This window comes from Notamacropus eugenii, chromosome 7 (genome assembly GCF_028372415.1).
Source record: "Notamacropus eugenii isolate mMacEug1 chromosome 7, mMacEug1.pri_v2, whole genome shotgun sequence".
In the NCBI taxonomy this organism is placed as follows: domain Eukaryota; kingdom Metazoa; phylum Chordata; class Mammalia; order Diprotodontia; family Macropodidae; genus Notamacropus; species Notamacropus eugenii.
The window spans coordinates 73917629-73989717 of record NC_092878.1 but is presented as its reverse complement, the minus strand read 5'-3'; the positions used below and the strand labels follow the sequence as shown (position 1 = coordinate 73989717).

The following is a 72089-nucleotide window of genomic DNA, read 5'->3' as shown; positions in this document are numbered from 1 at the left end:
TGTCTAAGTAGGAGAGTTTCCTCTCCACAGCCATTTGGTCTCCAGATCTAGCAAGCCAGCACTGGGGGATGAAGTTCAGATAAGCTGGGAGTGCTGGGCTACCATTCAATGTGAGATACACATCAACTGCTCAGTTCCTCTGGGAGCATCAGGTAGGGGGCAGGACCTCCACACAGGACTGAGGTAAGATTATCTGCCCCCAGGGGTTTTACAATTCAACAATGGATGAGGGCTGCTGTAGGGGTTGCTGTGGTAAGTGCTGCTGCCAGATGTGACTTTTGCTGCTGTTGCCTGATGTTTGAGCTATGGGAAGACCCTGCTCCCTTCTAGGCCAGCTAAAAAAACCCTGTCACTGACCTTTGGCATCTGTGGGTTGAGGGATCTGCAAATCATGGCTACTGCTGCTGAGGATTCTGCCCCTGAGTCCTGCTTTGGTCCTCTCCCCAGTGCCATTCTACGGGACCAAGTCTGGGCTCTGCTCTGAGTCTGCTGCAACAGACCCTTCCTGTTGGCCTTTCAGATCACCCTGGGCTCAGAATCTCCTCCACTCTGTTGTTCTGTGGTTTCTGCTGCTCTAGAATTTGTTGAGTCTTTCTTTACATGTATTTTATGGGCTGTGGGAGAAGAGCTAGTGTATGTGCATCTTTCTTCTCTGCCATGTTGGCTCTGCACTGCCCCCCTTTACTTATGCCTTGACTCTGATGTATGCCTTGAGATCTGGAAAGAGTTTGAATTATAGAACCCTGCTTTTTATCAGTCAATTGCATAATCTTCTATTGCACCCTAAATTCGTTAAAGAGCATGCCTTTACCAAACTAAAGAATGAATTTCAGTAGCGATTATTATTATTAGTTAGAAATCAGCTCCCAATCCTCAACTGACCCATCTGCTCCAAAGAAAGCTAGTGAAATGGCTCTTATAAAATCCCTTGACTATAAGTAAGAAGGGCATTAGTTTAAATATTGTGCCAAAAAAGTATACTTTTATTTTAAAAGGAGTTTTATTTTATGTTCAGAAAAAAAGATTCTTTAAAAGTTTTTATACATAAAACATAAGGTTTTATTATCCCAAAGAGAGGCATCCTATTATGCAAATATATTTAATTCAGTAGCTGGGTTAGAAACTTTGAGTAGAGAAAGAGATAAAGTTTAAATATGGGATTTTATATTGAGGGATTGCTGAATATAATAATGGCCTTTTTTGCTAGCTCTTGGGTTATATGTAGGTTTTAAAAGATACTTTATTAAGACCTTTTAGCTAATTAAGATTGCAAACTATCACCTCTGACTATAAGTCCAACAGCTTCGTGAAATGGAAATCATTATTAGCAGATACATGCTAATCATATGTTTAACTTGGCAGTTATACTTTATGTCCTTAATATAAAAAAGCCTACTCATAATAGTAATACGATATTCATATTTGATAAAAACCAATAATATTAATTGCTGGGAAAGAAGCTTTTTATAAAATCGGAACTGCTGGAATAACCAGAAAACATGCTGACACTAACAGCTTTTAACATAGACCATAATTAATGTAAAATGGATATATCGTCTGAATGAAATGGTCATATAAAACAAAATAGAAGAGAAAATGATCAGGTACCTTTCACAGTTATGGCTTACAGTTGAATTGTTAGCCAAATTAGAGATAAGAGAGTTCATAAAAAATAAAACAAACAATTTGATTACATCTCTCTAATTATCTATTTATGTATTTATCTATATCTATCTGTATATTTTTAAATTATTGGTTTCACTTGTTTTTCTATCACATTTATTTTCAAATATATCAACATTTTCCATATGAGCATCTATCCATACGAGTAAGCCTTTGTAATACAGAGTTTAAGTAACAAAGAAAGATAACAAGAGCAAATCAGAAAAAAAAAATCACATAAAATATATTCCATAATAATAGTCCCATGGGGCTACAAGGAAATTCAGTTTTTTAACTCTTCTTGGAAGTCAAGTTTATTCACTATTGCTAGACATTTAAATTATTGTAATCAACATCCATATCATTTTTCTACTGTCCACCTCATTCTGTATCAGTGCAGATTTGTCTTTCCATGCTTTTCTGAATTCTTCCTATTCACCATATCTATGGTCCTTGAAGATATCAAAATAGAAAAGGCTTTAGCCCTAAGGAAATAGCAAACGACAATTGAAAGAGAAATTGAAAAGAAGGAAAACATTTGAATTTAATGGCATTTATATAAAGATATATAACACTATTGAGAATTGACAAAATATTTAACAAAAGCCATTTCCAAAAAAGAGGTGATTAAAGGATATGAACAGGTTTTGCTTTTTTTTTTTTTTAAATGCCATTATCTCTTGTTTTAATGTCACCTAAACTTCTGTTTTTTTCATTTATGTATTTATTTTTGGTTTTCAACATTCACTAATATAAGATTTTGAGTTGTAAATTTTCTTCCCCTTTCTCCACTTTCCTCTCCTCAAGGTGGCATGCAATCTGATATAGGCTATAGATATACATTCAACATATTTTCACATCAGACATGTTATAAAGAAGAAATAGAGCCAATGGGAGAAACCACAAGAAAGAAGAAACAACAAAAATAAAAAAAAAGAGCAAATAGCATACTTCAATCTGCATTCAAACTACATTCTGTTTCTGAATGTGGATAGCATGTTGCATCGTGAGGTTTTTTTTTTATTTTTTGAGTTGTGTTAGATCTTTGAATTGTTGAGAAGAATTAAGCCTATCGTAGTCAGTGCCCAACATTGCTGTTACTATTGTATATTGCTGTGCAATGTTCTCCTGGTTCTTCTCACTGCATTCAGCATGAGTTCATGTAAGTCTTTATAGGTTTTTCTGATGTCCACCTGCTCATTATTTCTCATAGCACAATAGTATTCTGTCACATATACCATAATGTGTTCAGCCATTCCCCAATTGATGGGCAACCTCAACTTCCAATTCTTGGCCACCACACCAAAAAAACTATTATAAATGCTTTTTATACACATGGGTCTTTTTCCCACGTGTATGATCTATTTGGGATATAGACATAGAAGTAGTATTGCTGGGTGAAAGGGTAGGCATGTTTTGATAGCCCTTTAGGCATAATTTCAAATCGCACTCCAGAACGGTCAGATCAGTTCACAACTCCACAAACAATGCATCAGTGTTTCAATTTTCCCACATCTTTTCCAACATTTATCATTGTCCTTTTTTGTCATGTTAACCTATCAGAGAGGTGTGATGTGGTACCTCAGAGTTATTTTGATTTTTATTTCTCCAATCATCAGTGAATTATAGAATTTTAAATATGATCATAGATAGGTTAATTTCTTCATCAGAAAACTACACGTTCATATCCTTTGACAATTTATCAATTGGGGAATTGCTTTATATTCTTATAACACTGATTCAGTTCTCTGTATATTTTAGAAATGAAGCCTTTATCAGAGATACTAGTTGTAAAAATTCTTTCTGAGCTTTGTGCCTCCCTTCTAACCTTGGTTACATTGATTTTATTTGTATCATCTTAACATTTCCTAAATATAAGCTTCCTGCCTTTCAAACTCAGAGAACTATCCAGAAATAATATAAGATAAAGAGAGGCGACAGGAGGAAAAAAATTCTAGAAAATGAATTAACGTATCATAGAAGTGCAATAACATATGTATTGTTCCCCATCTATGATCCCTCATCTGAAAAGAAAGGAAAGAATTAAATTTTCTCCTGTCTTCTTTGGAGATATACTTAATCGGAATCCACCTTAAATATTCACATGGGTTATTTGTGACTGACTTGTGGTATAATATTCCAAGCTCATGTTGGTCTGATCAATCACAGTCCTTTTCTTTTTTTCATCTCTTTGAAATACAGACCTCATCATGCTATTGCGGGGTCAAAGGGTATGCATATTTTTATAGTCTTTTGGTTATAGTTGTAAATTGTTCTCCAAAATGTTTGGATCAGTTTACATCTCCATCAAACCTCTGTTTTGTTGTTTCTTTTTTTCTTCAGGGCTAGTGTTTCTCCATCTAATAAACTGTCTGCATTTAAACCACATTCTTTCTATCTGTCCAGGTCCCCTACCTGGCATTCCCTCCCTCCCTCCTTCTCTGCCGTTTTGCTGGAATCATTCATATATGAAATTTATTATGATTATATGTGAATCTTCCAGGCTAAAGATTTTTAGTTTACTAGCTAAGTGGGACCTCTGTGCCTATGACCTCCAGTGGTTGGGGACCCAGTCAAACTTAATTTAGTGAAACCTAATTTTTATCAATAAAATACCTGAACTATTCTGATACATAGAACAAAGTTGAATTCAGAAATTCTAGCAAGAGCCTGATATAAAGATATATTAATCTTCTGAATACCTATTTCAATATGATTGTGAGCTCTCATGTCTCATGGCATCAAAATTCAGACCTGAGTATCTCTAGACATATTCCCAATTTGTCTCTTCCTTGTCCTTTCATGTCCCACTTTTGGAGGTATAACTCTAATGTAGGAGTTTTTGATCAGTCTTAAATTTAATGCTTTCAGCTACCACCATGGAGCAGGGGAAAGTGGGTTGTATACTGCCCTAGTAATCTATGACTAACTTATCTGATGCTTTTGTGAAAACTCATTAATTCCAACAACTGACTCATCCGCCTTGATTCTGTTGAGTCAAAGTTGTAAAGGGCTTTGCAAATTATAACTATCTGGATTGGTATGTCATTATTTCATTATATTGCATGAATTAGTGATGTCCATTAGAAAGAATTCTGGAATGGGAGTCAGCAAACCTGAACTTGAATCCTGGCTCACTTGGTTATTATCTGTATGACCTTAGGCAACTCACTTACATTCCCTTTGGTTCTCATTTTCCTTATTAATAAAAGGAGAACATGGGCTAGATAAATATCTTGCTCTAAATCAGTGATCGTATCTGGCAAAAATTATGTTGATTACCAAATTTTATTAATTCTGCTTCCTTGATGCTTTTCATATTAGTCTGACCTGCATTTTAAGAAAATCATTTTAGTGGCTGAACGGAGGATGAATTAGTATGTTGCGGCAGGAAGACCGAATAGCAGGCTATTTCAATAATCCAAACATAAGGTAATCATTGCCTGTATTAGAGTGGTGGCAGGGTCAGAGGAGAGAAGGGGGCATATTTGAGAGATATTTCAAATATGAAATCAAAATGTTTGCTAACAAATTGTATACAGGGAGTGAAGGTATCAGGGAGAGGGGAATAACCGACAGTGCCAAAGGTTGCAGAGAGGTCAAGGAGAATTAAGATTAAGAAAAGGGTGTTAGATTTGTCAAATAAGAGATCATTAGTAACTTTGGAGGGACAGGGTTTGGAGGAATGATAAAGTCTGAAGCTGAATTGTAAGGGTTAAGAAGACAGTGGGAAGAGAGAAAGTAGAGGCACCTATTCTAGACAATCTTTTAAAAGAATTCAACCACAAAATACAAAATAAATATGCAGTTATCAGGGTGGAAAGGATCAAGTGAGAATTTTTAGGGGTAGGGGAGACCTGAGCATGTTTACAGATAGTAGGGAATCATGTAGTTGAGATGAAGAGAAAGAAAATAAGCAAAACAATGGAGATGTTACAGGAGGCAATCATTTGGAGGAAATAAGATGAAATAGGATCATATGAACAAGTAGGAAGGTTAAGGAGTAAGGTCATTTCATGTGATAACAGGAGTGAAGGAGGAGAGAATGGCAGAAGGCATCCAAATGAGAGGAGATCAAATGAGTGGAGAAGAGAGAGTTCACAGTGAATCGTCTCAGTTTTTTTAAATTCAAGGCAAAGTTCTTCCACTTGAGAGTCTGGGGGAGAAAAAGCCATGGGAGGTTTGAGGAGTGATAAAAAATATTTGGAAGAGATACTGTGTAGAGTGGGAGAACAATTTGATAAGGGAAATATAACATGGTTGTTAAATTACAGTGAACTGATGAAAATAATGGGAAGAAAAGCTGTGCCTTTATGGCATTAATATATAATACTATTTATTTGCATTTTTGTTCTTTCTCTAAATGAACTTGCACTGCTTTGGTTCTATGTTTTCTTTGTTCATAGTTACAACCTACACTAATATCTATTTTACCTTTTAAAGGTATACTATCTTAGTTGCTCATTAAGTGGAATTAAATATATTACTGAAGGAAGGCCATGATCAAGATAGAAAATATCACTAAGGATAGCCTATCACAATTATTTTTTAACATCAGTGTAGAATTTTTATATTTCTTGTATCATTTCTGTATCTGCATCTTAAACCATTTCATCACAGTGATAAGTGAATAAATAAGTAAGCAAACGAATGAAAGTATGTTTGTCCTTCATTGCCGAAGAAGACAATGCCATCAGAGAAATGATGACATGACTTGCACTTGACTTTGCTTTGAGTGAGGGAGGGCTGTACAGGTCACCAACCTCACTTCTGTCTCAGAGCCATCTGACTCCAGTGACCAGATATTCATCAGGATGACTGGAGAGGACCCAGGATGCGACTTGCCCAAAGTCACACAGCTAGTGAGTGTCAAGTGTCTGAGGTGAGATTTGAACTCTGGTCCTCCTGATTCCTGCACTGGTGCTCTAGACACTGCACCACTTAGCTGCCCCTAAACAAATGAAGGAGTGATTAACTGAATGAATGGATGCACAAAAATGAATGAAGAAGAAAATAGATGAATAGATGTGTAAACAAACAGTGAATGATGTCTTTTAGTGCCACACATAAATATTTTGGTCTATTCAGGTTATAGTGGTTAACAACAAGTGAGGATATCTGTGCTGGAAGGGACTTTACAATTCATCTAAGAAGAGGATTACTGATTGTGAACTAGAAGAGATCATAGAGATCATCTAGTCTGGACTTTGCCTCACCCTATTCCCCACTACATTTTTTCACAAGTTCAAATTGAGAAGAGTAATGATTTCCTTAAGGCCATACATCTAGTAAGAGAAAAATCTAGTAATCAGAATCCAGACTAATTCTGTAGTCAGTACTTCTGGTTCCCCCTCCCCCCAAATATAACCCATGACCTAGTCCAGTCTCCTTGTTTTAAGGATAACAGGATCATAAATTGAGAGTTAAAAGGGAACTTAGAGCTTAGCTATTTCAATTTACAGTTGAAAAGACAGTGACCCAGAAGGTTTTTGACAAAACATTTGCAGTGACATGGCTTGCGCAAGGTCACACAATTTGTTATTAGCAGGACTGAAATTAGAATCCAGGTTTCTTGAATCTCTCCCCAGCAACCCACCTCCCATGCTATTTTCTTTTCACAAAGTTCCCTCTCAGGAGAAGCTTTCTCAGTAGTTTGCCATTTCATTCCCAAGGGCTACAAAGTATTTAGCATTACGGTTTGCCTTGCATGGAGGACCTTGAAGAACTATATTAACCAAAAATGATGAAAAGCCTTTGTTTTCCCCCTGGATGTAGGGAGTCTGTGTTAGAATTCTGTCAACAAAATGTATCTTCAAAGCTGTTTGAACAAATCCAGTTATTACTCACCTGGGTTCATGTTGTGAATAATATTTTCTAGTTGTATCACCATTTGTCTTTCAGTGATGTCCCAGTCTAACTTATGACAAGTCATAGGAGTAGAGGGGACTGGGTACAAAACATCTAATCTACCCACATGAAATCACTGCGTTTTTTCCCCTCCATTCCAATATCAAAACAACTCTTTTAAGAAAAAATCAGATGTGAAAATGCCAATTCTGACTGAAAATCAGAAATAGAGTTTTCATTATTGACATATATGTGTGTGCATATGTATATGTATATATACATATATATATACATACATATACATATATATATATATATATATATATATATATATATATGAATTTGTGAGAGAGAGAGAAAGAGAATTCTTTCTTTACTTTTTCCCCACTACTTAATGCTAGCAATAATCATGGTAACTATGACCACACATTTAGCTCAAATTGGTCAGGTGCAGTAGAATCTATAGTATTACAAAGCACTAATTAATTTAACTCTTCATGAAAGTGCCTCTTCTTCCCCCCACTGAATTAAACATGTAAGTACTACAGGTCTATTGAAATGGCATTCTATTATGACTGCTTACCTACCACAGGAGAATGAATATGAACTAGTCTGTGTAAATGAGAATTTGATTTTTTGAAATGTTTTCGATCTATAATAGCAGTGATCTTTCTACCACTTATGTAGCCTGCATTATGCATGCCATGTCACCAATAGCAGGCTTTGTCACCTGAAGGGTTCTGAAACTGTTTATCCCCAATACAATTATTTGTCAATGGCTTCTGTCCTATTAATCTGGGTGATTCAGATGCAGTTCAGATCCTCTTGCACATAGCCTGACTGCCAAAGGTATTTCAAGCTTATTTGTACTAAACAGCCAAGTTTATTTCTCTTTTGTTTAGTAGATTGTGCTATCTGGAGGATTCTTTGGGTACTACAAGTGGAGTCCATAAATAGAAGGAAAGCAGTGATGTATGTATCTCACTCTCTCTCTCTCTCTTTTTTTTTTTTTTTTGCTCTTTATCAATATTAAAATGACTCCTTAAAATAACAACAGCAACAATAATTTGAAAATTTAATTTCTGACTGAAAATTAGAAAGAGAAGTTTAATTATTGGCAATTGTTGGGGGGTGGGGAGAGAATGGTTAGAGCAAGGAAAAGGAAGAGGAAACTATGATAGTTGGGTGTGAAGATTTATTGGTTTTCCAAATGACATATGACGGAATTGGGGCTAGGTGAAATGATACTTTTGTGTTTCACAAACTCGAATCCTTTCTTGTTCTTACTTACCCCACTCTCCACCCTTTGAGGAACTTTTTGGACCCCTGTCTGAAACATGCAGTCACACAGATCACACACCAATAAGAGGATGACATTTTAAAAGAAACCCCTGAGAGTTTGATAACCTTCATTTTCCAATACTAGCTAATGCAAGGGGGTCCATGCAAAGGCAAATACTTGTCAAGTCTGAGTTATACACACTGGTAGTTGGAATGAGAAAAAAGACTAATCAGATTGGGGCCCATTGACTTTATTTTTCAGCTCATGAAGACAGGAAAAAAAGGAGACAAGAATAGAGGACATCACCCCCATAGAAAATTATAGATTTTCAATGAAAACTTCTTGTTAGAGAAACATTAGGCAACAGGGGTGAAATTAAACTCTTTTATAATATTCTAGGCAGTGAGGAAAAGAGTTCAATATTACTGCAATGGGAATGATCACATATTAAAATGACAAAGGGGAAACTCTTATTTCCATTTTTGTATGCACAAAATAGACAGGATTAAGAGCAGAAATGAAAAACCCTATGAGAAAAGCTGTTCTGCTGGAGGGCAGTTTCACCAGTATCTTGATTTAGCTGACATTCCCATTCTAATTTTGAAACCTTTGAAACTCTAACCTCTTCTTCACCTACTCTATTTAAACTAAATTCACCAGTTTCTTTTGCTATTTAGATGTTTAGACATCTTCTTGAAAAAAAGTTGTTACAATATAGTAGACAGATTCTTTTCAATAAATTAGGAAAAAAATCTTTATAATAAATTAGACTAATTCTTCACAATAAAAGCTTTGGCATTTGTCAATGGCCTGGAAAGTATTTTGCAAACTGATTTGCAGTCATTTATCGACAAAGCTCCAAATTAGGTGGATAATGATGTATGAGATTGATTAGGGGTGTTCCTTGCCTAACCTCAGTTTTCATGATGACCAGCCTTTGTTGATACTTTGTTTCCTCATATGAAGGATTTAGTCGTGACCTTGTCAGTCTTTGAGAAATTTATGGGACAAGTCACCTAGAGCATGTAGACACCACCTTAGTCTCAGCAGCACAGGAAAATATTCTCAGGTTGACCTACTATGTGTCAGAATAAGCACTTTGTGTTGGACTTATAAAACCGAGATCTCATTGCAAAATGGTCTTTTTATGGAAAGATATTTGGAGCTTTCTAGGTGGCATAGTGGAAAGAGGACTAGCTTTGGAACCTGGAAGAGCTAAGTTCAAATCTTGCTTTAAATAATTTTAAAATGTATGACCCTAGACATACAAATTAGATTCCATCTACCTCTTGCTTCCTTATCTGTAAACTCTGGAAAATAGCCCCTAAATCACACAATTATTATACGACTCAAATTATATGACACCTGCGAAGAACTTTGCAATCCTTAAAGTAATATATGAATGTTTGCTATTATTATCCTATAGCATCACCTTGGAAAGCAAAGGAAGGACCAGATATGCAGAATGGAAGATTCAGGAATGGGAAGAGGTAGGCTATGGAAAAATTAGTTGACACATACTAACTCACTTATATTGGGAAAAGAGAAATAAGCTCCTTTCCCCAGGATTTTCAGTGATTTATTTGTTGTGTAAAACCAAGGGAATTTATACTGTATGCTGTTCGTTCACTGTCTCTCAGTATTTCCTTTCTTTTTCTTTGATGCGATGAAATCTGACACCATCATGTGCTCACTTTGTGACTAATGATCTATTAACACTTATTGGATATATAAAATGTGGTAGTGAAACCTTTATAAGTCATTTTTCTAGGGACCAATTACTCAAAGGTTAACCAAGAAAATCCTTTAGAAGGGAAATAGTGATATAGATGGGGCCTAGAGATATAAATGTATCAAAGAACAAGGTCCAGTAGGGGAGCACCTTAACAAAGTTTTATTGTATTTTCCTTACCAGCAGCCTGAGGACATGTTGACTATCCCATCATAAATTCAACAGAGAATGTAGACTAAAATAATAGGCACAGCATGGATTCTGAGATTGCATAAAAAGAGAAAGAAATAAAAGAAAAAAGGAAGAAAAATGAAAATGTGGAAATATATGCTTAAGGGAAAAAATCTTATTTGTTAAATTCCTATTAAGGTAAATGCATCTGAAATGGTATTCAATGTCTTTTGATTCTTTTTTTAAGTTAGAACAGCCATTAATTTTGACTTCCTCCCATTAGGACCTTTCTGTTCCCTGGTTTTGCCTTTCTCATCAGTAACTTATTTCTCTTCATCTTTTGTTCTCTTATACCTAATCACAGTCTAAGAAACTCTTTTTTTTTTTAAGCTGGTCTCTCCTTTCCCCATGGAAATGGATAACATTCAGTTCTCCCTTCATTTTATTATTTCTCATATGAAAGAAATTGCCACTGGGCAGGGGAAGGCAGGGGGACAAAAAACAAACAAAAAAACTATGAAAGATGAACATAGTGCTTGTCTGCCAGAGAAAAGAAGAATACAAGGAAATCAATACTTCATTTTCATCTAATCGCACATTTAATTTGGCTTTTAGGTTCAAGTTTAACCACAAGTGAGTTATGGTTTAGGAAAAGCTCTGAGTTTTCTGTGAAACTTTCTACTTTTTCTAGGATAGAAAAAAATCATTATTAAAGCAGCATGATGGTGAAAATAAGGTCATTTCTAAAGTCAGAAGACCTAGAGTCAGGTAATACTTCTCTCCTTTATTGCCTGAGTGATCTTGGGCAAGTCATTTAGTTTCCTTTGGTCTCTGAGTCCTAATGTATAAAACCAGGTGAAAGGTAATCAAGATGACCTCTCCAAGCTCTAGGTCTAAAATCCTCAGAAATGTCTCTGTTTATTTGCTAAAAGAAAAAAAAAACAGTGACAATAAAAAAAAAGAAAATGGAAAAGTTAGGAAAATAATTTATGAGAACAAAGAACAAGACTTCTTTTCTTACATTTGAGTTGTGACTTGTGAAAATCTCATAGCTTCTCAGGAAACATACAAGTGAGAAGTTTTATGAGGGATTGAAGTAATTGAAGACAAAGGTCTTCATGACAAAGACAAAATACAAATACATACACACACTACATATATCTATATACACACATATATGTGCATATACACATATATACATACACATACATATGTATTTATGTATCTATCTATGCATTGATACGGATATCTGTTGATGACTTGCCAACATCACTGGCAGTGAACCACAAATTGAGCTTATAAATAGTCCTCCAAATCAACTCATTCCTTCCCTCCACACATCAAAATTATAATGATATTGATATCCAGAAGGTGCCATTTATTATTCTTCTTTGTATTTTGAAACTCTGCTCATCTTCCAAAACCTATTTCTTTAAGTTTTTCTCACAGTTCACTATAAAGTGATATCTCTCCAATGGTCTCTCATGACACTGAATATAGCACTCATACATTTATTTATCGTATTATATTTTATATTATTTATGCATGTACCTTCTCTTCCTTACAATTCTGTAAGCTTTGTGAGGACAAGAACCATTCCTAGTCTATAGCCCTATACCCTAAGGTATTTGCAGGAATATATGTGTGTGTGTGTGTGTGTGTGTGAATATATATGTGTATGTATACATACACATATATATGCACACACATATGCACTCAGCAATGAAAGACTTTGGAATGTCAAAGTAATCTATGTTCTGAAAACAGTATCTAGTGAGTGAGGAAAGAGCAAAAGGGAAGACATCAAAAAGAACTGGACAAGTGGAATAGGTTAGGTACATAAGACACATAGTCAATGACTATAGTAATCTACTGTTTGATAAGTGCAAAGACTCCAGTTTCTGGGATAAGAACTCCATGTTTGACAAAAACTGCTAGCAAATACTGGAAAACAGTATGGCAGAAACTAGTCATAGACCAATATCTTACACTGTATACCAAAATAAAATCAAAATGAGTATGATTTAGACATAAAAGCTGAAACTATAGAAAACTGGGAGAGCAAGGAATAGTTTACCTGTTAGATTTATGGAGCATGAAAGAATTTATGACCAAACAACAGATAGAGAACATTAGGAAAGGCAAAATGGATAATTTTGATTACATTAAATTGAAAAGTTTTTGCACAAAGCCAGTGCAACCAAGATTAGGAGGGAAGTAAAAAACTAAGGAAGTTTGTTTTGTTTGTTTTTTTATAACAAGTTTCTCTGATAAAGGCATCATTTAAAAATATGTATAGAGAACTGAGTCAAATTTATAAGAATACAAGTTATTCCCCAATTACTAAGTGGGTATATGTACAGGTAGTTTTCGGATGAAGAAATTAAAGCTATTTATGCTCATGTGAAAAAATGATTTAAATCATTTTTGATTAGAGAAATGCCAATCAAAACAACTCTGAGCTACTACATCACATCTATCAGATTGACTTATATAATAGAAAATGAAAATGATAAATGTTGGAGGAGATATGGGAAAATTGTAACACTAAACCATTGTTGCTAGAGACCATTCTGGAGAGCAATTTGGAACTACGTTCAAAGGGCTATATCCTTTGATCCAGCAGTACCGTTTTTAGGTCAGTACCCCAAAGAGATCATACAAATGGGAAAAAGTACCCAAATGTGCAAAAATATTTATAGCAGTTGTTTTTTGTGGTGGACACGAACTGGAAATCGAAGGGATACCCACTGATCGAGGAATGGCTGAACAAATTGTAGTATATGAATGTAATTGAATACTATTGTGCTGTAAGAAAGAATGAGCAGATGGACTTCAGAAAAACTGGGAAAGATTTGTATGAACTGATGCTGAAAGAAGTGAGCAGAACCAGGAAAACATTGTACAGAACAGCCACATTATGCCATAACTAACTTTGATAAACTTATCTCTTCTTAGCAATGCAAGGATTTAAGACAACTCCAAAAGACTTATAATGGAAAATACTATTCACATAAAGAAAAAGAACTCTGGATTCTGAATAGAGATCAAATCATATTACTTGCTCTCTCTCTCTCTCTCTCTCTCTCTCTCTCTCTCTCTCTCTCTCTCTCTCTCTGTCTCTCTCTCTCTCTGTCTCTCTCTCTCTTTTGCTTTTTTTTTGTTGTTGCTGCTTTTTTTCTAGTGTTTTCTCCCATTGGTTCTAACTCTTCCTTATATGACTAGTGTGAAAATAGGTTTAATATGAATGTATATGTAGAACTTATATCAAATTACAGACCTTCTGGGGGTGGGGTGAGGGGGGAGAATGGGGAGAAAATTTGGAACTCAAAATCTTAGGGAAGTGTATGTTGATAACTAAAAATAAATAAATAAGTTTAAAATAATAATAATAGCTTTAAAATGAGGTAGAAAGTCTGGCCTGCCTAGTAAATAAACATTTATAGAAATCATAGTAACCTTTGGCACTTTCTTCATATTTCTAACCTGGTAAGGACCCCATAATCTTCTCTCTAGGGCTTCTCATGTGGAAAAGAGGAGTTCTACCTCTGGTACCTATGGTGGCTAGCCATACATGGTAGCATGTATGGTGAGAATGAAAATGGATTTGAAGGCCTTGAATGTTTACTTTATGTTTCTGTCTCTGACAATGGGTGACTAATTAGTGATTGTAGATGAACATTACCAATGTTGGTCATTATCTTATATCCTGGACAGGTTCAGTTACAGTCACTGAAAGGTCTGAATTACCACAAACAGGAGATACTTCCTGTAATTACTATAATTCTTCTTGAAGAAAATATTACTAGTCCAAGGCTGAGCCATGATCAGACTTGTCAGAATATACAGATCCTGAGGGAGGTGCTCAGATTTTCCAGACTGGAGAGAAATATGAAAGGCCTGTTTAGAAGTTATAGATGATTGTTTCATATTTGAATTATCATCAACATTTTTGCAATGATTTCTTTAGTTATGGGAAATATAAAGAGCTGCCCTATACCTCTTCTGCCCTGTAAATTGAATGGTTTTCAGTCAATTCATCAATAAGCATTTCTAAGCCCCTGCTATGTGCCAGATATTGTGCCAGTTGCTGAAGATTCAAAAGACAAAAAGGCCAAAAAAACAAAAACACAAACAGTCACTACTCTCAAGGATCTCATAGCCTAATCAGGGAAACAATAAACAAATTATTGTGTATGGATAAGTTATTACAGAATAGATTGTGGGTAACTGACAGAAGAAACAAGAATTAGTGGGGTTCATGAAAGACTTCTTGTAGAAGGTGAAATTTTATCTGGGACTTAAAAGAATGTCAGGAGAGCCAGCAAATAGAGAAGAGAAAAGAAAAATAAATAAAACCTAAAAATATAAATTACTTGTGGTAGAAGGCAGAATAAGACTAAAAAAATATTGGAGGGGTACAGGTTTTGAATGGGCACCTAGGGTGTAGTGGAAAGAGTGCTAGGACTAGAATCAGGAAAACATGAGTTCAGATTGGTGCTCAGGCACTTATTAGTTGTCACTTAACCCTAATTGCCTCAGTTTACTCATCAATAAAATCAGCTTTGTCCAGAAAACCACAAATGGGGTCACAAAGAGTTGGACATTATTGAAATGAGTGAATATTTCAGGCTTTGAAATCAAATAAAAGATGTTTTATTTGATTTGGCGAGGGGTTTAATAAGTAGAATTTGGCATTATCAGATTTGTGTTTTAGTAGGATTAGTTTGGCAGCCAAGTAAAAGATGGATTGGGAGAGGGAGAGACTTGTTGGAAGGCTAATCTGTAGGCTATTGAAATAATTTAGGTGGGAAAATTATCTCTTGAAGGGTTCTTATTAATCCATTTTAGAACTATCCTAAGTATCAGCCAGATTTAAGACTTGTGGTATTTATTTGCTTTTTTATCATTTCCTCAGAGTTCTATCCTGGAGTGTGAGCATAATGATCTGGAGACCTCATAACCCCTCTCTTTAGTGGTTAGTCTTTCCTAGGAGTAAACATAGTCATGTTGGGCTTTAATCCTGGGCCCATTAGTGGGAGAGTGTTTCCTGGTTCAGGGTTTTGTTTTTGTTTTGTTTTGCTTTGTTTATACATTTGCATCACCCACAGGACCTATTCCAGCACCTTATCCACTGTACGTATCTAAATTAATTACATTAATTATCTTTACTAAATTAAATTTACTTAACAAGTATGTACTTGGTACTTGCCCCAACAAGTAGATATGAAAGTTTATGGGGGATTCAGAATAAAGACATTTTCTGAGGATCTTCTGTATGAAGACTTTTTTGCAAAAGCCTTAACACTTCAATGTCTTTTCCAATTAGTGTTCCATGTGCATAACTAGATCTGTAACTATGTAACAATTGCAGAACTTCAGGAACTTTGTAATGGTTCTAGAGTCTAGACCATAGGGTGACACACCAAGGATATTTCAAGGGAAAACATAAACCTGAGCTTGTACAAGTTGGGCAATGATGAACAACCTAGAACTGTAGTTTTGTGTGTTGTTGAGAAGTTTATGTCTTTAAAAACATAAGGAATGACAATTGGATTTGTACCTTAAACCACACATTCAGGAATCTTTTTATAGTTGGCAATGATGATGTGTACTTTCTCTTGAGGTTTTTTGAGTTAGGGAAATAAAATGGAAAGAAAACTTTTAATTGCTCTGATATTTCCATCTATATCAATTATTGAAGTTTGTTGTTTGTTTTTATATTGTTTTGTTTTGTCTTGTCTCATGAGCAGAATCCAAATTAACTTGTAGAAGATAAGAATGGCAGCTGGAGTGCAAGTGGAAGAGTGATGATATTACTAGGAAGTATTGTTGAGGACTGGTTGGGGGAAAGATATGGCAAAAGCTCACTTCATAGACCAAGATTTAGGGTTGAGTCAAAGGTGTAAGTTGAGGAGAAATGATGATGGCCATAGTTTACATGGCATGATGAGAAAAGTATCTGAAAGTGCCTTGAAGTGTGAAGTTCACTGATCTTAGAGTCAAAAGAAGTAATTTGGCATCCCAGATCAAACACTTGCTAATAATGTGACCTCTCAGAATTCATTTGAACTCTCTCTGAAAAATATTACTCATCTCTAAAATGAGGGTTATATATTAACATCACTTGATTTACAAGGTTGTTTTGAGAAAAAGCAAATCTAAAAGTGTTAGCAATGATGATTAGTATAGATGATTTCACCAGCAGAGAAAGTAGATCCTAAGAGGGTTCTAAGTAGAGAAAAGGTGCTAAAAACTCTAAAGCCAACAGTGTTAGGGTCTTAGCAATACCTACCTGACTTGAGATAATCATAAAAATAATAAATTGCAAATGTATAATGTGGTAAGTGGCATTATAGAGAAGTAGACAGAGAGCCAGCCTTGAAACCAGAGACCTGGGTTCAAATCATCCACAGACACAACCTGATCATTTGATCTTAGGTAAATCACTTTAATACTTAGTGTTTTAGGGGGTTCATTTAGATTGTAAGTTGCAAAGAAGGTGTCAATCTGAACTGATAGAGTTTCCTCATCTAGAATTTATATATACCAATGGAATTAAAAATCTAATCCTATCACATGCAGCACTATGAGGAAAGTTTAGACTAGACTGTAGCATACAATTGATACAGAGATATAAGGAAACAAATAAATTACCCTTCTTGCCTCCTGCCAGGCAACTCATGTAGGATCCTTCATTGAAACATAGCATTATAAATGAACATGAAATTTGCATTATTTTATCATAAATAATAAAATCATAGAAGGTATTGTTTACTTAAAGATTCCTTCAACCCTTTTCCCTGTTGACTGAAAATTCTAGGCTAATTATATAGAATTTTCTATAATACTTAATGGGATCTGTGCTAATGAACAGCGTTTTTAGACAATTGTGATCATTTAAAGGCTTGTCTTTCTATTACTTGTTTATAAGCTTAATATCAGTTAATTCCCATTTGGGTTGTTTCTCTTAAATTCCCACTGGACCAAATAATGTTTCTGAATTGAAAATTCACTTCTGTTGTCAATGACAAGTATGTTTTTATTGGTATATGGAAAGACAGGATGGTCTAGTGCGTGGAGAATCACGCAGACTTTAGTTCTCATTTCATCTCTGACAGACACAAGAAATATGACCTTAGGCAAATCATTTAACCTTTCAATATTCTATATAACTCCGTAAGATCATAAATATCAGAGATGATGTTTTTCTGCGTTAGAAGAGTAAATTTTCTCATCAATTATTTTTTTAAAACTTTGAAAACACAAGTGCATTCTTTATCACCTTATGGAAGGACACTTTTAGGAAATCACTGTTAGATCAAAATATCAACTTAAAAATACTCTTTAAGAATATAATATTTACAAAAGATGGATTTCCTTATTTAAAAGTAGCAACACAAATAAGATAGTAAAGTCCCTTTCTAGCAACTTCTCCCCCCTGCTCTCAGACCTGGAATGAAAAGCCTTGATTAAGTCTAGTTCAAAATCAATGCTTATCTTTGATAAAGATATGATTTCTCAATGTCTCATTTTCCCCATCGTAATTAAATATTTGATTTCTTCCTTCCTTGCTTCCCAGGGTGTTTGTATGTATTAGTAAGAGAGAGGGTTTCTTTAAATGTCTATTGTGAAATTACAAAGCATGTCATTGTTACCATGGCATTTGTGAATAAAAATTATTTACAAGCACTTTGCAAATATCCTCAAGGGAAATCTGGACCAATCCAGTGTGACCTTATTTCCCTTTGAAACACTATCAAAAACTTTTCTTCACTAGAATTGTAAGAAATTTATTAGTATTTTTCTACTGCTGCTAAATTGGGGATTTATAAACGAGTTTATGTTATCAAATACAAAAATGTACATTTTTATGCAAAGAATTTAGTGACTCCTCCTTCATTCACGTACCCTTCACAAAGCTTAGCTCAAATGTCACCTCTTTGATGTAACCATCTCTCATCATTCTCCAACAGTCTCTAAGAACTCGCTACCTCATTTCACTGCTATGTACTGTTCAAATGTACTTTTCACATGCTCATTTGCATTACACTTATCTGTGTACATATCTTGTCACCTAAATGAAAATCTGAGCTCTTTGAAAAGAGAGACAGGCCTTATTTATTTCTTCATTTCCTGCAGAAATTATTAAGACAGCACTTGTTCATAATAGGGTGTTGACAAAATGTTTGTGGAATGAATAAATGAACTTAGTGCATATCAGTAAAAATACATGCTAGTTTACAACCTGGTTTCTTACCATATTTATTTCAGCTAAGATATAGACATTATGAATGCATTTTATTACTCATAAACTGAAGTTGATTGGCAGATTTGAAGAATGAATGTTCCACACACTGTAATCATCTCTGCTTCTCTCAGATTGCCTTTCTGGAATTTCTATATTAACCACAACATTTCTTGCCTATATCCCCTTCGCTACACTCAGAATTTCCACACTCATCACCTCTTGCCTCAAATATAGTAACTGTCTCATAATTGATTTTCCTCCTTCCATTTTCTCATCCCCTCAATCCATTTTCTACACAATTGCCAAATTGACATCCCTAAAATACAGTTGAGACTCTGTTACTTATACAGAAATTTTCAGACTTCCTATTTCTTCAAGGGTAAAATGCAAGATTCTCTGTTGGACATTTAAAGCCCTCCACAATATCCAATCTTATTTCACATAACTCCCTTCCCTATTTAAATCAGACTAGGCAGCTCAATGTTTTCATTAATATTAATGATAATGATAACTAACATTTTTGTAGCACTTGCTATGTGTCAGAGACGGTTTTAAATAATTTCTTTACAACATTATCTTACGTTATCCTCACAACAAGCCTGGGAGGAAGGTGCTATTATTATCCCTATTTTACAGTTGAGCAAACAGAAGTTTAGTGACTTGTCCAGGCCACACAGCTAGTAAGTGTCTGAGGCCAAACTTGAATTCAGGTCTTCCTGAATTCAGACACATCTCTTTATTCACCTTCTCTACCTAGTTTTGCTTCCTTAATTCTGTTCAAACTACTACATATTTCAGGAATGCACTCCAACTTCAACTTTGCTTCATAAGAACAAAATAAAACAAAAACATTAGCTTTTGTAAGGCACAGGTAAAGTTTTACCTGTTACACTCTAGGTTTTTACTAGTCCTTCCTCCTCTTCTCCCTGCTGCCCCTCCCCTGTCTAAGGAATTAAATACCACATGATCAAAAATCATATATCAAAATATTACATGATCAAAAATAACACATGCTGAAAAATATCACGTGGCTAAAAAAAATCTGTGTACATGGATGCAGGAAGGAGGGAAAGATAGATTTTTGCCTTTGTTTTTTTTTATTTTTGTTTTTATTTTTTATTAAACTTTTAATTTTGGGTTACAAATTTTCTCCCCTTTTTTCCCCCTGCCCCCCCAGACCCAAGTTTTCTAATTGCCCCTGTGACCTATCTGCTCTCTCCTCTATCCTCCCTCCCTGCCCTTGTCTCCGTCTTCTCTTTTGTCCTGTAGGGCCGGATAGCTTTCTTGACCCCTTAACCTGTGTTTCTTGTTACCCAGTGGTAAGAACATTACATTTGGTCCTAACACTTTGGGTTCCAACTTCTTTAGCTCCCTCCCTCTCTACCCCTTCCCCTTGGAAGACAGGCAGTTCAATATAGGCCATATCTGTTTAGTTTTGCAAATGATTTCCATACTAGTTGTGTTGTATAAGACTAACTATATTTCCCTCCATCCTGTCCTGTCCCCCATTACTTCTATTTTCTTATGGTCCTTTCCCTCCCCATGAGTGTCGACCTTGTATTGCATTCTCCTCCCCATGCCCTCCCCTCTATCCTCCCCCCCTTCCTGCTTGTGCCCCTGTCCCCCACTCTCCTGTATTATGAGATAGGTTTTCCTATCAGAATGAGTGTGCATTATATTCTTTCCTTTAGTGGAATGTGATGAGAGTAGATCTCATGTTTTTCTCTTGCCTCCTCTCTTTATCCCACCACTAATAAGTCATTTGCTTGCCTCTTTTATGAGAGATAATTTGCCCCATATAACTTCTCCCTTTCTCCTCCCAATATTTCTCTCTCACTGCTTGATTTCATTTTTTTTTTAGTATATGATCCCATCCTCTTCAATTCACTCTGTGCACTCTGTCTCTATGTATGTGTGCGTGTGTGCATGTGTGTGTGTGTGTGCTCCCACCCACTACCCAGATACTGAAATGTTTCAATAGTTATAAATATTGTCTTTCCATGTAGGAATGTAAACAGTTCAACTTTAGTAAGTCCCTTATGATTCTCTCCACTGTTCGCCTTCCTATGGTTCTCTTCATTCTTGTGTTAGACAGTCAAATTTTCTTTCCAGCTCTGGTCTTTTCATCAGGAAAATTTGAAAGTCTTCTATTTCATTGAAAGACCATTTTTTCTCCTGAAGTATTATACTCAGTTTTGCTGGGTAGGTGATTCTTGGCTTCAGTCCTAGTTCCTTTGACCTCCAGAATATCCTATTCCATTCCCTTCTATCCCTCAATGTAGAAGGTGCCAGATCCTGTACTATCCTGATTGTATTTCCACAATACTTGAATTGTTTCTTTCTAGCTGCTTGCAATATCTTCTCCTTCACCTGGGAACTCTGGAATTTGGCCACAATGCTCCTAGGAGTTTCTCTTTTTGGATCTCTTTCATGCGGTGTTCTGCGGATTCCTTGAATATTTATTTTGCCTTCTGGTTCTAGAATCTCAGGGCAGTTTTCCTTGATAATTTCGTGGAGGATGATGTCTAGGCTCTTCTTTTGATCATGGTTTTCAGGTAGACCCAGAATTTTTACATTGTCTCTCCTGATTCTATTTTCCAGGTCAGTTGCTTTTCCAATAAGATATTTCACATTATCTTCCATTTTTCGAATCTGCGCGGTGTGTTCTGAGATATCTGTCTTTCTCGAAAAGTCCAAAGCTTCCATCTGTACCATTCCAGATTTGAGAGATCTATTTTCTTCAGTAAGCTTTTGAATCTCCTTTTCCGTTTGGTTAATTCTGCTTTTGAAAGCATTCTTCTCCTCATTGGCCCCTTGCACCTCCCTTGCCAGCTGAGTTAGTCTAGTTCTCAAGGTGCCAATTTCTTCAAGATTTTTTTGGTTCTCCTTTAGCAGGGAGCTGATCTGTTTTTCATGCTTCTCCCTTATCCCTCTCATTTCCCTTCCCAGTCTTTCCTCCATCTCTCTAACTTGATTTTCAAAATTCCTCTTGAGCTCTTCCATGGCCCGAGCCCATTGGGTGGGCTGGGACACAGGATCCTCGATTTCTGTGTCTTTGCCTGATGGCAAGCCTTGTTCCTCCCCATCAGAAAGGAAGGGAGGAAGTGATTTTTCTCCCATAAAGTACCCTTCAATAGTTTTATTTCTTTTTCCTTTTCTTGGCATTTTCTCCACCTAGTGGCCTGACCTCTGAATGTTCTCCTCACACCCACCTCGCCTCCTGGTCCTCCCAGCCAGCGTTTGGGGACTGAGATTCAAATGCTGCTTCCCGCCTTAGGATTTTTGGCGGGGGCAGGGCTGTTATTCAGTGTTAAATTAGGCTCAGGTGCTGAGGTCAGGGGCAGGGCCGCCTCTCTGGCTCAATTCCCTCAGGGGGTTTATACACAGACCTTCCACAGTGGATCCAGGCTTCCGCTCTTTTCCCAGTCCGCAGCCTCCTCTCAGCCCCCACCTTCCGGGGGGCCCGAGCTATGGGGGCACCACGCTCCTCTCTCAACCCGCCAAAGAGACTCTCTCACCTACCCCCGTCAGTCACCTTTTGGTGGGGAGCCCGTGCAGCTGCTGAAGATCCCACCTCTGGAGGCCTCTCAGAACTTTGTCTCTCAGAGCCGTGGCCGCTGTCGCTGCAGGTCCGGGCTGGGCACCGTGTCTGCAGCGCGACGGACCTTTTGCGAGAGGTTTGCAGGTCCCTCTGTGGGTGGGGGGACCCGCGTGGCCACTGGAGATTCCATCCCGTAGCCCTCTTGGATCTTTTTTTCACGGTGTCACTGCCGCGGTAGGACTGCTCTCCTCTTCCCGCCCCGGCACCCAGTCCCCAGCGCGAAGGACCCCCCGCGAGAGGTTTGCAGGTCTCTCTGGAACAGAAATCTCCCTCGCTCCAATATTCCGTGGTCTCTGGGTACAGAATTCGCCCTGGGTTGGTCCCCTCTGCCGTTCTGTGGTTTGTGTGTTCAGAGCTATGTGTATGTGCGTCTTTCTCGATTTTTGCCTTTGTTAAACATCTTTTATATATCTGAAACTTTGTAAGTAGTTTCTTTTAAAATTATTTTGTGAAGTTTCTGTGTTTACTTAGCATTGTGCATATGTTGTGCCCCTTCCCTTCGCACAAGATCATGTAAGATACTTGAAGGTAGTTACTAAGTCACTTTGATGTTTATATCACTAAAATTTGGACTAATACCTGGCACATAATGAGTGTTTGCTGTTCAGTTGTGCAATCCTGTCTGACTCTTTGTGATCCTGTGAACCATCGTATGTCCATGCCAGGTACATGGGGTTTCCTTAGGAAAGATTCTGGAGTGATTTGTCATTTCTCTGTCCAGTGGATTAAGGCAAATGTATTATGTGACTTGTCCAGGGTTACACAGTTAGTAAGTGTCTGAGGTACGATTTTAACTTGGGTTTTCCTGACTCCAGACCCAACACTCTAACCACTTAGCCCCCTACTGCTTCTTTGTTCTTATTGTTGCTGGTCAGTCATTTTCAGTCATGTTCGACTCTTTCTGACCCTATTTGAAGTTGTCAGATAGAAGAATTAAATCAAGGTCTCTTGACATCAGTTTGTCTCTCCTTTTTGCCTTTTTAAGTAGCATCTTGTAGTATACATTAAATTAAAATATTTATTTTTGTTCATTCCTTTCAGTTACATCCAACTTTTCATGATTCCATTTTGGAATTGTCTTGGCAAAGAAACTAGAGTATTTGACATTTTCTTCTTCATCTTATTATATAAATGAGGAAATTGAAGCAAACAGGGTTAAACAGATATGCATATGTGTTTGTGTGCATATCTAGACATACACACACATATATGCATTGTATATACATTCTATATATATACACACATATGGTTATCTACACATATGTGTGTGTTTCTTTAGGCAAGATTTAGTAAACACTTAGAGTACTACTTAAGAGAACAACAAATAAAGTCATCTAGGAAAATCTGAAAACAGAAAGAACACTTTTATTTAGAAGAATCAGAGAAAGTTTCCAAAGGTAGTGGCATATGAGCTAGGTATTGATGAAAGGGTATGGGTTCATCAAGCAGGGATAGAAAGTAATTCTAATATAAGATTAGAAATCTTATCTGGGAATAACAAGCTCAAGAGAGAATGCTCTCAGGGGTAAGGGCCATTTGTTTTCATTCCCAATACAAAACCTTTAATAAGTGGCTGACACCAATTCTTCGTTTGGGGAATTCAGTGTACTATAAGTGGCTCAAGGTTTCTTCTTTGTTTTTTTTCTTTCTGACTCTAATTTCCTATCTGATGATTTCTGACCAGTAATCTCTATGGCTATCACCTAGGAGATAGTAAGTCACATCTATCTTACATTCCTGGTACACAGTCTTTTAAGGAATCTATAGTTTTGTGGAGATATTTTTATTTTTTTTTAATCTTTAGCTCTGCATTGACCTAGCTAGCTTTCTAACTCAAACTTTTGTTAAAACATTGAAAGAAAACAGAGTGCCAAGGATATATTTTTAAGACACAGACACAATCATTCTATTTTGTGTTCAATATCCAAGGAGGTTGGGTCAGAGGAGAGAGTATTGAGAATTTCTTGGAGCTATACTAATATAAAGGATTGATACACACACATACATACACATATATACACATATAAAATACATATACATCCATGCATATATGTTATAAAAATAAACATGTATATTGAATTTTGCGTACATTATCACATGAAGAAATCAGAATTTATGAAGCAGCTTGGTGATACAATTGATAGAACACTGGGCCTACAGTCAAAAAGACCAGTGTTTAAATTTAATCCCTGACACTCATTAGCTGTGTGACTTTGGAAAACTTATTTAACCTTAATTTCTCTCAGTTTCCTTAAATGGAAAAAGGATAATAATCTATCATCTTCTCCAAGAATTCTTGTAAGGATAAAAGGAAATAATTGTAGTAATTTGCACAGTGCCTGGCTATATTAGGATTTATATATATTTGCTATTGTTATACTATCATATTACATTGATTAATATTAATGATTAATATCTTCTTATATTTTGTTGCCTCTCAAATATAAAAACTTAAAGAATTGACAAAGAAAAATATTGTTTAAAGGTCATTCATCATTTTGGATTGTATATAATATTCATAACAATAATACAATATAATCAATACTTGAAACTCTTCAAAATCACATGATCAAAATATATTAGAGTTTGCTGATGCTTAGACCTAGGCTAACATTGATAGACTTTTCTCAAACTTCTCAAAAAATAACAACATTTATATAATAGCACTCAAGCAATTGGGTCTCTATATTTGAAAAACAACATAATATCATGAATAGAGTACTGTATTTGGAATCAGGAATTTTGGGGTGTAAATCCAATGTCTGGTATGCGCTGGATATTTGACCTTTGGCAAGTTCTTTAATCTTTCATTGTCCAGGGCATCTTTCTGAGACTTTGTTTTAACATCAATATTCATCAATAGCTAGAATGTCCATACCAGGAATTTTTCTAACCCCATTAAAGCCCTAAATTCAATAATAATAATGAAAACAAGAACAACAAAAAACTAATTAAAAAAAACTTTAATGAGGATATATATTATTATTGGTATTCTCAACATTTTTACTCAAATAATATTAATGTGTGCTGAAGATCAAATTCATAAGGAAACAGAAATTTATACACTTTCCTTTCTCTATAGTTTTTGTCCTATCTCACTTACTTGGTGCTCAAGATCAAGAGTGTAATGTCTCAGACTGTTGAAAAGAAGCCTTTAAATATTAGCTCTGATTTTGCCTCATTACTCAGGAAGGGTTATGGAGTGTTACTTTTTTCACTGCTGTCGTTAAAACAACTTTTAGCTAAAATAGAGTGGGAAAGGGAGGGAAATGCTATTTTTATTTTATGAGATGACTAATTGATTTCTCCAAGGGCTTCTGAATGAATGAGGTTGTAAGTAATAGTAGTATAGAATCATAAGACTTATATTCCATTCTGAGCTTTTGTTTTTATTAACTCAGTGATTTGGACAAATGACTTAATATCTACGCATCCTCATTTTATCACCTGTAAAATGTCTTATAGAAGAGAATGTAACACTGTGTTTTTTAAAAAATTAGTACTTGAAACATCAGGATACAAACTGAGATTGGATGATTGACTGGAGTAGAACCTCAGATATCTTAGGGAAACTCAAAAAAGCCAAGGTGGTAATTATGCTTTCAGAAAAAGTAAGTGAAAAAGCCAAAAAGACATAATTAAAAGATAAACAAGAGAAAGTACAGGATAATTAAAGGAAAAGTAAATTATATAGTAAAAATTCTTATATATTAATCAAATTATAATATCTAACTACTAATAGGAAAAGAGTTTATTGAATTATGGGGATATATAAATAATAAAAGATATATAAATAATAAAACTATAACAGTTGGCTATCTCACCATATTCATTTCAGAAGAGATTATGTTAAATTAGAAATGAATTTGTGAAGTGCTTATTATGTTTCAATCACTTTTCTAAGCTCTGGGGATACAACAGGAGAGATGACCTTAAGGAGCTTACATTCTAATAGGGGAAGTTATCAGAAGGAACTGGATATTGGAGGTCCACATTGGGGAAAGATCAAAAAGAAGTTCCAAAAGTCAGGAGCTGAACAGTAGTAGAAGTGAAAATGGCTGATGTGCATATGTGCAAACTTCTTCAAATGGAGTTTCAGAAGAGGAATTCACCAATTATAGAAGGGGAAGCATCTCTGATAAGAGAAAGCCACTAAAAAGAGAAGTTTAAAGTAGTTTAGAGAGATTCAGAAGGCTGAAAAGTTATGCTCCTTTAAGGCAGAAATATTCTTGTTCATCTACCTGTGTATTAAAAGAATGTGATTAATAAAATATTGAAATATAAACAGCAGAAACAAATCTGTATTCTAAAATTAGTCACTTGTGTTTATCCTTCATCTCAAAGAGGACCATGACATCAGGATGATGACATGACTTGCAGTTGACTTTGATTTGAGTGAGAGAAGGCTGTGCAAAGTCTGAGGACAATAGGTAACATATATTTCATATTTTCTGAAACTTCAAGCAGTCCTAATTTCATAATAAAGAATTTCTTTATTGAATTTTGCTGTTACTGAAACACTTGAAACATTTATATGGTAGCAGTTAGGAAGACTGAGTTTTAATTTGACCTCACTTATTGGCTGTGATACCTCTGGGTAAATCATTTAATCTCTATCTGCCGAAGTTTCCTTAACTATAAAATGAGAATAATAATAACACTTGCCTCCCACGTTTGTTGTGAAGATCAAATGAAATAATGTTGTAAAGTACTTAGCAGGAGACTGGCACATGGTAGGTGCTTAATAAATGCTTATCCCATCTTTCTTTTCCCCTGTGATTTAGTAAATTTGTAAAACAAGCTAAAGCATATATATGTATATATGAATATATACATATATATGTATATATACCAATATATATTCATATATACATATATACATAGACACATACATACATATATACACACATATACATATATACACATATACACATACACATGCATGTACATATATATGTACATATATTCATACATATATATACATACACACGCATATATATGTGTATATGTGTGTGTGTATGTATATATATATATATATATATATATATATATGTATATGTATATGTATATGTGAATCTGCTGAAAACATTGTGATACCTAGATGGTGCAGTGGATGGAGTCAGGAAGAACCTTCATAAGTTTAAATGCAGCTTAATCCATTTACTAGCTGCGTGATTCTGGATAAATCACTCCACTCTGTTTGCTTCACTTTTCTCATCTGTAAAATGAGCTGGAGAAGGAAAGGGTAAACCACTCCACTTTCTTTCCCAAGAAAATCCCAAATGTGGTCACAGAGAGTTGAAAACAATTGAAAAATGAACAACACAGAAAGACATTTCTTTCTTACAGTTGTCATGAAGAGTGTTTTGGTATATTAGTACCAAGCCTATAGAAACATTTAAAATCAGCATTCAAACTTAAAAAATAAACTTTATAATATAACTAAATAAAATGTGTGTGTAAAAGTACAAAACATAGAGAAGAGAGAAAATTTGACTGAAAAAATAAGATGAAAATGCGACAACCACTAAAACCTATTGGATGGGAATTCTGTCTCTAAATATTTCATCACTAAAAGAGTAAGAAGAAATCAATAGATGGTTCTTGTAACTTAAAAAAAAAAGATTAATAATGAAGTAAAAAAAAAAAAACTATAATCATAAATAAAAATAGAATTTCCAAAAAGTCCAGGATAACAAATTTTCAGAAAAGTGAAGAATCCAAGAGAAAAAATGTGTGTATGAAGAATCCAGGAGAAGGAACACTTACCTGCTATTTTCTATTCTCTTTCCATCACTTTTGAATGTTTAGGCAGGTGCTTCACTAAGACAGACAGAAAATGGAAAACTAAAGTGTAGGTTTTGGGTAAAATCTTCAGATAAGGCTTTCAAAAAGACTTGATGCCTGAATGTTTTTACTAAATTAAAAAAAAAAAAAACAACATAGTCATCAAGAGAAACATAGGAGATATTTACTTAGTGATGTAATCACACTAACAGCTTCTATTTAGAATATTTTTAGTGAGCAGAAAATGAAATAATCATCTTCCCTAGAAGTAAAGATTTTATAGGTATCAGTTCTCTCACGTTATCATTATGTCGTTCAAGTGTTATCCATGGTTAATTACTCCCTGACATCTAATCATTTCCTCCTCATTGAGAAAAAGTTAACAAAGAAATAATTTTTGTAAAAGAAGTTATTGGACAAAAATTATATTTGAAAGTTTTTATATAAAAGTTCTCCAAGTATTAATGTGAACAAAAATTTAAATATATATATACATATATATGTATGTGTGTATATATATATTTCTCCACTAAGCACTGTCTTTTTTATTTTTCCAAACATTCTGCATGTGTTGGGCATACACACCTTATAAGCAAATGAAGAAAAAGAGAAATGCCATTTGCTCACCACAACAAAATGAAATTTTGACCATTTCAAACCATTCAAAATAAGCATTCAGAGGGGTGGAGCCAAGATGGCGAAGTAGAAAGACGCACATACACATAGCTCCGAACCCACAAACCACAGAAAGGTAGAGGGGACTAACCTAGGGCGAATTCTGCACCCAGAGACCACAGAATATTGGAGCGAGGGAGATTTCTGTTCTGGAGAGACCTGCAAACCTCTCACAGGGGGACCTTCGCACCGCGGACTGGGCGCCGGGGCGGGAAGAAGAGAGCAGCCCTGCCGTGGCAGCGACACCGTGGGAAAGAGATCCGAGAGGGCTGCGGAACGGAGTCTCCAGCGGCCATGCGGGTCCCCCCACCCATAGAGGGACCTGCAAACCTCTCGCAAAAGGTCCGTCGCGCTGCAGACACGGTGCCCAGCCCGGACCTGTGGCGGCGATGGCGGCCACGGCTCCGAGAGACAAAGTTCTGAGAGGGATCCGGGGGCGAGATCTTCAGGAGCTGCACGGGCACCCCACCAACAGTTGACTGACGGAGGTAGGTGAGAGAGTCTCTTTGGCGGGTTGAGAGAGGAGCGTGGTGCCCCCATAGCTCGGGCCCCCCCCCGGGAGGTGGGGGCTGAGAGGCGGCTGCGGATGGGGGCTCCCCAAACGGACCGGAGCCTGGAACCATTGTGGAAGGTCTGTGCATAAACCTCCTGAGGGAATTGAGCCAGAGAGGGGGCCCTGCCCCTGACCTCAGTACCTGAACTTAATTCTCACACTGAATAGCAGCCCTCCCTCCGCCAAAAATCCTAAGGCGGGAAGCAGCATTTGAATCTCAGTCCCCAAACGCTGGCTGGGAGGACCAGGAGGCGAGGTGGGTGTGAGGAGAACATTCAGAGGTCAGGCCACTAGGTGGAGAAAATGCCAAGAAAAGGAAAAAGAAATAAAACTATTGAAGGGTACTTTATGGGAGAAAAATCACTTCCTCCCTTCCTTTCTGATGGGGAGGAACAAGGCTTGCCATCAGGCAAAGACACAGAAATCGAGGATCCTGTGTCCCAGCCCACCCAATGGGCTCGGGCCATGGAAGAGCTCAAGAGGAATTTTGAAAATCAAGTTAGAGAGATGGAGGAAAGACTGGGAAGGGAAATGAGAGGGATAAGGGAGAAGCATGAAAAACAGATCAGCTCCCTGCTAAAGGAGAACCAAAAAAATCTTGAAGAAATTGGCACCTTGAGAACTAGACTAACTCAGCTGGCAAGGGAGGTGCAAGGGGCCAATGAGGAGAAGAATGCTTTCAAAAGCAGAATTAACCAAACGGAAAAGGAGATTCAAAAGCTTACTGAAGAAAATAGATCTCTCAAATCTGGAATGGTACAGATGGAAGCTTTGGACTTTTCGAGAAAGACAGATATCTCAGAACACACCGCGCAGATTCGAAAAATGGAAGATAATGTGAAATATCTTATTGGAAAAGCAACTGACCTGGAAAATAGAATCAGGAGAGACAATGTAAAAATTCTGGGTCTACCTGAAAACCATGATCAAAAGAAGAGCCTAGACATCATCCTCCACGAAATTATCAAGGAAAACTGCCCTGAGATTCTAGAACCAGAAGGCAAAATAAATATTCAAGGAATCCGCAGAACACCGCATGAAAGAGATCCAAAAAGAGAAACTCCTAGGAGCATTGTGGCCAAATTCCAGAGTTCCCAGGTGAAGGAGAAGATATTGCAAGCAGCTAGAAAGAAACAATTCAAGTATTGTGGAAATACAATCAGGATAGTACAGGATCTGGCACCTTCTACATTGAGGGATAGAAGGGAATGGAATAGGATATTCTGGAGGTCAAAGGAACTAGGACTGAAGCCAAGAATCACCTACCCAGCAAAACTGAGTATAATACTTCAGGAGAAAAAATGGTCTTTCAATGAAATAGAAGACTTTCAAATTTTCCTGATGAAAAGACCAGAGCTGGAAAGAAAATTTGACTGTCTAACACAAGAATGAAGAGAACCATAGGAAGGCGAACAGTGGAGAGAATCATAAGGGACTTACTAAAGTTGAACTGTTTACATTCCTACATGGAAAGACAATATTTATAACTATTGAAACATTTCAGTATCTGGGTAGTGGGTGGGAGCACACACACACACACATGCACACATGCACACATACATAGAGACAGAGTGCACAGAGTGAATTGAAGAGGATGGGATCATATACTAAAAAAAAAAAATGAAATCAAGCAGTGAGAGAGAAATATTGGGAGGAGAAAGGGAGAAGTTATATGGGGCAAATTATCTCTCATAAAAGAGGCAAGCAAATGACTTATTAGTGGTGGGATAAAGAGAGGAGGCAAGAGAAAAACATGAGATCTACTCTCTTCACATTCCACTAAAGGAAAGAATATAATGCACACTCATTCTGATAGGAAAACCTATCTCATAATACAGGAGAGTGGGGGACAGGGGCACAAGCAGGAAGGGGGGGAGGATAGAGGGGAGGGCATGGGGAGGAGAATGCAATACAAGGTCGACACTCATGGGGAGGGAAAGGACCATAAGAAAATAGAAGTAATGGGGGACAGGACAGGATGGAGGGAAATATAGTTAGTCTTATACAACACAACTAGTATGGAAATCATTTGCAAAACTAAACAGATATGGCCTATATTGAACTGCCTGTCTTCCAAGGGGAAGGGGTAGAGAGGGAGGGAGCTAAAGAAGTTGGAACCCAAAGTGTTAGGACCAAATGTAATGTTCTTACCACTGGGTAACAAGAAACACAGGTTAAGGGGTCAAGAAAGCTATCCGGCCCTACAGGACAAAAGAGAAGACGGAGACCAGGGCAGGGAGGGAGGATAGAGGAGAGAGCAGATAGGTCACAGGGGCAATTAGAAAACTTGGGTCTGGGGGCGGGAGGGGGAAAAAAGGGGGAGAAAATTTGTAACCCAAAATTGTGTGAAAATAAATGTTATAAGTTTAATAAAAAAAAGAACAAAATAAGCATTCAAACTTAAAAGCAAAGTAAATAATATAACCACATGAAATTTTTGAGTAAAAGAACAAAACATAGAGAAGAGAGAAAACTTGATTAAAAGAGATGATAATGAGACAATCCTAAAAACTGCTGGATGGAATTGTGTCTCTAAATATTAAATCAACAAAAGAAATACAACAGATCAATTGAATGGGTCTTTTAACTTAAAAAATCCTTAATAACAAAATGAAAAACTATAATCATAAATAAAATATAAATTCCAAAATATCAAGGATAAAAACAAAAAATGAAAACAAATACCCTACATTAATAGAAAAGAAGTAAAAATCTGTTTTTTTTAAATATTAGATTTTTTAATGTAGAAGAAAATAAAATAGAATTTAAAAACAGAATATAGTTCAAAATTGATCAAGAGGAATTTTTTTTAAAAAAGAAAATAATTTAAATCAAAAGAACTAATAGTTACAAAAATATAGAATGTCAAGATGGAAAAAATAGGCACAGAAAATTTTTATAAATCTGGAAAAGAAGAAATTGAACAAATGATAAATTTCTAAAGTGGGAAAAATAGTACTACATTTACAAATGAATTCCTTCAAATATTCAAAGTAAAGTTGAAAATTACACGTACTGCTTACAAACATGAGAAAAAATGCAACCAAATTCCTTTCACGAAACACATAAAGGTATCAAAAAAAAAACACAGAAAAAGTCTTACAGCAATATTTCAAATAAAGATTAATGCCAAAATGTTGAATAAAAATATTAGCAAAGCATATAAAGTATCACAGTAAAAAAGAGTAGAAATTATAACCAATTTGGATTTATACGTATAATGTTGATAATTAAATATTGGGGAAAAGTATATTTATAGACCACATTAATAACATAAACAATAAAAAATCACATAGTTTTATCAATAGATTTTTAAGAACTTTTGTCAAAATACAACCACCATTCATATTAAATACATTAAAATACATAGGAATTGTTTAACTATTAATTAATTGGTAATCCATATCTATTTAACAGGAAGAGTTAGCATTATCTGTGGTGGAAAAAATAAATATTTGAAATAAGGTAAGAATTAAAAGTTTCACCACTATTGTCTTATCTAATTTTAGAAATGCTAACTTATATAACTTATTTTTAAAAATGAAACAAATAATCACAGGTAAGAAACAAAATTACTTGTGTATAATGTTATTTATTAGACCATAGAGATTCAACTGTATTTTAATAGACAATTAATTACCTCATTAAAGTTATAAGCTTTTCTTTTTTTTTCCTTTTTTTCTTTTTTCTTTGCTTTGGTTTGGCTTTTTAAATACTAGATTCCAGAGTAAGTGGGAGTACAGCAGGTGGATAACAACATGTTTATCCAGGTCCATACCATACATGGCAAGGAGATCCACCGAGGAGACTCCCTTTCTCACCTTAAGGTAGAAAAGCTGAGGTCGAAGATCTAGAAAGTGTTCAAGGTAGAATCAGGGAGATGTATGCTTTTTTATCAGGATAAGCAGATGGAAGATGGGCACTCTTTTTGACTCTAGCATTGTATTGAATGACATTGTGTAGCTGCTAATGCAACAAAGCCTAGCTGTATATTTTCATCCCATTCTGAACTATCTGATACAGATTTGAGTTGTAGCTCAGGACAGATTGAATTTGATAACAGTTCCAACCATGAAGAAAAAGCCCTGGAAATTGATGAGCAACCTGGCTCAAACACTCAGGAGGACTGGATTGATCCACGATTTGGCTTCCCTTAAGATGAATGGACATGTATATGCCTGGGATGGGAATATGGGAGCATGGTTTGAAGTCATATTGGTAAATGTTACAAGGAAAGAAAGGAGAGCAGTCAGTGAATTTAGTGACAGTGGAGCTAGATGGCCAAGTGACTGAAGAAGGTGTTATCGATCGTGTTTAACGTGAAGGCTATTCAGAAGATGGTGTCATGAAGTTGGATTTGAAAGATGTAAGAGCTTGGGGGAGGGAGATAATACTGAAATGTCATCCTCTGGAAGTTGGACAAATTATGATAGTGAACTATAATCCTGAGAAGTCCAAGGAGAGAGGCTTCCTGGTGTGATGCTGAGATCCTTTGAAAATGGGAAACTAGGACAATTAAAGTGATCTATGCAAACTTAATGCTTGGGAATATTGGGGATTTTCTTAATGACTGTAGAATAACTTTTATGGGTAAAGTATACAAGATTGAGGAGCCTGTCAGTGTGATCCCAGTTGGTTTTGAAAACCCTTTGAAAAAATAGAGCTGTCCCATTTGCAAACATTGTGAAGATCACTCCAATTAAGACCTGCAGAATATGTGCCTCCTATGTGTAGAGAGGAAAGTAAGACTCCAAAAAGCAACTGATGTATGATGAGTGCAGCATGGCCTTTCCCATCTATTGTCTCAAGCCTCATCTGAGTTGGGTTCCAGATGATGAGAAGTAGTACTGCCTGAATGCCAGAATGATGCCAGTGAAGTGGTCTTGCCAAGGCAGAAATTAAAAGAGAGCAAAAAGAAGGCAAAAAACTTATCTACTACATCCTTGTCTCAAAGAGACTGGGACAAGGGTGTGGCATGTGTGGGTTGCATAAGGGAGTGCACTATTGTACTTTCTAATCATTATAGACTAATCTCTGGGATGCCTATTGGTACCATATGGAAGTTCAGAGTGCGGGCGAGTGAGTGTGGTGTGTATAGGCCCCATGTGGCAAGTATACAAGCAGAAGAAACAGCAACATCTACTCTCTCATCCTGGCAGGGGGCTATGAAGATGATGCAGACCATGGCAACTCTTTTACTTATGTGGACAGGAGGGCCAGATATCTTTCTGGCAACAAACAGATAGCAGAGCAGTCCTGTGATAAACAGAGCTCTTCCTCTAAATTGCAGTGTATCTGTCAATGATTGAAGTGGAGCCAAAGCCAAGCATGGGAGAGGTAGGAAGCCAGTCAAAGTAAAGAGAAACATTAAGGGAGGGAAAAAGAGCAAATATTCCCCATATAAAGGGAATCAATATAATGGAATATACAAGGTAGTGAAGTATTGGCCTGAAAAAAGAAAATCTGGTTTCCTTGTGTGTCATTACCTCCTCAGGAGAGATGATGATGAATCTGGCTCATGAACAAAGGAAAAACAGGATGAAGAAACTTGGCTTAACAATGCAGTATCCTGAAGAATATTTAGAAGCAGTTTCTAACAAAGAGAAAAGAAAATAATGAGAGTGATGATGAGGAATTGACATCTCCAAGCAAAAGAGAAGAGGAAAAGAGGACAGCAGAGGGTAGGGAGCCCTTTGTGTCCTCTCATAGTCCAAGAAAACTAAAGTGGAACCATACAAACACCTCTCAGCACAAGACGCTCATCAAGAATGAAAAAACATGTAACCAAGTATTAGGTACACTGAAAGATAGACCAAAATTCCTGAATAAAGTAGAGGAAACATTCCTGTGTATTTGCTGCCAAGAGGTTGTGTGTCATAATAATGTTTGCATGGATTGTTTTGACCAATCCTTCCAAGCAGACATGTACAACTGCCCAGCATGTCAATATGGTCTGGGTAAATCTTACACTATGCAAGTGAATCAACCACTGAAAACCATTTTCAGTCAGCTCTTCCTAGGCTATGGCAAGAGGGTATGATTTTGTCCGTCAAGTACTGCTTTCTTACTTTGAAGGTAAAACCTGGCAGTGGGTTTCAATAGACTTTATTTAAACACATGGCTTTGTCTTCCCCACCATTTTGTAGATATCTATCAACTCTGAGGAATTTATTTTACATGTTGTGTCTTTAAAAAATATGTTGGTTACGGAATTCAGTTTTTTCTAAATCATGTAGTTTATCAGCATAAATTTTCCTACTTTGGTAAAGGTTGTGAATGAACTTCACATTGAGTTCTCAAAAGTTCCCTCTTATATTGAACGTTGCTTGGTTGCTAGGACAATCTGTAAAGTCTGTGGATTTGGCCTCAAAGATAGAAATATGCCTCGCTCTTTGGTATCATTTTGATGCTGTTTTTGATCAAATTCTTTAAGATGGTTCCTTGTGCTTTTGGGTCTATTGCTTAGATAGTTTATTGAGAAGTTGTTTAAATGGGGAAAAATATCTTGCTTAAAATGGGTTAAGCTCTTTTTCAAGACTATTCTCTACCATTTTACTTTCATGCTTAAAATAAATACAAAAAAAGCTCTCAGCCTGCATTTAGCCAAGTGCTCGGGGCAGTACAGAATACTGCCTCAGCTGGACACTACTTTTATTGAAGGAACTAGTTGTTCAGCCAGATGCTATCTCTGATCCATAATGCTATTGTGGAACATACTAGGGCCATTCTTAAATGTCTTCCATCCATTTTTAAAAGTCTGGGCTCTTTTTAGCATTGAAATGTTGAAATTGCCAACCAAATTATGTTTCTCCCTTGAAAATGGAAAACTGCAACCAAACATCATTAGTGTGACACTGTAAACCTTGAAACTCTTCTTTCCTAGGGGGCATTTTGGTAAGATTAATTTACTTTATCATTATTTTAAAGACATTCTCAGTTTGAAATGGAAAATTATATGTGAGAAAATTTTTCTTTTTTAAGGAATTTTTCCAAATGAATTTTTTTCAGTTACTGCATGTGAAGCAAGAAAGATAAGTTTTAATTTTCTTGTTTGTTTGTTTTTGAATGGATTTTCAGTTTTTCTGGCAGTACCAATGTTTGCAGTTTCATACCTCATTTTAACAGACATATTTTAACTGACTTAACTGCAGACAAATTGAAAATATGTGTGTGTATATGTGTACACACTTATATGTGTATGTAAGTATAAATATATATATTTATATATGCATACATGTGTGCATATCTATGTATCTATCTATATATTTGTATCTATATCTATGTATTTATGTATATATATACTCATACATACATAAACATATTTGTAAAAGTTTTTCCTTATTGTAGAATATTAATAGCTAGGATTAAAGCAACAAATTATTGAGTAGACTTTTCTAAAATGTCTAGGTTTTTTTTTGTACATGTGCAGATTTTCAGTTCTCAAATTAAATATGTTTAATGATGAATAAATAAATAATTACTAGATTATCTTGAAACTGTCAGTAAAGTTCAATGAGAAAGGATTTTTGAATGTGATTTAAAATAACTACAGAATATATTAATTTTTGGAAGTTTGTTTAACTGGATAAGAATTAAAAGAGTAGGGTATAAAACACTCATTACAGAAATAAAAGAAGCCTTAAATAATTAGATAGATATTAATTATGCACTTTTGGGACACAAATTCTTATCCATGCAGTGAGCCACAATAACTTCAAAAGAATAATGATCTTTCTCTTGTCAGAGAGGTGTTGGACTTTAGATCAAATGAGACGTGCATTTTCAAAAATGTCCAATGTATGCATTTGTTTTCTTTGACTGCTTATTTGTGGTGGTGGAAGACATTTTATTTTAAGGGAAGAGAGTTATGACAGGGTGGGATAAAAGACAGGGATAATGATGCAAAAAAGTGAAAAAAGAAACAAAGGTCAAAACCATATTGATTAATCCACATAAAACAGTAAAAGAACCATTCTAAAGGAAATTCAGACAAACATGGTATTTCTGCATGTTAAATGTCATAAATATTTTTTAAAGTTGAGCATAATATTTAATTTCATATACACATCTTTTTCTATTTTTGTTTATATATATTTTTGAATTAGTAGTTTATTTTAAAAGGAATTTAAAATAGCCAGGATTAAAAAATGGGTATCAACATAAAGCAGAAAGGAAAGACATCTTTTATAAAAAAGCTTAGTGAGACATAAACAGGCAAAATCATTTTGAGACCTTTGAAGATTGAAACTGGAAAAGTGAATACAGAGGTTAAAAATGAAAAACAAAATGCTGAAATTTCTATTGCAAGTTCACTTCACCATCAAGAACTGTGTAGTCATTTCATTTGGATTCTGACATTTTCATATGGGGTATGATATAAAGAATGGCAAATGACTCTATGAAAAGGAAATATGGAAACAATAGTTAAGGATAAACTCACCAAAGTTTAATGGATAAGACACAATTATGAGGGTATTAAAATTATCAATTTAAAACGTACTTGAAAAAGTGGAAGATACAAAATAGAAAAATTTCATATCTTATTTTTACCTCAATAAAATGTCACCAAGAGAATATCTTAAAATGAACTTCCACAGTATTACAAAAATTTTATGAGACAAATATTTCTATTTTGATAATATCACATATTTATCCTCACTTCACCCCCAAAACAGACTACATTTGCTTTAAGAGTGTCCTTGATAATATGAGAAGGAACTGAACAGCTCTCTATAGATAATAATCTAATATAATGTGTATAACACAGCATTATAACCACACAGTTGAATGAAAAATTCAAAATACAAGACTCTATTTTGAAAATTTTAACATAAAATATTTGAAGCTAATAAAGCAAAGCACTTCCTTAAAAGTTCTTCTCAACGAAATGTTTCTGATGCCTACATTAAAATCATACAGAATCCTGAAACCAATAACAATAGAAATAAATATTTGATGCCTTTTGATTATAAATATGAAGCGAAGTATAAAACAAGGTAATATGTACTGCTGAAGTTCTTCTGCCAGTCTTAGCGATCATTAAATATGCAGTCCAAATGATAGAGAGATGTATTTTAAACACCATGCTCTATAGATAATTCTGCTAGTGTAAAATACTGTGATGATTACTTCAAATCCAGACGATTAAGACCATGTTGAAGTACATAATCACTAAAAAGAGTTTGGTTTAACTGTACACATTTTTTAAAGTGAAAGAGTAATTTTTTTTTCTTATCTAGACAGCTAATAGATCTTTTACATCATAGGCACATGGGTTTTGAAGAAATCTGGCAGTATGAATTGAATCCCCAAATTAACAAAAAGTCAGGCTCTAGTGCCTTTAAGCAAGGTAAGATTCTTTCAAGGGTCCCAAGATCTTCCCTGAGGGAGAGGTTAGTCTTTTCAATGCCACTTTTTTTTTTTCTAGTCATATTCCTAGACATCTATTTTGGGTTTGTTGGGCATATAAGCTCACCCTGGAGGAAATTATTGTTGTTTTTTTTTCTGTTAACGACCATGGTGATATTTTTTGACTACAAATCAGAGAATACTTTATAGTCTACAATGAATCAAAATTAAGAATCAACCAAACAGTAGTGTTGGAAGTCAGTCTGCAATTCACTAAAACAGGGGTGGGGAACTTGAGGCCAGGAGGCCAAATGTGACCTCCTAGGTCATTGACTATGTCCTTTTGACTGAGTTCAAGTTTTTTAAAATGGATCCTTTTATTAAGGGAGTTTTTTCTGTGAAGATTGCATTCAGTAAAAGGGCCACACTTGAGAACCTAGAGGGCCACATGTGGCCTCTAGGCCAACCCCTGCACTAAAGAATTGTATGGGGAAAAAAAAAACTGCAAATGATGTCATCAAAGAATACAATGACTCTGAAAGAGATTGGCTGTCATTTTATTAACAGTAAAAGATAAATGATGGATACATGTTCCATTGCTATCCATCAGTGTGAAAACTAGTGGAAGTCCCTCCACATATTGGGTGAAATGCCTGTGATAGGGGAAGATATACACTGGAGTAACACTAAATCAAAAGCAGTAAAAGAAGTATTGCTTTATTGGGGAAAGAAAAGCCCTCCAGTCAATGGAATCACAGTTGTTTCAAAGTGAAAAAGACACCAGAAAATTTAAACATAAATGACAGTCAATCTCAAAAAATGATAATCCTACATTAACTCTTTGGCAGACTTCAAAATGTGGCCATAGTTAAAAAAAAAAAAAAGATGCTATGAGTTTATGGGAGAACACTTTGGGAGGAATAGTTTCTGAATTTATCTCTGAATTACAGGCAGCTGAAGTCAGGAAATTCTTCAAGACTTGGAAATGTTCTTGGACGGCCTCATAAATGCTGAGAAGGCATTCAAAATGTAATGAAGGGCATTGCAGTTCTTCCAACCAAAACCTGAGGCTGGCCAACAAGGAGAAAATGATCTGAAAACACAATGATCAGGAAACAAGCAAAGATCTTTTTCCCAGACTGAACACACAGTTTAAGCCATAAGAGGATTTAAGAGACGACTAAACTCCACTGTCTCAAAAGGAGACCTTCAAATACCTAATTAATTTTTCATTTGTTTTATAGCTCTAGCAGATGTTGCATTTCTCACAGATTAGCTCGTCACTGAGCTGCTGGGGGGAAAATAGTCTTTTGTTAAATTTGAATTAGCACTCTATCCAAGACGACAAAAAATTAGTGGGATATGTATGAGCCTTAATATCCCGGGTGTTTTACATTTGTGTGTGTGTGTCTCAGTGTGAATATATGTGATAGCATGTACAGCTTGTATTACATATGAAAGAAAATATAAACATTCCTTTGGGTTGAAGGATTTAGGCATATTTTGAATATGGATATTAATTGCAAGTAGAATTATTCAGAAGTATGTAAACTGGAGGAAAAAAAGAGAGATTTTTTTTTTCAAGTGGTAAAAATGAATTTGGGGGAGGAAGAAGAGGAAGTGGGTGAAATGAGAGAATGTATAAAATCTTGGTTTGAATTAGAGATGTACTGTGCCATAGTAGTTAAGATGCTGGGCCTAAATGATGAAGAGGAAGTTTCAAAGCTTGCTTCAAATACTTAATATATCTGTGATCCAGGGCAGGTCTCTTAACATCTCTAAATCTCAGTTTCCTCATCTGTAAAATGGGGATAATAGTAGCAGAGGGGTTGCTGTTAGAATGAAATATGCAAAGCAATTGCGATAGTTAAAGGGTTTTATATATGTCAAGTATTCTTATTGTTACTTGAAGACTTCCATTCTGATTGATCTAAAAAACCTTCATCTAAAGAAAAATATCAAAGAAGCAAAAAAAAAAAAAAATAGAAGCTTTCTTCAGTTAATGAATTTACCAGCCAAAGTGCCTTTTCCTTTTTCACACAAATACAGATATTAGTTATATTTTAGTTAGTGGAAGATAGTTGAAAAACACACTGATTATGTCTCTTGTATCCATAGAGGAGATACCTTTAGACCCCCTCAACTGGACTTAGAACGTCATTGCTTCTTGTATTGTTAACAATAAACATATGTACAGCATGTATGGAAAATATCACATATTATCAGTCAATAACTCTGTATGTAGCTTATAATTTTTATAATCAATGTGTGTCACATCGGATGGGGAAGGGTATTCAGAGGAATTTGACTCAGTCTCTCTTTGTTCGAAGTAAATCTTGGGGGTTATGTGATTTACTCAGTCTTTTTTGCTTATTTCTTTGGACTTCACAGTGGAACTACTTAGCAATTACATGAGGTGATGTTTCAAAGGCTTAAGACTGATCAATTCATGCCCCTTTTCAATCAGCTCCAGGTGTACTTCTCAACGGTACCACTCCTTGCATCCCTAAGCCCTTTTGGTGAAGAAAGTATTCAAACCATTCCAGGGGAATAGAAGCCTGCCAAATAGGGAGAGTTGAAATATTACCTGGGGACATATTCAGTCCTCTCAAGTATCAAGAAAAGAGGCAAGAGACTCTAGTGGTGGTAGTGAATGTGGGTCCTCCAAAACCTGAATAGTCTAATAAGTCTTTGAGATAACTTCTAAAATCACGGGGAAGTCAGTATTCATACCTTATTCTGGATTGTTGTGAGAATGTTACTGGCTCTCCCCAACACTGAATTTACCCAAATTTGGATGAGTGGATTGGACATTTGATATTTTTAGTGTTGCTTACCTATTTTCCCTCATATGGAGCACAATTTGAGGTAGGGACTCTGCCACAGTGGTCTCATCTGGCAGGGTCAAAATTCTCATCAGTGTACTGGGGTACATTAATATTCTCTAGAAGGAAAGCTTCTAGGTCCCTGTCCACAAGAATATTGCAATAGGAAAGAGAGTTCATATAGCCTTAAGGGATGCTGATAAAAATGTATTTCATTCCTTTCCAGCTGAAACAAAATTGCTTCCATGTAATCTCATTCATAGGAATAAAGAAAAGACATGGCTGAAGTCAACAACCCCATAACACTCACCCTGGGCCTAGACTTTCTGATCTATGACACCAATGAGGTGAGGAACAGTTGTAGTGGCAGGCATGAGAACTTTATTCAACCCCCTGTAATGGATTTTCAGTTGACAGATGTTATCCTCCCACTTCACAGTTCTCACAGAGTTCTAGTTAGGGGGATTAGTATGAACTCATATCATGTGAATACTGTCCATGGGATTTCCTTGACAAAGATACAGAAGTGTTTTGCCATTTTCTTCTCTAGTGAGTTAAGACAAACAGAAGTGGAGAGAGAGAGGGTTGTGCCTAGAGTGAAAAAGATCTTAGTTTAAATCTGGTCTCAGACACTATGTGACCCTAGCAAGTCACGTAACTTCTTTGTTAAGTTTATTTGCTTCATCTTGGTTTGAAGGAATAAGAAGACCCTTAACTATTTCTCTTAAATATTTTTTGTATCTTTCTCTTACTTTAAAATGTATATGTATATATATATATATATGTGTGTGTGTGTGTGTATTTAATATATATGTATTTAGTGTACACACACACACACACACACACACACACACACACACACATATATATATATATATGCACATATCTTGCTTTCAACATTCACTTCCATATGCTTTTGAGTTTTGTATTTTCTTCCTTTCCCTCCCCTCGCATCCCCAAGACAGCATGCAATTTGATAGAGGCTCTACACATACATTCATATCAAACATATTTTCACATTAGTCATATTGTAAAGATGAATTGGAACCAATGGGAGGAAACATGAGAAAGAACAAACAAAACAAGAAGAAGAAGAAAGCACAAAGTATGTCTAGATATACATGCAGACTTCATAGTTCTTTCTCTGGATGTGGACATTTTCCATTGTGAGTCTTTGGGAGTTGTCTTAATCCTTTCATTGCTGAAAAGAGTCATTGCACAATGTGGCTGTTACTCTGTACAATGTTCTCCTAATTCTGCTCACTTCACGCAGCATCAGTTCATATAAGTCTTTCGAGGTTTTTCTGAAGTCCACCTGCTCATCATTTCTTACAGTACAATAATATTCCATTATATTCAAATACTGCAATTTATTTAGCCATTCCCCAATTGAAGGGCATCCCCTTAAATTCTTAATTCTTGGCCACCACAAAAAAGAACTGCTATAAATATTTTTGTACATGTTGGCCTTTACCCTATTTTTATGCTCTCTTTGGTATACAGACCTAGAAGTGGTATTGCTGCATCAAAAGGTATGCAAAGGTATGCACAATTTTGTTGCCCTTTGGGCACAGATCCAGATTGTCCTTCAGAAAGGGTGAATCAGTTCACAATTCCAGCAACAATCCATTAATGTTCCAACATTTCCCACATCTTTTCCAATATTTATCATTTTCCTCTTTTGTCATATTAGTCAATCTGATAGGTGTGATGTTCTCCTGACTTTTTTAGGTTGTTATTTTTGTTGGCAGATAGCCTACATGTCCTTCTGATTACAACCTTTTAATTGTATTCCTTTTTGTTGTTAATGATATTTTTACCTCAATGTACTGTGAGCTACTTAAGTTGAGGTAAACCTTTTTATCTCTTTTTATATCCCTTCCGCTTAGCATAAGGCCTGGCACAAATATTTATTGCTGATCAAATCATAAATTCTGTTTACTCTGTTCTTTCATTAAGAACATTATTTTAATTATATTTTCCCACCATCTATTTTAATCTACCTATTCCCTTTCCACATCTTTAAACTTCAGAAATGTAATTTAACATTTCATTCCTGCTTTATTTCTACTCTGTGGTATTTGTTGATAAGGTATTCTCCATTTCCATCAGGCACCCCTACCCCAAAGTAGTTCTTCATTGAGTTTTTTTTTCTAGTTTCACCTTTTGAGCTTCTTCTAAACTATACTTTCTTCGTTGTACTCAGACATTTTTCTTCTGCTTATTCATACATTCATCTCATTCTTTCCTTAGGAACTTTGTGCCAGGTTCTTCTCTCTCACACATTCTTTGGCCTTATTCTTATCCTGTCTTCAATCTGGATGTTTTTGCTGCTATCCTCCCAAAATTCAGGTAGGGGTTATTAGTTGCTGATCTCCCTTTCTGAGACTTCAATTTGTAGCTTTTGCTTGACTCTGTTTGTGACCCAGCGTGGGCAATAGCCTTATTCCTGTATCCATTTCCCCCTTGTTATGCCATCCCCAAAGAGGAGTTGACTTTATCCCCTGTTACAACCTTGAAAGTCTCTGAACAAAATGTTTTGATTTCAGACCTCCTGGAAGGCATTAAGCATCTTTGCCCAGTTAATGCCACCTAGACTTTCTGATTCAACCAACAAATTTAAAATTTGGCTTAAAAGGTTTCCTGGAAGACCTGCTTTGTATGTTCCCCAGGCTTCCTGCCATTTCTATTTCCATTGACAGTGACCTGTTCGTACCTGGCTTTGTCCATCTCCTGCCTCATTTTTTCTCTTGCCTCATTTCTGACAAGATATCAAAGACCTTGCTGATTTGAAGACTCCTGAAGGGCATTCTTTCACATTGCTCCTCTACCCTGTAGCTTTTTGCAGTGACTATAAGTTCTGGCTTTGTTTTCTGAAGAGATTCAAACAGATCAGGGTTTGCTTACTAGCTTTAGTACTCTGCTGTATATTCCCAAGCAAAGACCCACAGACTTCTCATGGTCTTCTTGTGCAGTTGTGAAATAGAATAAAGAACTTATTTATTTACCTTTTGTTTTAATATCTAATATCTTTATCATTTTAACATAAGAGTTTATTAGGACAGTTAGGATTAGTTGTCTCCTTTTAATCATGATCTTAATAAAAAATCTCCCTTATTCATTTATCTAGATTACGTAATTTATTTTTAAATCTTCAGTGTTTTAGGACTTTTTGTCCTTCCTATGATTTCTTTTTGCTTTTTACCTTTTCCCATAGATCATTTTAATTTAGTCATTTATTAAAAACAATAATCTTTTCTCCTTGTCATTCACTTTTCAGTTACACTGCTGCATTACTGAAATCTAGGGCATGTAATGATTAAATTTAATAATTTCACTACCATATGACAAATTCCACAAATTTCCAGCTGAGATAGCTAGAATACATGTAAAGATCTGGGTCTGAAGTTAAGAAGAATATAATTCATTTGCAGCATCAAACACAAAATAATTTAACTTTGACTTAGTGCAGGTAATTTACCTTCAATCTGTCTCTGTCTCATCTGTAAAATGGGAATAATAATATCACCTAGCTCACAAGATTGTAGTAAGAACCAAATGAATTATTTGTAAAGTGATTAGCAGAGTGCTTGGCACATAATAGGTTTTTGACAAATGCTTGTTTCCTCCATCTTTCTTAATTTTCAGGAAAATGAAGAAATGTCTGTTTTTTTTAAAAAAAGGTCAAGATTCTTTAGCAGCCATAGGAGATCACAGAGAAAGAATGGAATAAAATGTTTTAGAAAGGTAAAGAGCTCCAAGTTCAACCTGTAGTAGTATATCTTTCAATGCTGAGTCTAAAATAATAGTAAATGATTCTTAAACAAAAATAAATCATTCAAGTCATTTCTTTAGGAAAAAGCAATGAGAGAAGAAAGCAAAATAAAATAGATATTGCTATGTATTAGATTCGCAAACTTTTCAAATAAGAGAAAAGCAGAATAGAGAAATAAGTAGAAATATCAAGAAAAAGATTATTCAATGAAATCATTTTTTTAATATTTATCTATTATTGTGGTACTGTGTGAGTACAGATAACCCTTAATATGGAAAAGCATTGTGGCAGATAATAATGCCTGAAGAAAAATCTGAGCTATATTATTTATTAGAAAACTAGAAATAATAGACAACGAATTCCCCAGGTAGTCCAAAGACTTTAAACACAGAATGAGTCAGATTTTTATGTAGTAAAAATAATTAAATAAGACCAATTTATTTATTTATTTATTTTTTAGTTTGGGGAAAAGAATTTTTTTTTTTATTTTGTAATGTTTAACAATCACTGCCATACAATTGCGATTTTATCCCTCCCCACCTACTCCCCACTACCCCCTCCCTCCCCACGACTGCATACAATTCTGTATAAATTCTACATATACTTTCCTATTGAGTATATTTTCACTATAGTCATGCTATGTAGTCAGACTAAAATAAATGAAAGAAATCGTATAACAAATCAGAACATGATACACAAACACATACACATACACAAACATGATCTGCTACAATATGTGAGTGACTTCCATATTTCTCTCTCTGAGTGTGGCAGGCATTTTGCCTTGAGATCCTCCATTGGAATTTTTTTTTTTTTTTTTGGTAAGAAGTTCTTGTGTTATTACAAAAATCTAAGTCTACCAGAAAAAACTCTCACACACTGTGGTTGTTGCTGTGCATAAAGTTCTCCTGGTTCTGCTCCTTTCACTCAGCATCAGGTCATATAAGTCCTTCCAGGCCTCTCTGAAGTCTTCTTGTTCATCATTTCTTATGGCACAATAGTACTCCATTACATTCATATACCATAATTTATTCAGCCATTCCCCAATTGATGGACATCCCCTTGACTTCCAGTTTTTGGCAACTGCATACAGTGCTGCTATAAATATTTTTGTACATGTGGGACCCTTTTCCATTTTTATGATCTCTTGGGGATATAGTCCTAGTAGCGATATTGCTGGGTCAAAGGGTATGCACATTTTTGTAGCCCTTTGGGCATAGTTCCAAATTGCTCTCCAGAATGGTTGGATGCGCTCGCAGCTCCACCAACAATGAATTAGTGTTCCAACTTTCCCACATCCTCTCCAGCATTTATCATTTTCTTGTTCTGTCATGTTTGCCAATCTTATAGGTGTGATGTGGTACCTCAGAGTTGTTTTGATTTGCATCTCTCTAACCAATAGTGATTTAGAGCATTTTTTCATATGATTATAGATAGCTTTAATTTCTTCCTCTGAAAATTGCCTGTTCATATCCTTTGACCATTTATCAATTGGGGAATGACTTGTATGATTATACATTTGGATCAATTCTCTATATATTCTAGAAATGAGGCCTTTATCCCCGAGCTTAGCTGTAAAAATTCTTTCCCAATTTACTACATCCCTCCGGATTTTGGTTGCATTGGGTTTGGCTGTGCAAAAACTTCTCAGTTTAATGTAATCAAAGTTATCCATTTTGCATTTCATAATGCATTCTATCTCTCCTTTAGTAAAGAATTCTTCCCTTCTCCATAGATCTGATAAATACACTATTCCTTGCTTCTCCAGTTTATTCATGGTATCAATCTTTATACCTAAATTATGTACCCATGTGGACTTTATTCTTGTGTACGGTGTCAGGTATGGGTCTATGCCTAATTTCCGCCACACTGTTATCCAGTTTTCCCAGCAATTTTTGTCAAACAATGAGTTCTTATCCCAGAAGCTGGGGTCCTTGGGTTTATCAAACAGAAGGTTGCTATATTCCTTGCCTACTGCATCTTGAGTGCCAAGTCTATTCCACTTGTCTACCTCTCTGTTTCTTAGCCAATACCAAGTGGTTTTGATAATTGCTACTTTATAGTACAGTTTGAGGTCTGGTAGCGCTAGGCCACCTTCCCAAGCATTTCTTTTCATTAGTCCCTTTGATATTCTGGACCTTTTGTTTTTCCAAATGAATTTTGATATTATTTTGTCCAGCTCTAGAAAGTAATTGTCTGATAGTTTAATTGGTATGGCACTAAATAAGTATATTAATTTGGGTAGAATTGTCATTTTTATTATATTAGCATGGCCTACCCATGAGCAACTAATGTCTTTCCACTTACTTAAATTTGACTTTATTTGTGCAAAAAGTGTCTTGTAATTGTGTTCATATAATCCCTGGGTTTGTTTTGGCAGGTAGACTCCTAAGTATTTTATACTGTCTACCCTAACTTTAAATGGGATTTCTCTTTCTATCTCTTGCTGTTGGGCTTTATTGCTAATATATAGGAATGCAGAAGATTTGTGTGGGTTTATTTTGTACCCTGCAACTTTGCCAAAGTTGTTTATTAATTCGAGTAATTTTTTACTTGAATCTCTGGGGTTCTCTAGGTAAATCATCATATCATCTGCAAAGAGTGATAACTTAGTTTCTTCTTTGGCTATTTTTATTCCTTGGATATCTTTATCTTGTCTAATTGCTACAGCTAACATTTCTAGTACCATATTAAATAATAGTGGTGATAATGGACAACCTTGTTTCACCCCTGATCTTATTGGGAATGCATCTAGCTTATCCCCATTGCATATAATGCTTGCTGAAGGTTTTAGATAGATACTGCTTATTATTTTATGGAAAGTTCCCTTTATTCCTACATTCTCCAATGTTTTTAGTAGGAATGGGTGTTGTATTTTCTCAAAAGCTTTTTCTGCATCTATTGAGATAATCATGTGGTTTTTGTTAACTTTGTTGTTGATGTGATCGATAATGCTAATAGTTTTCCTAATATTGAACCAGCCCTGTAGTCCTGGTATGAATCCTACCTGATCATAATGTATTAGTCTCGTGATAAGATGCTGTATTCGTTTTGCTAGAATCTTATTTAAAATTGTTGCATCGATATTCATTAGGGAAATTGGTCTATAATTTTCTTTCTCTGTTTTGTCTCTTCCTGATTTGGGTATCAAAACCATATTTGTATCATAGAAATAATTTGAGAGGACTCCTTCTTCCCCAATTTTCAAGAATAGTGTATGTAGTATTGGAATTAACTGTTCTTTAAATGTTTGATAGAATTCACTTGTGAATCCATTTGGCCCTGGAGATTTTTTCCTAGGGAGTTCATTGATGGCTTGTTCAATTTCTTTTTCTGAGATGGGGTTGTTTAAGTATTCAACTTCCTCTTCTGTTAATCTGGGCAATTTGTATTTTTTAAAATATTCATCCATCTCGTTTGGATTATCGAATTTGTGGGCATAAAGTTGGGCAAAGTAGTTTCTAATTATTGTTTTAATTTCCTCCTCATTGGAGGTGAGTTCACCCCTTTCATTTTGAATATTAGTAATCTGGTTTTCTTCTTTCTTTTTTTTTAATCAGATTGACCAAAGGTTTATCAATTTTATTAGTTTTTTCATAAAACCAACTATTGGTTTTATTTATTAATTCAATAGTTTTCTTAATTTCAATTTTATTAATCTCTCCTTTGGTTTTCAGTATTTCTAATTTGGTATTTACTTGGGGATTTTCAATTTGTTCTTTTTCTAGCTTTTTCAACTGCAAGCCTAAGTCATTGATCTCCTCTTTCTCTATTTTATTTATGTAAGCATTCAGAGATATAAAACTTCCCCTAATAACTGCTTTTGCAATATCCCAAAAGTTTTGGTATGTTGTCTCACTATTGTCATTCTCTCGAATGAAATTGTTGATTGTTTCTATGAATTCTTCTTTAACCCAACCCTTCTTTAGAATTAGATTATTTAGTTTCCAATAGATTTTTGGTTTCTCTTTCCATGGCCTTTTATTACATGTAATTTTTAATGCATTATGATCTGAAAAGGATGCATTGATTATCTCTACCTTTCTGCACTGGATTGTGAGATTTTTATGTCCTAGTACATGGTCAATTTTTTTAAATGTTCCATGTACCGCTGAGAAAAAAGTATATTCCTTTCTATTCCCATTTAATTTTCTCTAAAGATCTATCATATCTACCTTATCCAGAGTTTTATTTACCTCCTTAACCTCTTTCTTGTTTATTTTGAGGTTGGATTTATCGAGTTCAGAGAGGGGGAGGTTGAGGTCCCCCACTAGTATAGTTTTGCTATCAATTTCTTCCTTCAACTCCCCCAACCTCTCCTCTAAGAATCTGGATGCTATACCACTTGGAGCATACATGTTTAGTAATGATGTTGCTTCATTGTCTATGGTGCCTTTTAGCAGGATATAGTTTCCATCCTTATCCCTTTTGATTAGATCTATTTCTGCTTTCCCTTTGTCTGAGATTAGGATTGCTACTCCTGCCTTTCTTACATGAGCTGAAGCACAATATATTCTGCTCCATCCTTTGACCTTTATCCTATGTGTATCCCCCCGTTTCAAATGTGTTTCTTGTAAGCAGCATATTGTTGGATTATGGCTTTTAATCCATTCTGCTATCCGTCTCCGTTTTATGGGAGAGTTCATTCCATTCACATTCACAGTTATGATTACAATCTGTGTATTTCCCTCCAACCTCTTTCCCACCATTTGTGCTTTTAGCTCTCCCATCTCCCTTCCCCTCCTCAATAGTATTCACTTTTCTCCCCCTCCTCCTGCAGCCTTCTCCTCCTTCTTTTGACCCCCCTCCCTTTTAGTCCCCTTTACTCTTATTGCTTCTTTCCTCCCTTTTAGCCACCCTCCCCTTTCTTCCCCCTTCCCCTCCTACTACCTATAGAGCTAGTTAGGCTTATCTACTTAAGATTATTGTTCCCTCCTTTGAACAAATCAGATGAGAGTACCTCTCAAACAATGCTCATCTCCCTCCTCTCCTTCCCTCTACTATAGTTTTGTACTTCTTCCTGTGATATAATTTGCCATTTTCTGCTTCCCCCTTTCCACACCTCCTATTACATTCCCTTCTCATACTTAAATCATATTTTTGACATGACATCATTTACTTTATGCCCGTTCCCTCTACATATATCCCTTTTATCATAATAGCTGCGCAGTTCTCAAGATTAACAGGTATCACCTTCCCTTATAGGGAGGTAAAAAGTTTGCCCTAATTGAGTAGCAAGTTTTTGTTTTTGTTTTTTCCCCTCTGTTTACCTTTTTATGATTCTCTGGAGACCTGCATTTGAAGATCAAATTGTCTATTGAGTTCTGGTGTTTTGGTCAGGAAGCTCTGGAAATCTCTTATTTCATTGAATGACTTTCTCCTTGCCTGAAATGTTATGCTGAACTTTGCTGGGTAGTTGATCCTTGGTTGAAGTCCCAACTCCTTTGCCTTACGGAATATTGGGTTCCAATTCTTTCGATCTTTTAATGTAGAAGTTGCAAGGTCCTGTGTGATCCTGACTGTGTGTCCTTGATATTTGAATTGTTTCCTTCTGGCTGCTTGTAGTATTTTCTCCTTCACTTGATAGCTCTGGAATTTGGCAACTATATTTCTTGGGGTTTTGAGTTTGGAATCCCTTTTGGGAGGGGAACGGTGGATTCTTTCGATGACTATTTTGCCCTGTGAGTCTAGTACTTCTGGGCAGTTTTCCTTGATGATTTCCTGGAAGATATTGTCCAGACTCTTTTCTTCACCATGGGTTTCTGGCAGGTCAATAATTCTTAGATTTTCTCTCCTGGATCTATTTTCCAGGTCAGTTCTTTTTCCAATTAAATATTTTACATTTTCTTCTATCTTTTCATTCTTTAGATTTTGTTTGACTGATTCTTGTTGCCTCATTGAGTCATTAGTTTCTACTTGCCCAATTCTAATCTTCATCGTAGTGTTTTCTTCAGTTAGCTTTTCCATCTCCTTTTCCATCTGACCAATTTTTCCCTTTAAGGAGCTATTTTCTCCATTTAATTTTTGTACTTCTTTTTCCATTCGACCAATTTTCCCAGTTAGGTTTTGGGTTTCCTTTTCCATCTGATCAATTTTCCCAATTAGGTTTTGGGTTTCCTTTTCCATTTGATTAGCTCTTCCTTTTAGGGAATTATTCTCTCCAGTTAATTTTTGAACTTCCTTTTCCATTTCTTCAATTTTCTTTTTCAGGGTGATGTTCTCATCAGTGAATTCTTTTTTTATACTTTTAAAATCATTGGCCAGTTTTTCTTTTATATCCTTCTTCAGACGTTCCAGGTAATCTAGTTGTGCTTGCGAGAAATTCATAGTCCCATCTGAGGTTTCAGATGGAAGTACAGTCTCAGCTCTAACCTCTTTGGTGTTTGTGTTTTGGTCCTTATCCCCATAGAAAGATTCTATGGTTTTTTCACTTTTCGTCTGCTTTTTCCGATTCATGATGTTGACTGAGTGTTGTAGCTTTTGGTTCTTTCAGTCAGAAGGTACAGATCTTTAAGTTGAGCTGATGTGTGTCTAGGCTAAAAGCAGGCTTTTGTTTTTTATTTCCCCGATCAACCCTGGGGTTAGCTTGTTAGGTGTGTGAGAGGGGTGGTCTGGTCTCAGGATATCTCCTCAGCTGACTTGAGGCAAAGGCAAGGTCAGGGGATGGTGATCCCAGCTTCCCTATTGTCTTCCCTTTTCCCCTGGAGGGCTGGGGCACGCCTAGAAGCTAACGCGTGTTCCCGCCCCTCCTGGGGCTCGTCTCCTGGCTCTGAGGCTTGCCTGGGTCTCAGTACGAATTTTCTCTGCCCTGGGTCATCTGTCCCTCCAGATCGCCTCCACCACCGTAGGAAGAATCCCCCTTTGCCACCTTTCCAGCCTCTGGTGTTATGAGACCACCTGCCCCCTTCTGCTGTTCCCGCTGATCCAGGATTAATCTGGGGAAGAATTTTATGGTTCCCTCATGGTCATCAGGGGGGAGGAGAGAGCACTTACTGATCACTCTGCCATCCCAGTTCCTGGAAGTTCAAGTAGTGACCCACCGAAGTCCGTCTTCAGGCTGAAGATTTCAAGGGCTGCTGCGCTGATGTCTGGCACTCAGCGGCTCTCACCGGCTCGGCCTGGCTTATCTCCTGCTCCGCTGGTCTCGTCCGCCACTCTCGGGCTCCTCTGGTCCCCTCCGCCCTGCCTCGCTGACCGCGCTGCGCTGTGCGCCAGGGTCTTACCCCTGCAGAACAGATCCCTCCCATGGACCCTCCGGTCCAGCCTGGGCTCCGAATCCGTCAAAGTCCGTCACCCACTGGATTCTACACCTCCAAAGCCTGGTCAGACTCTCCCCCCAGAGATATCCAGAGGAGTTTTTCCAGGAGCTTGGGTGAGTCGTTGCTTTCACTCCGCCATCTTGGCTCCGCTCCGGGGAAAAGAAGCAAGACCAATTTATTAAAAGAAAACAATAGAATGCAAAATTGGTAATCTGCTTTTTAATTGGAAGAAAGATCAGGGCCTTTCCAATTTGGGAGGGGAACAAGAGTGAGTTTCAGTTGAGAGGGGATCAATAGGTTTTGAGGTCTTTCTTTTCCCAGAAATGAGAGATACTTATTAATTGCATTGGCCTGTATTACAAAACAATAGATGGCTTTTACATCTAGTTTCCCAAGAATGATTGACAGAAAATCAACAAAATTGAATACAATACTTGTGGCAGCAAAAAACAGACTCGTCATTCTGGCGATAGAATGTAATTGGTTCCCTCTGTTTGCATACTAAACCTCCTGGTCTTTACTTCATTTTGTCAATAAAAATGACAAGATTGGAGAATTGATTAAATATGTGGGGTGAGAAAGAGTGAGGAGTCAAGTCTAATTCTGAGGTAACAAAGCTAAGGACTGGTTGTGGTTCCTTATAGAGAATTAAGGAAATTTAGATAAGGGAAGACACTTGAAGGAAAGAGAATAGCTTGAATTTTAAACATTTTTGTTTAAAATGCCCCCCAGATATTCATTCTGAAGTTTTCCAATAGAAGACCATAATGTGGGACTGAAGCTCAGGAGAAAGACTGGAGACACATACAAGCACACACACACACACACACACACACAGAGAGAGAGAGAGAGAGAGAGAGAGAGAGAGAAAGAGAGAGAGAGAGAGAGAGAGAGAGAGAGAGAGAGAGAGAAACAGACAGACAGACAGACAGAGACAGAGTTGCATACATGTACATATGTGTATAAATTTGCCCAGATATGACAATTAAGCCCACAGATGATCTAAAGAAAGATTATAAAGGGAGAAAAGTGAGTTTAGGGCAGCATTTTGGGTAAGACCCAGTTAAGGGGTATAATATATATGATGAATCAGCAAAGAAGATGGGACAGGAGTCAGATTGGAAGTTAAATAATAATCTGGGATTAATGTCATACAAATGCATAAAATGTATCATGAGTTAGAGACTGGTGAGTAATGTCAAATGCAGGAGACAGGTCAAGCATGATAAGCGCTAACAGACAGTTGTGTATGGCAATGTGTATGACAATTGTGATTGTGGATAACTTTGGAGAACAGACTTTCATTAGAGAGGTGAGCTTGCAAAACAGGTGGTAGTTTTATGGAATAAATGAGAGCAAAAGATATGGCAGAAACAAGTGTAGATAGCTTTTTGAAGGGGTTTGGTTGAGAATGGAGAGACCTAAGACAATAATTTGAGGAGATAATATGTTTTAGTCATTTGATTTTATTGTTTGGTTTATTTAACAATGGAAGAGTCTTAAGAATGTTTGAAGATATTCCAGAAAGAATCAGATAATTGAGATTCAGGAAGATGGAGGTGGTGATTGATGATACCATCTCCTTTATAAGACAGGAGTGTGTGTGTTCTTCTTTCATCACCGAAGAAGACCATGTCATCAGAGAAATGACATGACTTGCACTTGACTTTGTTTTGAGTGAGAGAGGGCTGTGCAGGTGACCAGCTTCAATTTTGCTCCAGGGCCATCTGAACCCAGTGACCAGATATTCATCAGGATGACTAGGGATGACCCAGGATGAGGCAATTGGGGTTAAGTGACTTGCCCAAGTTCACAGTTAGTGAGTGTCAAGTGTCTGAGGTGAGATTTGAACTCAGGTCCTCCTGACTCTGCACTGGTGCTCTATCCACTGGATCACCTGGCTGCCCACTAGACAGGAAGGTATGTAAGCAAGAAAATATACAGAGAGGTTAGAATGAAAAGGGAAACCTTTTTGTCAGAATCTGGTATGAAGTAGGAAGGAATGAGAGATGCTGACAAGGTTTGGGGATGAAGGTAACAGAAGTGGAGTTCACATCATATAACCTGAACTTTTTCATTAAAGTGAGACCCTCATCTGAACAGAGAAAAGAGAATATGTAGGATACTTGACAATGGAAACAGAAATTTAATGCCTTTTGCAGCTGCTGATAAACACTTATTTCTGGAGACTTAAAATGAATTTCTTGATACAATGAAATTAAAGTTTAAAAGGAGCAATACAAATTTATAATATGCTGGCTCAGCTCCATTATTCCTTCCAGTTCCATTCAATAATGAGGAGCCAAGAAGACAGATGATGAGAGTAATTCAAGTCTGAGATTTGGCAAGAGAAGAACAACAAGAAAATAGTGGAAGGGATTCCATAGCAGAGGACAAGAGAGAGTAAAAATGGCTAACTATAAGGTTGAGATGGGAAAGGGGAGACAGTGAAAATGGAGTAGGGCTAATGGTCTGAGAAAATACTGATGGGTTGAGGAATTAGAAGTCACAGAACAAATAGGTTTAGGTTGAAATGAGACATAGGGAGAAATAAAGAAGATTATAGTCAGAAGGCAGAATGTTCGAGTTGCTAACAAAAGAAGTAGAACACTTTTTGTTAATAGGGAGATCCAGTGTGAGACCATCTCTATGTGTGATTGAGATAGAGTACAGGAATAGATAATGAGATTTAAGAAGGCTAAGTACTTTTTAATCTAGGAAGCATAAGAAAGGATTAATACAAATGTCCTCGTCCCCTTGTGTAAAATCAAGAGTTGAGAACAAGATGATGATTTGGGTGTTGAATTCAGAGAAAATAGGAAAAAAAATTGGGAAATTTTACATGAAAACAACCATGACTTAAACAAATCTGAATACTATGCACTTATGATAACAAACTTTGGTCTGAAAAAAGTGATAAAAAATGTCTCATTCTCTTCAATCAAGATATAGGAGACTATGCTTCTGGAAAGTTTAGTATACCATCAAATTTGGTGATTTTTAATTGTTGGTATTACTGATGCAGTGCTGCTGATCTTTTGTTTTATGTTTAATCTTTGTTGCAAATTAAGAAGAAACATGTTACCACCTTATTCTGCTTTATTGTTTTCATTTGACCAGTGTCCTAGTCTCTGGTTCTTGCAGGAGAAAGTATGGGAAATTGCAATATGAGGTTAAGGTCTCTGGCAAGCCACAAAACTTCAGTGCCATGTTAAAACAATAGGGATTAAAAATATCTTTGCTGCCTGTCTTCTAGGTAATTTTTTTTTTAAATAAGAAAAGGTTCTTGTAAACCTTAAAAGTCTTATGTACAGCATAGTGTTTATTTTAAAAATAAAATGTAAGATTCCTGATAGCAGACACTGTCTCATTTTTATCTTTCATGCCCATTGCCTCAAAAAGTGCCTGTATTAAGATCACCTGGCAGGACCTTAGGAAACAAAAGTTATTTGAATTATTCATATTCAGATGAAACTTGTTATGATTTTGTTTATTAGTTATTTTATAGTGATTGTATTGTAAAGTCCTCAATAGCAGGCATCATAACATGCCTTTTATGTATTGTCCACAGAAATTAATCTTTTTGGAATCTTTAAAAAACACAGTGTTTATTAACTAGCTTCGATATGTCAGACACTGGGGATGCAAAGAAAAACAAATATCTTCATCACATAAGCTGATTATAATCTATTCAGGGGATATAATACAAACATAATTAGGCAACTGGGTAGTACAATGAATAGAGCACTGGACCTGCAGACCAGAAGACTTGAACTTGAATCCTGCTTCAGGCATTGATTAGCTGTGCGACCATAACCAAGTTACTCTGTCTGCCTCAGTGTATTCCTCTGTAACACGAGAATAATAATAGCATCTACCTTTGTGACAGGTAAAATCTTAAATAACTGAGGCAACAAAGTTTTGAGTTTTTGAGCACAGTGATTTACTCAGCAATGCATGCTAACTGAATAAGAACTCAGGAGCAAGCCTCCTCAAACTGGCATTGGAGAGAGAGAGCTATTTTTATACATTACAATAAAACAAAAGGACATAAATCAGTATACAAGATTAAGTCATCTGAATTCTAATTGAAAGAATGATTAGGACCTTGCTAAATTGGGAAAGGGAGAACAAGCAGGTATAATTCCCTAAAAACAAAAAAAGAGGTATTACACTTCTCCCCAATCCTTCACAATCAAGTATTAGTATTAAACAAAAGGAACAAGGAAACAGGAACTGATTTATCAGCATGGGGCCAGTTTTCAAAAAAGACATATGAACTGCTTGAGATGTTTGATTGTGACAAAACTCCTTGTATCAGTCTTCAGATCTGACTGGGTTTCTGGTCAGCATAATAACTTCGTAGCCACACAGGGCTAGGTTAAAACAATAAAATATTTTTCCTCACAATTCTTATAATAAATAAAGTTTTATAACAGACAGAAATTGCACTAGATCCATAATTGAATAGAAGGGAAACTAAGCTAGTTCCAGAATTCAGTCACAAAATTGAGTCAATGTGGTTCACTCATTCCCTCAATTCTCACATCTTCTAGGATTATTGAGAGGATAAAATGAAACTATGTTTGTAAAACACTTTGAAAACATTAAAGAATTATGTAAATATTGGCTATTATTGCAATTGTTTTTATTATTAAATAAAAACATACTTAGCATATGTAAAATTACAAAAAGACATTTTGAGATGGAGTGGAAACAAACAGCTGGGGACATCAGAGCCACTTTTATACGCAGAAAGGTATGCTTCAAAGAAATCTAGAGTTTTTGAAAGTGTGGAGGGAGTGCATTCTAGGAATGGGCACCATTTGTCTTGTGATGAAAAAAGAAAATGGAATATTGTACAAAGATGACTCATAATCACTTTGCTGGCAATGAAGGAAAATATGAAGAAAAAAAGAAATAAAACTGGAAAGGCAAATGGGAGCTTCTTCATTAGGATTTTAAATACCTTATTGAAGAGTAATTCAAGTAACTGGGATGCTACTGTTTTCCATGCCTAACTCCTAATAGTACTATGAAGGCTAGTCCTTGGTATCTTAAAATTTTGAAATATTTAATAACAGTAATAATTATAGTTAACAATAAATTTAATTATAATACCTTTCATGAGTAATAGAACGAAGAAGCATAGAAAGATATTGGCACTGATGAATCATGGATTAGTCAAAGTATTAAGAAGATGTTGATGATGATATTACCTTATATATACATAGTTTTAGTGTTTATAAGGCTCTTTCTCCAAGATTACTCTTTGCAGGTAATTATTACAAATATTCTTTCCATTTGACAAATGAGAAACTGAGGCTTAAAGAGTCTTAGTGACTTATCAAAATCACAACTATGTAAGTGGTGGAACTTGGATTGAAATTCAAGTATTCTAAGTATAAAGCTAACAGTTTTTTTTTCAATATTCCCTTCTGCTCCTAAAGGTTCAAGAATCAATTTCTTAAAATTTATATTTTCTTAGATGACATGGACCATCAATGACATCTCAATTTAATTGAAATAATCTACAGTGAATAGTATTTTATCCAGCAAATGTTAAATTGTGTCAAACAAATCATTATCTGTGCATACTAATCTGAAACTTGATTTAAACTGGATGTTATCAGAACAGTTCTAAGTCATTGATCAGAACCACAGTAGCAAATAACACAATCAAGATAAATTGGCAAAAAGACTAGCATACAGAGTAAGAGGGAGAATATTCAGACCACACCTTTAGTTCTCATGTGATCAGTTGCTAGAAGATGAAGTGCTGGAAGGCAGGAAATATGACACATGTTGCATTAGAATACTTTGTTTCAAGGCTGAGTCAACTAGGCTTTCTATGAGCTGTTAATATATGTTCTCATAGGAGAAGGTTTGCAAGAGCGTATCTAACTGAGGATCTGCTTCCAGAAGAGACTAATAATCATGGTCATTCTCTTTTGTATCACTTTTGTTTGGGAAAAATGTTTTTAATGAGAAATGGTGGGGAGATCTGGGATAAGGTAGGCAGGCATTGGGTTTATTCAGATAAATGTATTATTCCTACTACCTAGTTATCTGAACTACATATTGGGTGTAGGGAACTGAGTAGTAGTAATGACAAAAGAGAAAAAGTGTTGGAGCTTGAATCAGAAGACCTCAGTTCAAGTCACATTGCTCCTACATTCTATTTATGTTATGTACAGGTAAGTTAACTCCTCTGGTCCTCAGTTTCCTCATCTGTAAAATGAGTTGAAAATCTTTGAATACATGATTAGTAAGTTGGCAATTTAGTTGCTTTCTCTGAACCCTTTTAAGTCTCTAACTCTATAAAACACAAGGAACTTATGCACCAGATGAAGAGCAATTAGAGTTGAATCTCTAAGACAAAGAAGAATGAAAACCTACCTTTCAATCTTCTTTTTAACTCGAATGCAAAGACACAATCTCTGATTCACCATGTGTCATTGAGAAGAAAGATTAGATGAACAAGAAATGGGCTACTTTCTGATTGAAGTCATGCCCTAGGTTAGGGATCAGCAGGGTTGAAGTAACTCTGCTTGGATCAATCTATTTCTATTCCATAAAAAAGAGCACATTTCCATTTACCCTATCTAGAGAAGGAAAGAGAGCCAAAGAAAGAATCAGAGTGAATTGTCAGTCTATATTATTGAAGTGATCAAGTCTTTCTCTACTAGAGGAAACGTTGGGCAGGGACCTATGTTGCAGGACCCTGTAGATGCTATGACAAGTATATTAAAGAAAAAGTGGCATTCTGTCTTTAAGTTGAAGCCATTAGAAAATGAAAAGGACTCAAAAATGAGTGATGGGGAAAAATAGAAAGGAGAAAGGCATACCTGGCAAACTCAAAAAGAAAAACAAAAGAGCATTAATAAAGCATGAGAACATACAAGGAAAACCGAAAGATTGGATACCAAAATGAGATTAAAAATAGTAATAAATTATTGAGAAATAAATTATGAAAAAATTCAAAACTTTCTTAACAATTATTAACTGGGAATAAGGATGGAGTCAAGAAGGTAGGAATGAAATATCACAACTGCCAGTCTTCCCCAAAACCTCTCCTACAAAATAACCACACACAAAAAAAAAATAAAAAAAAAATGTTGAGCAGAAAAAGTCAAAGTAAATCATAATTTCAGGCCTGGGGAGCTTAGATAGATCAAGTAGCTCTGGAGGCACAGGGCTGACCAGGAATAGAGTACATGTGTTGTATAAACTGCAGTGGTTGTGGACCTTGGAAATGACAGCTGCAAACAATAACAGCATAACTAAATACCTGGTCAGAAATTTTCCAGGAGACCAATGTTATACTACTGGGCACAGGATGTAGTGCCATTTGATGGCTCAGTAAACTTTTCTTAAGTTTCAAGGCACAGTTCCAGGCAAAGAAAAATATTCACAGTTACAAAGGAGCAAGGACCCTACCTGGGTAAGGACCAGACTATAGATCAGGAGGGTAATGGACATAAACAAATACTGAAAGGTAGAAACATTAAGTATACCACTTTTGTACTACAATGCAACAAGATTAGATTTAATAAAGGGCCTTGAAGCATAAGAAAAAAAATATTGGAAACTAGATAATCTAATTCTAAAGAATTAGTGGATCGAAGAAAAAATGAGGGAAACAATCAATAAATTCAATAAACATAATTTTATTAGACAACATATCAAAATTTGTAGGTTTCGGCTAAAGCAGAATGTAGGAGGAAATTTACATCTCTAAACTCTTATATCTGTAAAAGAGAGAAAGTATAAATCAATCAATTGGTAATGAAAATAAAAAGTGAAAAAAAAGCAAATCAGAAATACCCAATTATACATCAATCTATAAATCCTAAAAATCAAAGGATAGATTAACAAAATTGAAAGTTTGAAAAAAAAATGAACTAAAGCCCATAGCTAGGACTAAGTTTTATGGGAAAATAATATATTAAAAATTTCAGCTATAGCAATAAGACAAGAAAAATAAATTGACAGAATAAGAAGAGGTAATGAAGAAACAAAATTAGCATTTTTTTTGCAGATGATATGACGCATACTTCGAAGACTTGAAAATATCAACCAAAAGAAAAGTTGAAACAATTAACAAATTTAATAAAGTTGTAGGATATAAAATAAGTCCACATGAAACAACATTTCTACATATTTAGAAACAACTGGAAGAGACCCAAAATTCCATCTAAAATAACTACAGATAGTACAAAACACATGGAAATCTACCTGGCAAGAAATACATAAGAATTATATGAACATATTTACAAAACATTCTTCCCCAAAATAAAAATAGAGTAATATAGTTACTCAGGGGTAGGCTGAGGTCATATAATAAAACTGGCAATACTACCTTAATTAATTTACTTATTTATGCTACATAACACCGACATTTAAAAATAGATATATAATGCTCATATTAAATATTACTCCAAAAATCAGATCACAGCAAATGATAGGTTCTGAATTCCTAATTAAATAAAGTTTCTAAGTCATTTAAACATACGTAGTAAATAATTTTGATTCTATGAAATTAAAATGTTTCTGTAAACAAAATTAATGAAAGTTGGATAAAAAAGAAAGAAGTCAACACATGAATTTATATCAATTATTGGCTATAGGGTATGATGTCCAAGTTATATAGATTACTAACACAAGTGCATGCCACTGTAAACCATTTCTCTACAGATACATGATCAGTGTTTGTGAATTACAAAAAAAAAATTCCAATAACATGAGAGGAGACATCACATCACTAATAATAGGAGTGATGCAAGTTAAAGCAACTTTAAGGTTTTGCTCCACACCAAACAAATTGTCAAGGATGACAAAAGATGGCAATTGTCAGAGTTGAAAAGATTGTGGAAATATAGCCACAATTATATATTATTCAAGTCCTTCTGGATAAAAATTGAAAATTTTTTCTGAAAAGTGAGGTAAATGACAAAAAGAAAAGTTCCATATACTTGATATTCCTATATCAAAGTATTCAATGTGACTAAGTAGGTGTCAACTGATTACCGAATAGTGAAATACATTTTGGTACATGACTGTAATGGAATATCAATATATTATTAGATACAAAGAAAATTATGAATGCAGAGAAACGGAGAAAGATATATAATATAATCTGATGCATAGTATAGTAAACAGAACCAGAAAAACAATACACACAGTGATAAAATGACATAAAACTAAAGAACAAAAGAACTCACAAAAACTGAATCTGAGAAGATATCAAAAGACATTCCCTCCTGAAATTATTTGCAGAGGCAAGAGACAGAGGAGAAGACTTTGCTATACTTTAAGATTCTTTGATATGTTGGTTAGTTTTGATGAATATTTTGTCTGAGTTGTTTTAAGTGTTAGGTATAAAGAATGTTTTATAGGAGAGATTAGGGAGAGGAATAGATTGAAAAATTTAGGTAATCTATTAAAAAAACAACATAATTTGATTTGTTATTGCTGTTTCTAGAACAGAGTTGGACTGGATGGATTTTCTAATCTTTTCCAGCTTGAATTATGTCACTCTATGTTCCTCTGACTTTGGGAAGTGTTTGATAATAACATTTTCCTTAATCTTGTGGAGTGTGCAAGCCAAGAAAACGATATGAACTCTATGTAAATCAATATGTAAGTATTCAATATCAATAATCAGCTACTTTGTGCCCGATGTTGTGCCAAGTATTGGAGAAAAATGTTCAAAAAAAGACAGTCCCTTAATATAAAAATATTATAGGTTAAAGAAATTTTAGAAATATGAGAAAGGGGAAACTACTTTTATTTAGGAAGACTAGGAGAAGTTTAATGAATCAGGTGGCACCTTCATTTTGCTTGAAGGCAGAGGAGTATGATGCAGTTGTAGAAAAGTGATGCCTGGCTAGGTGACCACCACTGCATTTCTTCTTTTGAACTTGGCAAAATAATTTTCTCTTTTAGTTAAACCATGATAGGAATTTAGCTAATGAGTCACCTTCACATAGCACTTCAGAGCATTTAAAAAGACACTATGAGGCAGGGAAAGCATGATTTTCCTCATTTTCGATTTAAGGAAACCAAGTCTCTGAGGTCTTTCATGAAATTCCCATGGTCACCCTGCTTTTAAATGTTAGAACTGAAATTTGAACCATTCATTGGGGTATGGCTAAACCAGTTGTGCTTCATGAATAGAATGGACTATTATTGCCACATTAAAAGGAAACAGTTAATATGAAAATTTCAGAAAAGCATAGGGAAAAGACAAACTGATACACAGTGAAGTAAGTAGATCTTAGAAAATATGAGCACAATAACTTCAACAAATCAAATCTGAAATGTATAATTTTTATGTTCAGTCTTAGCCACAGAAAAGAGATGAGAAACAGTTCCTCTCCTCCCTTCTTTGCAGTAGTGGGGGAACATGGGTGTGGACCATTGCATTCCCTTTCAAATTAATTGATGTTTGGTGGGTTTAACTGAAATTTTAATTTTATTTTTTTTTCATTCTTTGTTATGGGATCATAGTGGAGTATAGGGAAGCATATTCAGAACTGGAGGTGATGAAAATATAAGATAAATGGACTGTCTTAGGTGACAGTAGTTTCTTGTTCAATGGAAGTTTTTAAAAAGGGATTGTGAGACCACTTATTGGGATGTTAAAGAAGGGATTCTTAGCCATATAAACATGACTTTTGAAATACCTTATATTGTTAATGTTTTTGACTCAGTGTACCGAGGTGGACTTTATTTTCATGCAGGAAAAAATCCTAACTATTTAACTTGTTAAAAAGGTGAAACAGGTTGCTCTGGGTGATAGAAAACTGAAGTCCCACCTGATTCTCAAATTCTATGATACAAAGATTTTAGATGTTCTCGCTCCTTAGAAGTCTTCAGGCAGAAGCTGAGTAACCTGCTGGAGATACTTGTATCAGTAAGCACCCCAACATAGAGTGACCTGCTATCACAGGTTCTTAGACCTGCATTTATAAAAGGAAAGGTAACTTTTGAGAAGTCAACAATCCCTTTAATTAGTTCAACCAAATACTTCCAGACACATCTTTCTATCTTTTACTTTTCCAAAGTCACCAAACCTCCTATCTATTCAAAAAACAGAGAAAATACAGAGAAATAAAAACCAACAGACAGGCTTCCAATTGTCTGATCATTACATACGTAGTTACTGGAGAGGGAAGCACCAACATCTGGGTTTTCAAAGCTGGGTGGCTGCTTAGAGGCTTCCCAGAGTCTCATCCGGGACACAAACCTTCTTCCAAAAGTAAGCTCCCAAATAAAACCTCCTAGTAATGAGCAAAAGATGTGGGTCTGCATAGGAAATAAGCCTCCCCTAATCAAACCTTTCTCCATAGCCCCACCTGAGGCCTATCAATGGGTGGGGGAGATTTTTAACTCCTATTACAGTACTTCAGAGGGCAGTGCAATTCATATATGAGTTGAGTAAAAAATAATTGAAATCCCTTCTAATTCTGAGATTTTTTTCCCAAAAACTAGTTAAGTTAGAACAAAAGTAAACCAAGGTTTCTTGATAATCACTTTGCCTGTTAATTTCCTTTTTTAAATGCTTATTTCCTCTTTAAATCCTATATACATGGCATGGATTAGAATATTTTCTTGTTGGTCAGTTGTTTCAGTTGTGTGACCCCATTTTGGGGTTTTATTGACGAAGTAACTGGAGTGGGTTTGCTATTTCTTTATCCAGTTCATTTTACAGATGAGGAACTGGGACAAATAGGTTAAGTGAATCACTCGGGGTAACACAGCTAGTCATGACTGGGAGCAGATTTGAACTCATGGAGATGAGCTCTCCTAATTCTAGGCTCAGCACTCTATCCACTACGCCACCAATTAAAATATGACACAATTTAATTTAGGATGTATTAAATATTCAGAGTTTACTAATTATGATAGGTTGAATTTTAGAGGTTTCTAAAATGTATTATTTCAGAATAGAATCATAGAAAACCATTCATTTTGGAATTGTATGGACTCTGAAGCAATTCAGTTCCCTGTTTCTGGGTATTTTTATTTTATTTCTGAGAGGCATTCCTTTGGGTGAAAGCTTATTAGCTGTATGAAGTGACAATTTCTGTATCATCAAGAAAAAGAACATTTTTTTTTCACATAATTTGGATTTTGAGCTTAGCTCTCTCACTCATAATTTGTGTGATCTTGGACAAATTACTTTACCTCTTTGGGTTTCAGTATTCTCATTTCAAAATCAAGCCCTTGGACTTCTGATTAAGATAGTGACATGAAAGGTCATAGAGGAGATAACTCTCCCATAAGTGTTCTAGCAAAATTACAGAAAGGGCACCATTTTAAATAACAAGCAAGAAAAACAAAGAGAAACAGTGAACTCATTTATCCAATTTAGAATTAAAATAACAACCAGGAAGAATCCTGTGGGCACTGAGACAAGAGTTTAACCAGGGAAGCCAACGTGAACCAGGTAAACATTCCTGAAACCTGTCATTGGTCTCACCAAGGATATTACAGTTAGGAAAGATTTGCTGCAGCATTCTTGGTTTATTCCAGGGCTTTGAAGTCTGAAGCATACTGAAACTGGAAGTGCATGAAGACCACAGTTGTATTAACAGTATTGTTTCAAGTAGTTATGATGCATGCAGCTCTGATCAGGCTCACCAAAAAGGGAAGACAGTCATGTCTCTGAGCATAAACACTCAAGGGGAGGGAGAAGCCGAAATTAGAGATGAGAGAAAAGAGGATCAGTCCATTCCATTCAAATTGTATGAGAGGACCAATGCTTAACCCTGGGACAAAATTCCAAATAAAGAACTGAAGTTAGATATGTGTAAACAAAAGAAAACATTGAAAATAATTGAGAGATATTAGGAATTAAGAGATTCCTGAGAGGTAAATTTAAAAGAGGAGAGTACCTTATACAACTACAAACAGAACCTTTAAAAGAATCTTGGTCACAAGGTAAATAAAATTAAGAATAACTGAAAGAAATGACATGGGATATAAAACATGAAATGAGTCTGGGAAGGGGATTGGGAGAAAACATGTAGTGAGGAGAATATTTATTCTGTGATCAATAAATTTGATTTTGCCACATTGAAATAAGAAGTTAGGGCGAAGGATAGAGCTGGTAGAGGGAAACAGTATAAAAAAGAGAAGGAAAAAGTATTAACCTGATTTTTTGACTATCATTGTAAAGAAGTAAAAGAATGTTAGTACTAAAGCATCTGCAGGCTGATGAGATTTTATCACAGGTCAGCATTTGGAGAACACTTAAGACCAACCAACCTCGTTACCTTAGTGAGTTACTTAAAACACTGAGAGTTGAAGTGACCCCTCCAGAGTCCCACAGCAGCACATATTAGAAAAGGTACTTGAACTCATCTCTTCCTGGCTTTGAGGCCAGCTGTCTGTGAATTCTATCAAGTTATCTTTAACTGTTAATCATAGACACTGAATATTGGATTTGGATGGGATCATAGAATGTTAGAACATAGAATATTAGGAGTGAAAAGAAAATTCAAATCTATTTAGTTCAACCCCTGTTTACAGATCAAGAAAAAGAAGCCCAGCAGAGCAAACTGACTAGACTTTCTATGGTCATACTACCAAAAGTATGTTAGGACCAAGCACAAAGTCACATTTATGTAATAGCGCATATTTTATAGTATGTTAAGATTGACAAAGTGTCTTGTTCACAACTTAGTGCTGGAATAGTTAGTGCTGTACTTTACAGCTGAGGACATTTAGATTCAGGGATGTTAACTAGTCTGCTCATGGTCAAACAGTAAATAGAATTGCCAATATTTAACTTCCATCTTCAAATACAACAGTTTCTGTTATATACTTCACTATCCTTTTTATAAAACTAGAATATTGTCCAGGGTCACACATATAGTAAATGACTGTGCAAGGATCAAGATTCAGAATGCATAACTCTAAGGACAGCCCTTTTCCACTTTACTACCCTTATCACAGAATCAACTTATCTTGAGATCATAGTATCATAGGTCTGGAGCTCAAAAGGACCACATGAATAATCTTGTTCAATCTAGTTGTTTTCCATAAGAAAAATTAGAAATATTAATCGACTTCCCCAAAGTCACACAGGCAGTAAAATCAGTAGTCAGTTAAAAGAACTCATCAATTAGCTGACTTCATACATGGAATCCAAGAGTCTGGAGACTCTGCTGAGATAATCTCACAGCTCACAGAAAACAAATTGTGTTTCAAATATGTCCTGTTTTACAATGAAATTAAACTTATTAAGTTTTCCTTCCAGTATTACTGCATCCTAATGATTTTTTCACTCTCACAAGTCTAATGTTGTACTTACTCTCTACATAAGACACCCACTGTCAAACTGGGCCCAATAGAAATAGAGTTACTTGCTTTGATTAAATCAGCATGTCAAAGGATTTAAAAATAAAACATCAGAACTGAAACGGTAGGACCTAAAATCATATCGGGTCAGGCATTTGCTAAATTGAGAATTGGATTTTTAAGCAAACTTTCCTTGTTTCCATGGAATAACACAAACTCAGTAAGATCAGCAATTGAACCAAGAAGGTCCTCGCTAATTAGTGGACCTGGTGATTTTCCCCCACTACATCACATTCCACCACTACGTCCCCTCACTGCAAGATACATGCTCCCCCCTTCTCAATATTCTAATGATCTTTGAGATGATTAATGTGGGTTCTTCAGCTAACAATGTCAGTTATGACCCATCCACACTTGCCTTTCCTGAGCCATTCTTGTCTACATCTTAGCATACAAAAGAGTAGTAATATCTTGCTTAATGGCTAGAAAAATATGACTCCACATCATGAACATAGAATCAAAAAGGGAAGAAAGCTAAGCCCTTGCTAAGGCTCAGGATCATGGCTAAGCATTCTCTAGATTTGAGAAGGGAAGGTGCATTTTTTTTTCAAATGAGAGAGAAAACTAAAATGCATTTATTTGGCTAAGTTCCCATAGAATTCATGAGATTCAGCTTGTCAATTGAGATTTATGAAATTTCCCAGTGTTCACAGTTGGCTTACCAATGCCAACGTGCTCATGAATTTTTAAGGAGAAACGATCATTCACATTTCCTCCTCCTTTCAGTTCCCGGACTGGGCTTTGTTTACTGCCTCGAGAACTTGATGAAGATTAAAAATGGGAAAAGCCAAACTTGTACACAGTGGTTAGAAAATTCATACACTATAGAAAGTACATTAATCTCTGGAGGGAGAAGGGAGGGCTGAGAGATGGAGCTGGTTTATTCTCTATAACCTTAAATCAGAGTGAAATCCAAGCCTAATTGATCTAAAACATTAGTGTGCATTATTCACTGTAATAAATGAGAACTCTGATGAGGATTCTGCAGGAGTGCAGCGACCTCAAATTGCATTGCTGACTTGTCTTTAAAAAAAGAGAGAGAGAAAATATACTTGACAAAAAGCAAAGGTCTTTTCCCTAGGGCCTAAGGGATAAATCATAAGGTTCAAATGTTAAGAATCAGAATGCTATTTTCTCTTTTTTCTCCTTAAATTTATTTTCTGCCTTTCCCATAATTGCGATTAACTTTCATAAAGGAAATCATATTGTTATATTGATTAACAGTGGCTGCTTTTTCCAATTATGTGTGTAATGAGTTCAGTGGCAACGACCCAGAAAATGGACCAAGACCTCATTCTAGATGAATGCTAATTTGGACTGAGGAATGTGTTTTTGGTGCTTTCTTTTAAATTCAGTAACTGATAGTGATAGATTTTTGCCATTAATTAATCAAAATGTCTTGAAATAGAGTTCAGCAGGTGGAAATAATTACCAGTTAATTGTCAACTGTTTATTGTTCTTTGGGGAGGTAAATGTAAATGCTGGGATCATTTTACAGTATTTGCTAAGAAAAAAGTTCACAATAAATAAATCAGTGGTATGGATGTTGTTATGGTAACAATATTTGTGTTTGCATGGTTCTTTGGGAGAAAATATGAACAGGGTGAGACTGTGATAATTTCCTTTTGGAAATAAAATATCAGTTGGTCAGCTGTACGTATTTGTCTTTGGGTTCTATTCTTTTCACGTGCTTGTTTTTATGTGTTTGACTAGGTGGTACAAAGCAGAGGAAGGATTTTGCTACCAGTTGAAAACGAGTATATTCCTTAATGAACTAAAAAGGATATGTGTACTGCTTTGTATTTATTGATTGTATGAAAGGTGATTCCTTCAGACAGTTTGCCCATTTCTAATATTAAAGAAGAGAAATATGATTTTTGATTATAAAGTAGGAATATAACAACCTATGAAACTTCCTACAGTAATCCAAAGTCCAGGATAAAGTTACTTGAAGATTGGTCCCTGTGAGATATTTTGTTTACTGAAACTCATGAAGACCACCTCCTAAGGCTTAGAGGGGTTACAGAATTGGTGGAATGAGCATGAACACCTATGAAAGTAAAAACATTTTTTGAAATGTCAAAGGGAGATATTTACTACATATAATCATCTTAATTTCAAGGTATCATAGTTGGTGATGATGGTGGTGATGACAATGATAGTTTAAATAACACTTTAAAGTTGGCAAAGGAGCCTTAAGACAAAAGTGTGAGATAGGTGTTATTTTACTGAAGAAGAAACTGAAGTTCAGAGAGATCACATGATTTGTCCATCATCACATGGATATGAAGTGTTAGAGGTGCTATTTGAACATAGTTCTTCCTGACATATTTAAAAATTAAATACAGAGGTGCAAGATTTGAGTTACCTTCTCTTAGCAGCAAGATGGTGCAGTGGATAGAGTGCCCAGCCTGATGTCAGGAAGACAAGAAATGGAAAACTATTTCAGTATCTTTGCCAAGAAATCCCTAAAGGGAGTCATAAAGAGTCAAATATGTCTGCATAAAAACAATGTAGTAACCTTTTTTGAAAACTAACCAACTTAAAAAATAAAAATTCCTATTTAACATCTAGAATATGCAAGGTCCTGTGTTATGTAGTTTTTAATCATATGAATAAGAAGCAGTACCTAGTACCCAGCATAAAAGAAATTGGCAGGTTCACTAAGGCATTGTACAATAATTTGTACTAGATGGGTCTCAGAAATAATTATGGGACATAAAAGATGTAATGGAAAAACGTCATTCCTATTCTTTGTTCAGCAAATTTCCACATACATATGCTTGGAAAATTGAGAGCTAGAGCATACCCAACAGAAGCCAGACCCCATTCTATGTGTTGAGGAAGAAGGGAAACAAAACAATGGGATAATTTCAAGAACACGAATATGCAGGAGTAGAAATAAGAAAGAGAAGTTGTGGAAGTCAAGTAGACAAACACATTCTTGTTTTTGCTTGTTTTTCTTAGTGATATCCTATTACTTATAATAGAAATGGCCTGACACTAATGATATGATATTGTTCCTTACCTGCAATATTAATTAGAGAGTTAAAGATCTTCTTCACCCATGGGTGAGCCTGCCAATTACAGAAAACTTGATTAGGGAAGGCCTTTATCTTTTGTTAATATTTAATGAGGAAGTGATTCTCAAAGGTTGTGATGCCCTCTGACTGAAAAAGTGTATAAATACTCTGAGGTGAGGTTATACTTTGGGGCTTACTCATTGGAAGTGTTTGGCCAGATGAGAGACTCTGGGAAGGCACTAAGGAGCACTCTCCCCCCCCCCCCCCCCCCGATTTGAAAACCTATAAATTGGTGCTTCTGCCTCTGGGAACTATGTATGTATGGTCAGACTGTTGGATCTGTATGTTGGTCTGTGATATATGTATTGCTTACAGTCAGAGAGTAGGAAGCCCTCTTTGTTGGTTGCTCTTTGTTTCTCTGTCTATATTTTCTCTGAAGTTCAGGGTGCTGACTTCTCCCCCTGAACTAAGTGATGACATATGTGCTGTATTAAAGTAATTGCTGACCCCTCAGAAGTTGCTTTCTTTTTAGAAAAACATATATAAGAACCTGTACAGTGGGCTTTCCTGTGTACCTTGTGTTCCTTGCTATTATATTACCTCCATTTACTTGAAGCAGGTTATCACTGAGAAACTTTGTAGGATTCTCAATAGAAATGCTTACAAAACTTTGTGAACTTGGGTTCCAGCTCTTACTTTGACTTCGATTTATTTGAGTTATTTTGGTTCACTTGAAATCTGTCCCTGTGGAAGTGGATCTTAGGGTTTTTTTATTATTGCTGTAAGAATGTGATGCTATTGAGGTAAAGCAAACAACTCTTCTTTTCATCCTTCCTTCAATCCCTCCTTCTTTTCTTCCTTCTGTTCTCCCTTCTGTCCTTTCATTCACCATTCCTTCCTTCCACCCTTCCTTTTTCTTACCTACTTTCATCCAAAAAATTGATCTATTGTGAAGGGATTTTTTTTTTTTTGTGAAATGGAAGTAATTTTAAAAACAAAAGTTTTATATATATTAAAAAATGAAAAGGATTTAAAAAGGTGGAATTTAACACAATATCTAGTTTTACATGTGATCATGTATGAAACTACATATCCTACTGTGTCATGGCACAAAGTTTAGTGTTTTATACTAAAGGAAAAAAGAGAAAAAAATCCTTTGTGAAAAGGTAACACTTTTATAACTACTGGTTACTTTTGTTTTGTTCTTCCCCATTGCTCTGTATCTCACCTTCCTTCCTTGCATGCACACACACACACACACACACACACACACACACACACAAGCTGCTGTGTTGGAGTACCATAAAGGCTTTTATTTCAATATCTTTAGGTTCCCTCTTTCAATTTACTTTATTCAAAACCTTCATAGAAATTATAGATAGAAACCAACAAGGCCATAGTCTATTTCTTTTAATTGCTATTATTTTCAAATTGTAGAGGAAAAAATGAAATGTGGCAGGAAGATATTGATTAGAACGTTCAACAAAATATTTGCAAGCATTTTATAGTAATATGTAAAAATATTCAGTGTGATCATGTTGGATTTATAACAGTGATTTAAAGATAATTGAACTTCTTTTAGTCTATTAGAATTTCATGTAAACATATATATATATATATATATATATATATATATATATATATATATATATATATATATATATATATATATATATACACATATATAAATTTATACTTGGTCTGTATTTGTAAATTTTTGTAGTGAGACTTCCAGGTTTGATATTATTTAGTAGCTAACTGTCTCAGAGTTTCTGGAGGGTACTGAGAAGAAAAGTGTCTTTCCCAGGACCACACAGCCAGCTGTTTTTAAGAAGGAATTGACTTGAAAACAAAGCATTCTCACTCCAGTGTTAATCTTCCACAATGCTCTTTGTAGTTCTTGCTTTTAAATAGATGGTCCTTTATGA

General features: G+C 35.6%; 1 pseudogene; it reads left to right on the top strand.

The window, feature by feature from the left end:
* The first annotated feature begins 33319 nt into the window (after nt 1-33319).
* Nucleotides 33320-35601, top strand: LOC140514686 (E3 ubiquitin-protein ligase UHRF1 pseudogene; annotated as a pseudogene).
* Nucleotides 35602-72089: the final 36488 nt, after the last annotated feature.